General features: G+C 46.0%; 1 protein-coding gene across 1 annotated transcript; it reads left to right on the top strand.

Moving 5' to 3' along the window:
* The first annotated feature begins 44,031 nt into the window (after positions 1-44,031).
* Positions 44,032-71,880, top strand: SMARCD1 (SWI/SNF related BAF chromatin remodeling complex subunit D1). Its single transcript, XM_073669873.1, has 13 exons — positions 44,032-44,258; positions 49,330-49,520; positions 53,802-53,844; positions 53,931-54,053; positions 54,135-54,257; positions 54,632-54,748; positions 61,459-61,560; positions 61,647-61,808; positions 61,884-61,981; positions 62,062-62,197; positions 68,662-68,784; positions 68,862-68,963; positions 70,930-71,880. Exons 1-13 carry the CDS (start codon positions 44,103-44,105, stop codon positions 70,981-70,983), a joined length of 1,530 nt encoding a protein of 509 aa, XP_073525974.1. The 5' UTR covers positions 44,032-44,102; the 3' UTR covers positions 70,984-71,880.
* Positions 71,881-72,089: the final 209 nt, after the last annotated feature.

Here is a 72,089-nt window from a genome sequence, read left to right as displayed (position 1 = left end):
GGGAGTATATAAGGTGGGCACCATCTTAGGACAGGGTCTTTTTAGCCTGAGGAGCAGAGCAGAGGAGTTCAGCCAGGAGGGCTGACAGGGAGCTGTGGCTCCGGCTGGGCCCAGCTCCAGAGCTAAGCCTGCAGAGGAGAGAGGAGAAAGAAGGACCCAGAGAGAAAGACAGAGGGAACCCCAAGAACCCAGAAACAGACCAGAAAGGGTGAAGGGTTGGCGGACACGGGTACCGGAACCCGAACTGGTGGAGGCCACTTATCCTCAGCCAGGAACCGGAGGTCGTGGTCAAGATTTGCCACGACCCTCACCAAATCCACCAGAAAGGCACACCAAGTATAGGGTCAGGGAGCCCAGAGGAGGCTTGACCACCAAGAGACCCGAGGGAGCCGGCCAAAGGTGGATCCCTGGTGGGAACGGCCAGAGACAGAGAGAGAGAAGGGAGCTCAGGACCACGCTTCAGAACTGCCTGGGGGTTAGCCGAGTCCAGGACCTGGTGGACGCAGCACGGCTCGGGTGGTCACTCAAGGCCAGAGTGACTGAGAGAACACTTGTGAGTAAAACCCCTGAAACTGCATCTCCTGACTCTGACTCTTCTTACTGACCGTCACAACCCCCATCATCTTCACCTGCTGCCCTGAGGCCATACCCCTCCCGTTGGGGGTTATACCATCATCGCTGCACCCATACCACCGGCCTCAGCGGACTGTTCTGCAGCGGCGGCTGCAAAGCCGTACTCAACGGGTGGCGTAGTCGACATCCAAGTTAACATCTACTGCCATAGACTGCCACTTAGTTTGACACCCTGGGCACGGACCGGGTCACCGCCACAAGGACTACTACCCCTATCCAGATCCGGCTCCGGGTATCCCCTGAACATGGCCCAGGGGGGTGCGTCAACTTTGGCGTAGTCGGCAGGATCACGTGCCCGCAACCATCGGGTACTGCGTGCCCGAAGAAAAGTTCGCATTTACCTCAAAAAGAAGTCTCCCGCCGGTTCCGGAGGGTCCCCGCCATCGGACGCCATCTCGGATCGGTTCCCGCCATTTGCCCGTCATCTGCAGTCTTTTCCTGCCATCTGCAGTGTTTCCCGCCACTGGGAAGCGATTCCCGCCATCTAAGAAGATTTCCCGCCCTGGCAGAGCGGACGCCATTATGGGCGTGCCAGAGGGTGGTAAGAGACGACCTCCCATCGTGGGCCAGGACCAAGAATGGCGCCAAAAACGAAGACCGCCCCCACCAGCAGAGACTGCAATGATTGAGATGTCCATCAGCGTGGGGGGTCTGCCCCTGGAACTGACAATCACCAAGTTGACCGAGGACCGCCCTCAATGGGGGCGGAGAGAAAACAAAAGAGAGAAGATGGGAGCAGCTTGGAGGAGTCTGGAGGAGCCGTACCCGGAGATGGAGGGAGAGGCAGGCAGCACCGACCCTGTGGTCAGGAGCCTGATGCAAGCTACCACTCCACAAGACCTGGTGGAGATCCTGGCACAGCTCCCCCGAGACCGGGAGCGTGCACAGACCGCGCTGGAGGGCCTCGCACGGAGGATGGCCCAGGTGCAGCGAGAAACGCTGACGGAGTGGAGCAGGGAGATGGCCCAGCAGGCTGGAACCCGCCAGCGGAGCACACCACCCGCAACGAGGAGCACGCCTGCCCCTGAAGAGGATGCAGAAGGGACGGAGGCCGGAGACGACGCCGCAGAGGGAGCTGAAGAGACGGAGGCAAGTAAAGGGGACGTCACTACCCCAAGCCCAGCCACGTAAGCCTACCCCGCTCCCCGTCGCAGAGCCCGAAGTCCCACTGATCGTGCCCGTTGCCGCACCGCTACCGCTCCAGACTAGGCCCCAAGCAGGAGCCGCGACCACGCCCCCTGTGACGTCACGCGCCTCAACCCTGAGCGCGGCCAAGCAGGAGACGCCACCGGCCTGGTCGCAAGGCCAAGTGCCCCCGGGCGCCGCCGTCTTCACGGTGCCCTTTACCTTCAGGGTACCCCAAGCCTGGTCGCAAGGCCTAGTGATCCCGGGCGCCGCTGCTACCACCGCGCCCTCCACTTCCACTGTGCCGCACCTGGGTGAAGACTTGTTTGCCCAGCACACTTGCCCGGATGGGCAGCCCTTTGCGTGGCCACCGGAGCACCACCATCCCCGACTCCGGAAAGAAAGACCCCTGGATGAGCCCCTAATCCCGGTTCCGGCGCCCGTCAAGATGACCCCGCTCTCGTTAGAGGAAGCGCAGTTTGAGTGGGACCCCGCAGGAGGAGACCTCATCGGGTTCACTCAAGAGACCCGGGCGGCTGCAACTGAGCATGCGGAGTGCTGCCGCCAGCAGTTGGAAGTCTTTGAGCGAGAACGGAGAGAGAGACGGGTCCGCGAGGAGCGGCTGCAAGTAAAGAGTGCAGAACAAAAGAGCCGGACCCGAAGGAACCCCCGTGCAGCCCACAGTCCCCGTGCCACCGGGACTGTAATCAAATTCCAACTGCAGCACGGTTGGGGCTTCATCAGAGATCATCACACCCCCGGCGACGTCTTCGTGACCAGAAGAGATGTCGAGTCCCACCTACCGGAGGGACACAGAGGTCGTGATCTTTACCTGGGTGATGAGGTCACCTTCACCCGGCACCAATGTGCCAAAGGACCCTATGCCCTTCATGTACACCGACTGACAGAGAAAGAGCTGAGGTGTCAGGAGGAGCAAGAGGACCCGGACGGGTCTGAAGGGTACACGGAGGAAGGAGCTGGAGGACATCGCCACTGATGTACAGTAGGAGCACTGTAAATAGTTACCCGTGAAGGTACAATAACTGTTACCATTATAGTCCCCATTGGGACCAGTGAACTGTTCCAGTGTGTCCCATCTCCCCACAGGCTGAGGACTGTGAGCAGCCATCCCTTTTTCCCCACTGGCCGAGGACTGAGAGCGGCCATATCCCTTGTAAATAGTTGCGCTTCCTAAAGTGCCCCCTACCGGTTTTATAGGAAACTGTTTTTTTTTTTTCTACCAGAGACTGTGGCACTTACCTGGTCACAATTTGCACAAGTGGCCAGAGGTCAAAAATGTTTTTTATGAAAAGTTTTATTATGATGAAAGAGTTAATATTATTTTATGATGTGTCCGTAACATTTTAAAAGAGAAGTACCTCCCATAAAGGGATGATTGAAGGTTACTGTTTATATATTTTATATGTAGTGCACTTTAAAAAGCTTGTATGTTTTATGTTTTTGCTCTTTTACAGCCCGAGGACGTGCTGTGATTTACCAGGGGGGAATGTAGCACCCTGAGGATTCGGCTGCTACAGGGGTATTGCACCTCACTCCAGAGGTGTGGTATTCCACTCCCGGGTAAGGATGGAGTGTGGGACTGAGCTCAGTAGGCTGCATGCACTACATACATGCCATTTCCGGGGGACAGAACTACGGTACTCCCACCAAGTATATGTGCAGGTACGACAGCGTCTGTCCCTGACTGGAGTGGGAGGGGGGTGGAACATCCCAGTAGTGTAGGGGCAGATAGGGGGAGTAGTCTGGGTAAAGCTAGGAGCTCATTGGGTGCTAGTCACCTGGGCTCACACATAGAGGGAGTATATAAGGTGGGCACCATCTTAGGACAGGGTCTTTTTAGCCTGAGGAGCAGAGCAGAGGAGTTCAGCCAGGAGGGCTGACAGGGAGCTGTGGCTCCGGCTGGGCCCAGCTCCAGAGCTAAGCCTGCAGAGCAGAGAGGAGAAAGAAGGACCCAGAGAGAAAGACAGAGGGAACCCCAAGAACCCAGAAACAGACCAGAAAGGGTGAAGGGTTGGCGGACACGGGTACCGGAACCCGAACTGGTGGAGGCCACTTATCCTCAGCCAGGAACCGGAGGTCGTGGTCAAGATTTGCCACGACCCTCACCAAATCCACCAGAAAGGCACACCAAGTATAGGGTCAGGGAGCCCAGAGGAGGCTTGACCACCAAGAGACCCGAGGGAGCCGGCCAAAGGTGGATCCCTGGTGGGAACGGCCAGAGACAGAGAGAGAGAAGGGAGCTCAGGACCACGCTTCAGAACTGCCTGGGGGTTAGCCGAGTCCAGGACCTGGTGGACGCAGCACGGCTCGGGTGGTCACTCAAGGCCAGAGTGACTGAGAGAACACTTGTGAGTAAAACCCCTGAAACTGCATCTCCTGACTCTGACTCTTCTTACTGACCGTCACAACCCCCATCATCTTCACCTGCTGCCCTGAGGCCATACCCCTCCCGTTGGGGGTTATACCATCATCGCTGCACCCATACCACCGGCCTCAGCGGACTGTTCTGCAGCGGCGGCTGCAAAGCCGTACTCAACGGGTGGCGTAGTCGACATCCAAGTTAACATCTACTGCCATAGACTGCCACTTAGTTTGACACCCTGGGCACGGACCGGGTCACCGCCACAAGGACTACTACCCCTATCCAGATCCGGCTCCGGGTATCCCCTGAACATGGCCCAGGGGGGTGCGTCATATATACCTTGTACTTGGCAGTATTTGATCACTATGTGGTGGTATGTGTTCTGGTCATGGTGTGGCGGTATTTCTCTCTTCTATATGGTATTATTAGTCTAGGTATACTGTAGTGGATTATTGTCAGTCATTTGTTTTTTCGGATATTAAGAATGGGAACATTCTTTATTTGCAATACATATTAAATACTTGGATGTTTAACCTCTCCCTGTGTTGTGACTACTACACAGCAGCAGAGATGCACGTCAGCTCAAGACGCAAAAAATAAGCCATCACACAGTCCCAGATCCAAAAAAATGAGAACACTACGGTGCGCAGGACATGGCGCAAAAAGTGTGATTTTTTTTTTTTCAAACTTGTGAATTTGTTTTCACCACTTAGATACCAGTAAAGGTATACATGTTTGGTATCTACGAACTCGTACTGACCCGAGGCATCACACTGTCACGTCGGTTTTACCATATAGTGAACATGGTGACTAAAAAACCCAATAAACAAACGTGTAATTGCACTTTTTTTTGCAATTTTACTGCACTTGAAATTTTTGTTGCCATTTCCCTGTACCATATATGGTAAAATAAATGATTGCATCTGAAAGTACAACTCGCCCCGCAAAAAAACTGTCTTTCCTGCTGCTACAGACTTTTATATGACTACAATTTACATTCTGCTGCTTACACAAACATCTTTGCAGTTTACAAGACACTTCTTACACTTGCTTTCACCCAGGTTTCATGTGAAAGAGTGTTCTCAAAGCTGAAAATTGTAAAAAATCGTCTGAGGTCTTCGATTGGACAGGAGCTTTTAGAGTCACTCCTTCTGTTGAACATTGAGTATGACATTTCAAGGAACTTAGACTATGATGACATTATTAATACGTATGCAATGTCATCTTCTGTTCTGAAAAAAAAACTTTTGTAATTTTGCTGCTGAATGACTGTTAGTTTGTGTTTATTTGTTGTTTTGGGCCTTTCACTAACAATTGAATAGTACTGTATTATAGAGGAGAGGAAAACGTGCAATACAAACTTCCAAAATGCTTACAGAATTCTTTAAGTTTTCCCAGTGGGCCAAGTTTGGTGCTGCTACAATGATGCTGGCTGCTGGGATGCTAGATAGATGCAGGTTCAATTTGTGGCACTTATACTTTAAGAGAATGTACCTTGAAAGTATTTATTGTTATTGTTCTGTTATGGCACTTTATCACACACTGATGTGAATAAGATAACAGTGTTCCTTTTTTGCCAGGAGTGTTTCTTTAGTTTGTTATTTATTCATTATATTGGTCATTTATTGGTTAATAAAGTTGATTCATTTTGAAAGAGTTTGTGGACTTATGTTATGTCTATATACGTTAACTGCATGGTGCTGGTGGGCCCCAAGATTGATTTTTTCCTGGTGGGCCCCAGGTACTCCAGTTCGGCGCTGAGCCTTGCCATAGTAAGAAGATGAAGAGACTCCATGGAGGGGAATTCTTTCACTCATGGATATTTCAAGCCAATATGAGAATGCAAATTCTGAGAGTTTTAAGAAGACTGGTAATACATTAGGAAATTGTGCAATTACCAGAAATCTACACCTAATATTAGAAATAGATATTCTTATAATTACATACATTATATACACTGTACATAGTTCAATGTATGAAAAGTGATGTCACTGTTACTAATACCAGCATGATAGATTGGACTCTATTTGTGCACCTTTCTAGCACCATACTTGAAGCATTTAAAAAATTTCCAAGAACTCTAAGGGAGGCAAAGCGGCTGACCCTTTACCATCAAGTCTCGCAACCTTTGGAGTCAAGGGGTTAAGATGAAACCTTCTGGTGAGCTGTATAGCAGAACTGATTCAATACTCAGTTTGTAGAATTGGTCTCCTGGGGCAGAAAGTCAATGAGTGTTCCATTAGGATGAGGCAGATGTGATAAGAGTCCCAAGGCCTTGCAGCTCCAAGTGGAAAGCTTGTTTGTCAATTTATTAAGCTTTGCATGATGTTTATTGCCTCTGTTATTTAGGGAAGAAGGCTTGCAATTCCTGGCTGTGCAAAGCCTGAATCGAGAAGGTTTGGAAATGATTTTTTAATATAAAATGATTGATCAAGTAAAAATTGAAGAGGTTTCAATCAATATAAATACTAAGATTCAAAGGTTTCGAATGACAGAACTGCTGTGAATGCCCTTTAGTGCTGATGGGAATAGTGAGAACTAAGTATAAATCCTTGAGCAAATGTAAGGAAGGTTGAATTTTGTACTGTCAAGTACAGTGTACAACTTAGGAGACAGCCCCAAAGACTGACAATTAGAGATGAATGGATCTTATGAAATTCGAATTCTGTGACTTTGCTGAATTTTCCCCAAGCATTCAATACTGGAAAGTTTGCAATTGCTTGCAAAATACACTTAGGGGAGAGGAAAGAGAGGACCCTGCTGACCATAAGAGCTTACACTATACCGGAGAAAGAGCGCGAGGACTCTGCTGACCATAAGAGCTTACACTTTACAGGAGAGAGAGTACCCTGCTGTCCATAAGAACTTACACTATACAGAAGAGAGAGGACCCTGCTGACCATAAGAGCTTAAGCTATACAGGAGAAACAGAGCATGGACCCTGCTGACCATAAGAACTTACACTCTACAGGAGAGAGAGAGAGGACCCTGCTGTCCATAAGAGCTTACCCTATACAGGAAAGAGAGGACTCTGTTCACCATAAGAACTTACACTATACAGGAGAAACAGAGCGAGGACCCTGATGAGCATAAGAGCTTACACTTTACAGGAGAAAGAGAGGACCCTGCTTACCATAAGAACGTGCACTATACAGGAGAGAGAGGACCCTCCTGACCGTAAGAGCTTACCTATACAGGGGAAACAGAGCGAGGACCCTGCTGACCATAAGAGCTTACACTCTACAGGAGAGAGAGAGGTCCCTGCTAACCATAAGAACTTACACTCTACAAGAGAGAGAGAGAGGACCCAGCTGACCATAAGAACTTACACTCTACAGGAGAGAGAGGATCCTGCTGACCATAAGAACTTACACTCTACAGGACAGAGAGAGGGGACTCTGATGACAATAAGAGCTTACACTATACAGGAAAGAGAGGACTCTGTTGACCATAAGAACTTACACTATACAGGAGAAACAGAGGGAGGACCCTGATGAGCATAAGAGCTTACACTTTACAGGAGAAAGAGAGGACCCTGCTTACCATAAGAACGTGCACTATACAGGAGAGAGAGGACCCTCCTGACCGTAAGAGCTTACCTATACAGGGGAAACAGAGCGAGGACCCTGCTGACCATAAGAGCTTACACTATACAGGAGAGAGAGGACCCTGTTGACCATAAGAGCTTACACTTTACAGGAGAACGAGAGGACCCTGCTGACCATAAGAACTTACACTTTACAGCAGAGATAGACTTGCCAGGGTCTCTGGAGATGGAAAAATGACTCTGCCGTACAAACTGTGCTCCGCTGGGAACTGCTGATCTGTGATGGCCCAGGTACCCACCACCACTGTACCAGGTATGATAATCTGTAAGATGTCATAGCTGAAGGGCATTATAGAAAAACCTGTGTGGCATCTCAAAATGACATTAGCCCAATCTCTGATGCTTCAGTAGTGTGGAAGAGGTGACAGGCAAGTTTTTTTTTAACTAAGCTCAAAATGTTCGAATGCTAATGAACTATGAATTTCAGGAAATTTGACTTGAATTTGATCCTCCGTGGATCGATTCGCTCATCTCTATAGACAATGTATTAAAAAATCAGCTATATTCAAAGGCAAAAATATGGAGTTCTGAGTGTTCCTAATCCCCAAGCAGCACCTACAACTGATGTAATGCAGATTGAAGTCCTGTGGTTACTAAACATTTCTTCTATTGTCTAATTAGAAGCAAGAAACGTTTATCATCATAGATATCTTCATCCGAGTCCCCTGTGCTTAATCTTCTTACACCCCTCTCACTTAACTGTCACGGTGTAAGTTGCTTGATTTTTACAATACCCAAAATCCACTGAACTGATTAACTATGACATCATTGTATGAAAGGTTCTTCAGGGATTGTAGTGAAGCTTACCTTTTACATTGTCTGCAAATCTCATGTATTTGAGCATCTTCACTTAGATACAGTTAATAAAAATCAGGTCTCAAAGAGGCTTTTAAAAAATCAAAGATAGATATCGTATTGTAGAACTTGTGTCACATATCCTGGCGCTTTCTTGTTACTGGCAGTCTACTTCAGACCGTGCCCAGTAACTCTGAACCTTGTCTGCCCATTGTTTTGTTAGCGATTTGCCAATTAGACCAATTCTGGTTTCAGAGAAAATGACAAACACTGGGAAGTCATCCAAGGCTGCTTCCATATTTAAAAAAAAATCAAATCAACACTGTATAGTAAGAGATTGACATAGACATGATGTATCAGGAATAGACTGAAAAATCAATGATACATGTTTATTGGACTTAAGGCTAAAATGGCTTAGAGGTTTAATTTCAATGTTTTAGAATCAATTTTCACATCATATAGGGATACCTCTTGTACTTTGAGAGAACTAAAGAAGGCTTTCCCCTCTATAGACTTTGTGCAATGTGATCCAATTGCACATCCATTCACTGCACTTAAAATAATACGCAGAAGAATTATTGTCTGTGCTCTTCATTCTCATTAATTATCGGTTATGCAACAAAAATCTATATTTAGTCTTTACATATATAGGAGCAAACAAGGTTATATTTCAATCGACCAAGTAAAATGTTTACTGTGTTATTGTTACTGGTCCGGGTGGTGGAACCTCTGTGCTGGGAAGAAAGGAGGGACCAGAGGGGCGTAACTAAGTGCCAACTCGGACCGACCCTGGCCACACAGCGGCTTAGTCGACTCCGTGAACCAAGGAGGGACCGGGCAGGTGAACCAGGTGCCACTCTGGGACCGACCTTGTGTGAGAGCAGGCGACTCCCACGGGTCAGGTGGCTGCGGCTGACAGGTACAGCGGGTGACCACGACAGGTAGCCTGACGCATGATCCGGGTAGGCAAGTAGGCGGGCATGGCAGGTAGGCCGACAGGTGATCCGGGTAGAAAAGCAGGCGGGCACAGCAGGTGACCAGACAGGTGGTCCGGGTGGGCAAACCGACGGGCACGGTAGGTACACAGGCTGGCGGGCACGGCTGGTAGACAGGCAGGCGGGCACGGCTGACAGACAGACTGGCGAGCACTGGAAGCTGAGGGCTGGGGAAAGTGTTAGCACACAAACAACAACCTTGCACAGGCACCTCCATTTTGGAGGAGGTGCTTTAAATAGGAGTGGTCCTCCGGCCATTGGCCGGGGACTCTTTAGGACGGCGCTCCCTAAGCGCAGTGCCCAGGAAGCTGTGCGCGGTGTGCGCTGCAGCAGCAGGGCAGCTGGAGGATGCCAGACCAGGACCGCGGCGGTGAGGGGAACGGCGTCTCTGTCCGGCAGGAGGCAGAGACGCTCGCGCTACAGTTATCAGAGCGAGCAAGACCAGTGAACAATAATTAGCTAAAACTCAACAGTAAAAACTGTGGCAAAAATTGAAATTGTTTACAGGAACAGCTCCAATAAATATTTAGGTTATGAATATACATAAAGCAATTGCAGTAATTTTATAAAACTGCACATACACATGTATATTTGGAATCTAAGGCAAATTGCTGTGCTTTTAAAGGGAACCTGCCACATGAAAAACACTATTAACCTGCAGATATGGGGTTAATCTGTAGGTTAATAGCCTTCTGAACCTGCTGGCGTTGGTACGTAGACCCATGCTGCTAGGAGGAAATTAACTTTATTTCTCCCGGTAGGATTCGGGGGCGGCACCGGCGCGGCTCAGTCACAGCTCTGTGTGTAGAGAGCGACGACTGTAACCGCACCCCAGGCACTGACTGACAGCAGCTCAGCATTAGAGTAGACTCTGTGACTGAAACCTGAATGCTAGAGGAATAAAGTTTATTTATTCCCGGCAGTGGGGGTCTAAATGCAGCCGCCGGGCAGGTTCAGAATGCTACTATCTTGTAGATTAACCACATATTTGCAGGTTAATAGCATTTTTGCACAAGACAGATTCCCTTTAAAATGGGTATTTAAAGACATATTCAGATCTAAACAAGTTATCACCAATCAAGGTATATGTGATAACTTTTAGATCAGTGTGGATTCCACTGAGACCCCCACCAATAAACAAATAAAAATATATGTATATGCATCATGTGTATATCGATCTCACACCAGGTCTTCCATTGTCAAAGCCACAGGCGAAACATGCGTCAGGAACCAGCTCCTGGTGTGAGGTCGGTATACACATGATGCATATACATATATCTTTACTCCTTATCCATTGATTTATGTGATTATGCACTGGTTTTCTCTGGTATTATAGCATTACCTGTTTATCTTACTTGAATAATCAGGAATAGCACTATGCATTTTATATTTATTTCCTGTGATTCTTTGATGGAATAATACCTGGCTACTAATATCATGCACTTTGTATAGTATATCTGTATATTCAATAATGAATGGATATTTTGGATAGCATGTAATATAGTACCTCCACCACTTGATGTATATAACATTTTAATATTTTTTCTGTGCATTGTCCCCCTTGTTGTTCTTTATTATTTTTGTTTTTAATATACACATTGATTAAATAAAGATTTACAAATGATGGTTTGTTAAGTGCAACCAGATGGTTGTTGCTAAAACAACTACAAACAGCTAACAAAATCAGACCACAGTACAGATTTCTCTGATCTAATATCCAGTCGTTGTGATTTTTAGTCCAAGCAAGTCTCTTTTCCCTCCTTTAGGTGCCAAATTGGGTCTTTTTTGCAGCAATTTGACCATAATTCTCGCAGTCTTCTCTGGATACTTGATGTTGACATGCGTCTGCTATTCGATGTCTGTTTATCATTTATGAGAGATGAAATTTGAGGTGCTTTTAATTAGCATTTTCTTAGGCTGGTAACGTTAATGAACTTATCCTCTGCAGCAGAGGTCATTCTTGATAATCCTTTCCTGGGTCAGTCCTCATGAGAGACAGTTTCATAACGGCAATGCATGATTTTTATTAATGAAAAATGTAATTGAGGATACCTTCAGAGTTATAGCAATTTTCAGGACTGATTGACTTTCATGTCTTAAAGTAATGATGGACTGTTGTTTCTCTTTATTTATTTGAGAGGTTCTTGCCATATTCTGGCTTAGTACAGCTGTGGAATAGAGCTCTGCACTGTATGGAACTGCATAGCAACACTGCCAAAACACACCTGATGATTGCAAACACTTTCTGAAGACCGGTGATTCCACAAATGCCATACCTGTTTATTGGAAGCCATTTAGGGGATGACCTGATAAAGCTACTTGAGAAAATGTGTGTAAAGCTATCATGAGAGTAAAATGGGGGGTACTTTGAGGAATCTAACGTTTAACACTTATACTGGTTTGTTTCATATGTGTTCCTTCGTTGTTTTTATGCCTCCAGTCTGAAGTTACAATATGCACATTCCAATAAAAGCAATGAAAACCATTGCATAAACATGTGTCCAAACTTTTGCCAGGTAATGTACATACACTGCAGTGGAATGTAATTACTACATGAATATAATCTCTTATGTTTACAGCACCCATGCTCATGAATCAATGACGTTACAAATCTATCTCTTCTTTCTGCGTTGCCCTAGGAACTAATCCTAGTGAATTCTCAAGAAAAGTTTTACAGCTGAATAATTACAGAAATTGCAGGCAGTCCTCTAGTGAAATAAACACATAATAAAGACTGCCTTCTGTGATTTCATTCTGTTGGTAATCCGTGTTTTATGCTTTTGCAGTTAGGTATGTACAAGGAAAAAAACTAAAATCAAATGTCTCTTTGTGGTATTGTAACATTAATGCAGTAGAAGGAAATCAATGCTTCTGTTTACATGGATATGTTGCAATTAATACTGGACCACTATGCGCTATAGCAGACTGTCTACAGATGTCCTTGGTGTATAATAGAGGTTTTCTCATGAATACAAGTTATGGCATATGATTGACATGTAAAAACATTATGGCCTCGATACTAGTAATACGTGCAGCCATAAATAGCTTTTTTTTGAAAAACAAATGGTGTACAAAACAAATGTTATTGAACAGCGTTGCAATTTAATATGAAAAACTGTATGGATTACTAACATAAATACACATCTGACTATTAAAGTGCAGTATTTGCTCTGCTGTCCACATAGGATAATAGTTGCAAAGGCCACATAGAGGTACTATAAGGCTTTGTGCCCACGATGCGTTTTTTAAGCATTTCCGCAGTGGCAAAAACGGTGCTGGTTATCATTGCGGAAAAAAACGCAGCACTACCAATTATTTTGCGGAAGTGCTGCGTTTTCGCCGCCATTGACTTTCATTGGAACGCTTGGATTCTGCATCACTGCAGCTGTACATGCGGAATCCAAACGTTTCAATGTGCGGATGGTATCCGGGTGTGGAGAAGAGGAGACTCTCCTCCGGACCCGTGTACCATAGAACCTGTAAAAAAAAAAAGAATAAAATAAAAAATAAATATTATATTTACCTTCTGATGGCCCGCGGTGTGCTTGTCTTTGCTTGCCGGCAGATCGCGGTGGACTGAAGGACCTGCTCTGACGTCATAGTCATGTGACAGCAGGTCCTTCAGTGTCGTGTACCGCTAGCTGCCGGCAAGCCAGGATGGAGCGAAGCAAGACACCAGGGGCCGTCAGAAGATAAGTATAGATTTATTTTTTTATTTTTTACCATTCTTTCGGTCACACTATATAAATCCATACCGGTTGCATGGGTTTATATAGTATGACCAAGTTGACAAGCACTTTCCAAGTGATGCTAAAATCGCTTGGAAAGCACTTGTCAACCCGCATACGGAAATGCAAGTGAAGAACGCTTCACATCCACATGTCCCTAGCAGGAAAAACGCATGTACAATCCGCATGCGTTTTTTCTGCCAGGGAGATGCAGAAACACTCAGGAAAAAATCCAGAGCATTTCTGCATCGTAGGCACATAGCCTAAATGTATTAGTAGTATAACCCTGTTGATCATTTATAAATCGCAACTACACAGTATATTATAATAGGAAAAAAATACCTAGTATATTATATACTCCTCAACATTTCAACTGCAACACCAAGAAGGAAAAGTCATCAAATTATGGAATTACCAGGATTGATAAATATTTTAATAGTATGTAAACAAAGAAAAAATGGAAAACATCTCAATTGGTTCCGTTTCGAGTAGGAATGCCACACACAGTAATCTTTGCACTTAAATGCCTTGACATGTTAACCATGAGGTTATTAATTGTTGTCTGAGGAATGTTCTGCCACGCTGAATACACTAGGGCATGTAAATCATCAAGATCCGCTGCTAGCAGCTCCTTGACAATTATGCACCAATGATGTCCCAGATGTGTTCAATGGAAGACAAGTCCAGAGATGCTGCAGGCCATGGTATTACTTTTAGGCCATGCAGGCTGCTCACAGTATCATGATCAACATGCGGCCTGGCATTGTCATGCTGAGCAACAGCTCCAGGGAAACTTTTGATAAATGGCCGTATCACTGGTTCCACAACCAAATCGATGTAATGCCGGGCTGTTAATGTGCCTGGAATGAAGACTAGGGGGGTCAAGCTAACATACAAGCTATTACACATCATAATCTCAGTAATAGAACAGGTGTGATGTTCCCTTGTGAAGGCCTCTTCATGGCGTTGCCCACATGTTCTCCAAATTTCCAGTTATCATTGCATCCAAAACAAAACTGGGACTCATCTCTAAAGAGTATAGACCTCCATTCCAGGCTTCATTGCTGTTATGCTTTGCATTAAACTCAAAAATGATACTGTTGGCACCCTCAAAAATAATTAGGGAAAAATGGTGGAGGAGGATGAGGAAAAGTCCAATCTACAAAAAGCCTTTTTCTTTACAGTATCTACACAAGAAAATCCCATGAGAGTTGACATGATCGGGTATACCAGAAATTCTCAATTAAATGTCACATGCTTAAGCCAGCAGGAAGTACAGCATCCCCTCCAAAACCCTAAAGTAGATAAATCACCGGACGGATAGCATACACCCTCAAGTTCTGCATAAATAAAGTACCGTGATAGGCAGACCCTTATTTTTAATACTCAAGGATATACCACAGGATTGGAGCATAGCAAATGTGATGCCAATATTCAAAAAGAGGAAAAAATCTGAACCTGGAAATTATAGGCTAAATTCAACCTCCACAATGAGTAAAATCCTGAAGTGTATTCTAAGAGATGCTATCGTGGAGTATCTCAATAGGAAAAACTTCTTGACCCAACATCAACATGGGTTTATAAGGGATCAGTTCTGTCAAACTAATCTGATCAGCTTATATGAGGAGGTAAGTTCCAGAATGGACCAGGATGATGTTGTGGATTTTGTCTATCTGAACCTCTCAAAGGTTTTTGATGCAGTGCCATACAAAAGGTTGGTACATAAAATGAGAGTGATGGGACTTGAGGAAAATATGTGTAACTGGGTTAACAACTGGCTCAGTGATAGGAAACAGAGGGTGGTAATGTAATATAATGTAGGACATCTGGGATTGGGTCACATTAAACAGTGGGATCCCACAAGGGTCAGTATTGGACCATCTTCTTTTTAACTTATTTATTAATTAGCTTAATTTCAATATATGCAGATGATACTAAACTCTGCAAGGTGATAAACACAGGAGGGTAGTTTAAAGGGGTTGTCCTCTACTATTAATAATTGGCCAATCTATTTTTATGTAGAAAAGAAGTATCTTTGTAAATACCTTGTGTTGCTCTTAGCGCCGCTCACAGGCAGCACGTGTCCCCCCACTGACGTCACGACAAGTGAGGCGTGACATCAGTGACGCGGTCTCCGTGGTGGATGGCGGGTGTGATGCATGGGGTAACCCCGCCCAGCATCCACCGTGGAACGCAGAAGAGAGAGACCCCCGGCTGCATCCGGAACTTGGCGTGACATCAGCGGATGTCAGAGCCGGCTACAGCGGGGGGTCACGTGATGCCTGTAAGCGGTCAGCGATAGCGCCGCTCACAGACAGTAAGAGCAACGCAATGTATTGACAAAGAAACTTATTTTCATCATAAAAATAGAATGGCCAATTATTAATAGTAGTGGACAACCCCTTTAATATTACAAAGGGATTTATGTAAGTTGGAGGCTTGGGCTTAGAAATGGCAAATGAAGTTTAATGAAGATTAAAATAAGGTCATGCACTTGGGTAGAAGAAATTATATGTATAATTATGTAGTAAATGGTAAAACACTGGGTAGAACTCACTGAAAAAGAATTGGCGTATAACAAATTCAACTTTAATTACCAGTGCCATGCAACTGCTGCCAAAGCTAATAAAATAATTGGATGCATTAATGGAGGCATAGATGCTCATGAGAACATAGTTTTGCTTCTATATAAGTCCCTAGTGTAGCCACACTTAGAATACTGTGTACAATTTTAGGCTTCATTGTATAAGAAGGACATTGCTGAACTAGAACAAGTGCAGAGAAGAGCAAACAAGGTTATTAAGGGAATGGGTGGACAGCAATACCATGACAGGTCATCAAACTTGGGTTTATTCAGTTTGCAAACATGAAGGCTTAGGAACGATCTTATTACAATGTATAAATATATGAAGAGACAGTACAGAGATCTTTCTAATGGAGCATGTTCCACGTCTAATGCAGGGATCTCAAACTCCGCTGGGTAAATGGGCCGCACATAGTAAAAATTTGAATATGACGGGCTGCATTCTTTGCGGGACAAGATGATATTTTCAGTGATACTATTTTTGTTCTATATGACTTTTTGATCATTTTGTACCATTTTTGGCATGTGCTTTTTAATGGTGTTTATGACATGTTTTATGGTGCAGTTTTTAGTTTTTACATAAAACATCATTTTTAGTGGCAAAATATTTTAATTTTGAATTTCTTTTTCATTTATAAGAATTTTCCTTTTTCTTGCCCCCAATCAGCACCATACACATATTGTTTAAAAATTAGCCCAACACAGTAATTCTGGCCCCAATCCTGTAATAATGTCCTGCGCCCTGTAATAATATCCTTCATCCTTGTCCCCATCTTGTAGTAATGTCCCCATCCTACTCCCCATCTTGTAGTAATGTCCCCATCCTGGTCCCATCTTGTAGTAATGTCCCCCATACTGGTCCCCTTCTTCTAATAATGTCCCCATCCTGGTCCCATCTTGTAAAAATGTCCCCATTCTGGTCCCATCTTGTAGTAATATCCCCATCTTGTATTAATGTCCCCATCTTGATCCGCATCTTGTAGTAAGGTCTCCATCCTGGTCCCCATTTTATAGTAATGTCCCCCATTCTATTCCCCTTCTTGTAGTAATGTCCCCATCCTGTTCCCATCTTGTACTAATTTCCTCCAACCTGTTCCCATCATGTAGTCATGTCCCCATCCTGGTTCTCTTCTTGTAATTATGTCCACCAATATGACGTTTTTAACATACACTTTAAAAAAAAAAATCTTCTCACCTGACCTTGCTCCCTTGATGTATAGTGTCCTCTTTCTTCCTCCTCCCCAACCGGGATGGCGCATGGCAGTGCATCGTGCACTGCCGCAACGGACATAACTACATCAGCTGCTGGCCTCTGATTGGCCTATGGCTGGTAGAAGTATTGCGGTGCAGAGAGCTGGTCTCGACGCCGCGATACAATTGAATGTGTGTCCTCTGACACACATTCAGCTGAAATCAACCACTGGCATCGGCAGTCCCCTGACTCCCTGGACACAAGCATCTCGGGAGCTAAGGTGTACAGGTGATGCACAATGCAGCCTCGGGGGGATGCACAATGGAGCCTTCGGGAGCTGCATGGTTGAGACCCCTGGTCTAATGGAAAGAAAGTTTAATCATAATCACAGAGGGTGATTCTTTACTTTAGGAGCAGTGGGACTATGAAACTCTCTGCCACATGACGTTGTAATGATTGATTCACTACAAAAGTTCAAGGATGGCCTGGATGCCTTTCTTGAAAAATATAATATTACAGGCTATGAGTACTAAATTCTGGGATGGGACATTGGTATACGGAAACTAGTCTGATTGCCATATGTGGGGTAAGGGAGGAATTCTTCCCTGAATATGGGGCAATTAACATCTGCCTCATGGGATTTTTGCCTTCCTCTGGATCAACATGTTAGGTTATACAACCCCTGGCAAAAATTATGGAATCACTGTGCTCGGAGGATGTTCATTTAGTTGTTTAATGTTGTTGAAAAAAAGCAGATCACAGACATGGCACAAAACTAAAGTCATTTCAAATGGCAACTTTAAGGCTTTAAGAAACACTAAAAGAAATCAAGATTAAAAATGTAGTACTCAGTAAGGGTATTTTTTTTCAGACCAAGCAGAGGGAAAAAATTATGGAATCACTCAATTCTGAGGAAAAAAATATGGAATCATGAAAAACAAACACACAAAAGAACACTCCAATACATCACTAGTATTTTGTTGCACCACCTCTGGCTTTAATAACAGCTTGCAGTCTCTGAGGCATGGACTTAATGAGTGACAAACAGTACTCTTCATCAATCTGGCACCAACTTTCTCTGATTGCTGTTGCCAGATCAGCTTTGCAGGTTGGAGCCTTGTCATGGACCATTTTCTTCAACTTCCACCAAAGATTTTCAATTGGATTGAGATCCAGACTATTTGCAGGCCATGACATTGACCTTATGTGTCTTCTTTCAAGCAATGTTTTCACAGTTTTTGCTCTACGACAGGATGCATTATCATCTTGAAAAATGATGTCATCCCCAAACATCCTATCAATTGATGGGATAAGAAAACTGTCCAAAATATCAATGTAAACTTGGGCATTTATTGAAGATGTAATGACAGCCATCTCCCCAGTGCCTTTACCTGACATGCAGCCTCATGTCATCAATGACTGTGGAAATTTGCATGTTCTCTTCATGCAGTCATCTTTATAAATCTCATTGGAACGGAACCAAACAAACGTTCCAGCATCATCACCTTGCCCAATGCAGATTCGCAATTCATCACTGAATATGACTTTCATCCAGTCATCCACAGCCCACAAATGCTTTTCCTTAGCCCATTGTAACCTTGTTTTTTTTCTGTTTAGGTGTTAATGATAGCTTTTGTTTAGCTTTTCTGTATGTAAATCCCATTTCCTTTAGGCGGTTTCTTACAGTTCGGTCACAGACTTTGACTCCAGTTTCTTCCCATTCGTTCCTCATTTGTTTTGTTGTGCATTTCCTGTTTTGTGGATATATTGCTTTAAGTTTCCCGTCTTGACGCTTTGATGTCTTCCTTGGTCTACCAGTATATTTGCCTTTAACAAACTTCCCATGTTGTTTGTATTTGGTCCAGATTTTAGACACAGCTGACTGTGAACAACCAACATCTTTTGCAACATTGCGTGATGATTTACCTTCTTTTAAGAGTTTGATAATCCTCTCCTTTGTTTCAATTGACATCTCTCGTGTTGGAGCCATAATTCATGTCATTCCACTTGGTGCAACAGCTCTCCAAGGTGTGATCACTCTTTTTAAGATGCAGACTAACAAGCAGATCTAATTTGATGCAGGTGTTAGTTTTGTAAATGAAAATTTACAGGGTGATTCCATAATTTTTTCCCTCTGCTTGGTTTGAAAAAATTACCTTTACTGAGTACCACATTTTTAATCTTGATTTCTTACAGTGTTTCTTAAAGCCCTAAAGTTGCCATTTGAAATAACTTTAGTTTTGTGCCATGTCTGTGATCTGCTTTTTTTCAACAACATTAAACAACTGAATGAACATCCTCCGAGCCCGGTGATTCCATCATTTTTGCCAGGGGTTGTAGATTAAACTCAATGGACTTACGTCTACCTTCAGCTTTAAAAACAAAAAACTATGATAGCCTTTGAGAGTGGTAGCATGAGGTCAATGTGTAAGGTGCCCAAGCGAGGTAGTCGTGGGCGAGCTGTAGCCCAAGCTCGCTTTGGCACCCTACAGACAAAGTGTGTCCTCGCTCTGGTGTGCTGCTGTGTATGTGGTGTTTCCCACTTACTTATGGCCAGCCGGCCTCTTCTGGCTCCAGAAATTCCTCTTCTGGAACCAGGGCAGCAATCAATTCTGAGGACACAGGGTTCATAAAAACAACCAGAACTTTACTTGGCAACTCGCAGTATTTCCAATATTTACAGGCAGGTATAAAGGATAAGGCCCAATGGGTTGTCATCTTTCCCACAGGTACTGGATACAACTTCAGCCCTGGTTCCCGATCTAGGTGAAGCATCTCTGTTGCTTTCTTCTCTAGCTCTAGAGATTCTTCCTCACCAATGACAGTATATTTGGATCCCATTTCACTCCGTCTCTGAGAGCTTGAGTCCTGAATTCTTCTGCAGCCTCGCAGACAGAATGTGCCCCCAGGTCCCCGACGACTATCTTGAGGTTCCCAGGCCAGATAAGGGGACTCTTGTGGAGGGATTCTCTGGTGATCCACTGTCCGGGATACTAGGCCCACTACCCTAGCAGCCCCTACAGAGCCTGCTGCTTTCTGCCGTACTGCACAACTACTCACTGTGCTTACGTTCTGCACTTGACACTAGCACTCAGTTCTACAATTGTGTAGCATCCCCCCTTCTTTTTACAACAATCTGTAAACATCTGGGAAGTGAGGAGACCAATTGTGGAAGAGCAATGTTGTCCCATTCTTGTCTGATGTAGGGTTTTTGTTGCTCCATAGACCTGGGGCTTATTTGCAGAATTTTTCATTTCATAATGCGCCAATTGTTTTTTATTGGTGAAAGGTCTTGACTGCAGGCAGCCAGGTCATCACCAGAACTCTTCTCCTTCATGCTGTTGTGATGGATGTAGTATGTGGTTGAGCACTGTCTTGCTCAAAATATGCAATGCCTTCCCTGATATAGACATTGGATTAGAGCATATGTTGTTTTAAATCCTCTGCATAATGCTAAGTGTGGCACCCCAGGGGTCTGGTTTTCCACAGTAACAGCAATGTTATGTCTGAGAGCAGGTGGGAGGTCTCTTGGTCAGGGATCCTATGCATGCCACACCTCCTGCCCAGTCCTGGGAGGGGAAGAACTTCCCCTATATAAACCTAGGGTTGAGGCAGGGTGAGTGAGTAGAGAAGAAGCAGAGAAAAGAAGCAAATATAGGAAGAAACAACAGGAGCTCTGTGGGAGCAGTGTTACAAGGAGTCAGGGGCTGGCAGCTGCAGAGCTCGCCCTGACTGAGAAGTTATCACCGGACCCGGAGTCCGAGGCTGTGGGGACTAACTCCTATCCAGCAGCAGAAACCGACCGGCAGGGGATTGCAGGTCCTCTGGCCCAGAAACCCGAAGGCCCCGAGTCACCGGCCATATGGGTGAGCACCACACGGTACACTCAGGGACGTGGGCTACTTATACCTGCCTCTAGCAAGGTAGCCAGAAGAGTATCGTTAGTTTGGGAGGCCTACAACTCCGCCTGGCCAGGGGAGATCCCATCTGCTCAAGGACTGACCAGGCCCCAATCGCTAGCCAGTACTCCGGGAGGGTCTATCTTTGTCACCAGTAAAGACCCTGAACTACACAGTACCGTCTCCGAGTGGTTCCTGCTACCCCCATCATCCACGTCGGCTGCCCTGAGGCCATACCCCTCCTGTTGGGGGTTATACTATCACGCTGCACAATCCTACCACCGGCCTCAGCGGTCTGCCCTGCAGCAGCAGCTCCCTGGCTGCACTCAACGGGTGGCGTAGTCGTCCAACATCTACCGCTAAAACAGCGCCACTTAGTCTGACTCCCTGGGCACGGACCGGATCACCGCCACGAGACTACAACCCTCAACAGATCCGGCTCCGTGTAAGCTCCCGCGTGTGCAACGCAGCGCGACACAGGCCCAGGGGCGCGTCAACTTTTGGCGTAGTTGGCAGGATCTCGTGCCCGCAACCACCGGGTACTGCGTGCCTGAAAAAGACTGTGAAAACTTACCCGTGGTGAAGATTCCCGCCATCCGGCGCCATCTTCCGCTTTCTTCCCGCCATCGGTGGAGTTTTCCCGCCATCCGGTGCCATCTTCGGCCTTCTTCCCGCCATCCGTGGAGTTTTCCCGCCATTGGACGCCATCTTGAGGACGCCGCGCGGGAAGAAGAGGGGCGTGGACTCCGAAAACGTGCGAGAACTGAAGCCCCGCCTCACGTCCGGACGTTGCGTAAGGTCCTGGAAGGAGCCCAGCAGACGCCGACGTCACAGGAGCGCGACGGAAGGTCCTCAACCCTGACGATCCACTGCGGAGCCGCGGCCTACGGAAGAGGATCATCGCAAGGTAGGCCACGGTCCACTAGGGGGGAGAAGGATGTCGGATATGGAGGAGAGCTTCACCGCTCCAACCCCCGCCAGCGCCACCACTGTTGCGGTCATGCCTTTCACCATGCCCTATATCCCGGGGGCAGCCTGGCTACCCCAGTACTCAGGGGAGTCACATACCCTGCAGGACTTTAGAGAAAAACTGGATAGCCTCTTCCAGGTGTACCCCCTCACAGAAGAGCAAAAAGTAAGCATCCTGGTGGCCCAATTAACCGGGGCAGCCCAAAGGGAGGTAAAGTCCTGGCCACCTGGGGGGAGGACTGTCGCAGGGATACTAACCCGGCTGAGGGACACCTTTGATACCCGCACCTCAGCCGAGATCAAGCTTAGATTCTACGGGTGCAAACAGCGGGCACATGAGAGTATAAGGGACTATGCCCTGAACCTACAAGAGGCCCTGAGAGCCATTAAGCAGACCGACCCTGACGGCGTGGGAGACGAGGACAGGCTGTTAACTGAACAATTTATAGAGGGTTTATATTGCAATGCCCACCGAACCCAGTTGCGGGCAATGGCCTTACAGGACCCTCATCTGGGATTTGCACAGTTCAAGGACAGAGCCATCCGGGTGCTCCGAGAACCGGCACCAGGTGGCGTTGTGACCCACAGACGCCCCACTACCACCTACCACCAGGAGGCGGCGCCCTTGTCGGCAGGGCCTGTGGGAGCTGATGCGCAGGCTTTGAACAATGACTCGGCTCTAGACCTGCACCATCAGGTCCAAGAGCTAGCTAAAAGCGTTGCTGCGCTAACCCGAACTGTGCAGTCTTTACAGGTTTCCACTCCAGGGAAGATCCAGCTGGCATCCGGACCGGAGGACATCCCGTGGCGTCGACCAAGGAGGACCCCACCGGCCAGAGGAAGACCCAGCGACCGATACAACGAGGACGGACGACCCATCTGCCGCCGCTGTAATCAACCCGGACATATGGCAAGGTACTGTCCTTTAAACTGGCACAACCTAGGGTAGAGGGCCAACCCCTAGGAAAAAGATCATCAGGCCCATCAAACTGGCGCGACAAATATGTGGGAGGACGTCCAGTCTTGCCTGTGGTATTGGATGGCATTCCTATGAGTGCCCTACTGGACACCGGGTCACAGGTCACCACCATCCCGTACGTGCTCTTCAAGCAGTACTGGAATGACTCGGATATTACCCGCTACCCTGACGACGACTTGAGTATCATCGCCAGCAATGGTCAGCCCGTGCCACAGATCGGATTTAAAGAGGTGACCATTAAAATTGGTAGAGTTGAACTGGCAGCACAGGGACTGATCATTGTAGACATTGACAAACACGAGAGTCACCCAAAGATAACTCTAGGAACTAATGTAATTGAAAATTGTCTTGCAGAGGTGATTTTCCTTTTACAGCAGGTTGCCAAGAACGCCAGCTCCGGCGAGCAGCGAGTGCTCCAAAAAGAGATCCGGGCACTGATGCGACGGCAACAGGTGGAACTCTCCGGCGGTGAGATTGGTAGCGTGAGAATGTGTGACCCTTTCCCTATTGCCACGCCCCCAAAAAGTGAAATGATGATTTGGTGCCGGGCAGCTATTGGTCTGAGAGGTAGAGATTACCAGGCAATGGTAGAACCAGTTTACTCAGACAGTAGGCCCACCATCTTGACAGCACGGGGGGTGCCCGTTCGCATAATCAATATCGGGAAGAGGGAAGTGTACCTGCCCTGGTATGCCACGCTAGCCAAATTATATACCATTAACCAAAATGCTATACAATCTGTGGAACCCTTGCCTCCATCTCACCCGGAGGAAGGTAACGGCTCTAAGAAAACAATGGAGGACTGGTGTCAGCAACTACATTTGGGTACTGACTCCACTCCCTCACATCAGAAACAGGGAGTCTATCGGGTGGTTCAAGAGTACGAGAGAGTGTTTAGTAAACACCCGTTAGACTTCGGGCGAGTCAAGGGGGTAGAACACCACATCCCCACGGGAGACCATCCTCCCATAAAAGAGAGGTATCGACCCGTACCCCCTGCACACTACCAACACGCCAAGGGGATGCTTAGAGACATGAAGGAGGCTGGGGTGATCAGGGATAGCTGTAGCCCCTGGGCAGCTCCACTAGTCTTAGTCAAAAAGAAAGACAACACCATGAGGATGTGTGTAGATTACCGGAAAATCAACCGTATCACACACAAGGATGCGTACCTCTTACCAAGGATAGAGGAGTCTTTGGCTGCTTTAAGATCTGCTAACTTCTTCTCTACCTTGGATCTCACTAGTGGGTACTGGCAGGTTCCTGTAGCAGAGGCGGACCGGGAGAAGACCGCATTCACCACCCCGATGGGACTTAGCGAGTTTACCTGCATGCCGTTCGGACTCTGCAACGCACCAGGAACCTTCCAACGATTAATGGAGTGCTGTCTGGGCCATAGAAACTTCGAGACGGTCCTGTTGTACCTGGACGATGTCATCGTATATTCTAAGACTTATGAGGACCACCTGAAACACCTGGCGGAAGTGTTCGAAGCTCTGGCAAGCTACGGCCTAAAGGTGAAACCCTCCAAGTGTCACCTCCTGAAACCAAAGGTGCAGTACCTGGGACACGTGGTGAGCGCTGACGGAGTGGCTCCCGACCCTGATAAGATCACCGCAATTAAGGAATGGCCAAGTCCCTCCAGTGTAAAGGAAGTGCGGCAGTTCCTCGGGTTGGTAGGCTACTACCGCAGGTTCATCCCCGGTTTCACCAAAAAGGCAGCTCCTATGCAGGACCTCCTGATAGGCCAGTCCCGGAAGGCCAAGAACCAGAAGCCGCCCTTCAGATGGGAGAAGTTGGAAGAGGAGTCCTTCCGCCAGCTGAAGATGGCCCTCACGGGGGATGAAATCCTGGCGTACCCGGATTACAGCCAGCCCTTTATCCTCTACACCGACGCAAGTAACATCGGGCTAGGAGCCGTGCTGTCCCAGATCCAGCAGGGGAAAGAACGAGTAATCGCTTACGCCAGCCGAAAACTGCGACCCACCGAGAGAAACCCTGAGAATTACAGCTCATTTAAGCTAGAGTTCCTGGCAGTGGTGTGGGCAGTCACCGAACGCTTTAAGCACTACCTCGCTTCTTCCCGGTTCGTCGTGTACACGGATAACAACCCGTTGACACACCTGGACACAGCAAGACTCGGTGCCCTAGAGCAGAGATGGATGGCCCGTCTGTCCAACTACGAGTTCACAATCAAATACCGGGCAGGACGCTCCAATACCAACGCGGACGCCCTGTCCAGGATGCCAAACCTACCGGACGTAGGAGAAGATCCAGAGGGACTGGAAGAAGTCGAACTCCCTGCGTTCCACCGGCATGGGACTATCCAGTATTCCCACCGGGTAAGGAGTAAGCAAGCCGCTACGTTTAACCCCTTGCCTCACTACAACTGGGAGGAAACGCAAGACAGTGACCCTGCCGTCCGACTGGTGAAGGAGATGCTGACTCGGCCAGAGGCTCGCCTTGACCCAGACGCTCCGGAGGAAGCCAAGCAACTGTGGGCTGAGAAGAGTCGACTGTTCCTTTATAAGGGGAAGTTGTGCCGCAGAATGGTTAACTCCCGGACGCATGAACTAATCTGGCAAGTAGTGGTGCCACGAAGAGACGCAGCCATGGTGATGGAGGCATACCACGACGGGGCTGGACACTTCGGATGGAAGAAGCTGGAGTTCCTGCTGCGCGAGCGGTTCCACTGGGTAGGCATGAGGGGAACCATCGAGAGGTGGTGCAGAGACTGTGGCCCGTGCAACCTAAGAAGGAAGGACCGTGCCAGCCAGAAGACTCCCCTGCAGTCCATCGTCACCCGGCAGCCGTTGGAACTGGTAGCCTTGGATCATGTAAAACTGACCCCAAGCAGAAGTGGCTACGTCTACGCACTAACCATCGTGGATCACTACTCCCGGTTCTTGGTTGTCGTCCCCGTCAAGGACTTAACAGCTCGAACAGCAGCGAGAGCCTTCCAGCAGCATTTCTGCCGTCCACACGGGTACCCGGACCAAGTGTTGACAGACCAGGGACCTGCCTTTGAAGCGGAGGTCTTCCAAGAATTCTGCACTCTGTATGGCTGCCGGAAGATAAGGACGACACCCTATCATCCGCAAACTAATGGACTTTGTGAGAAAATGAACCAGGTGGTAATGGATCTTCTGAAAACGTTGCCCCTGGAAGAACGCAGTCTGTGGCCTGAGAAGCTGCCCGATCTGGTGGACCTATACAACCACATCCCGGTAGGTTCCACCAACTGTACCCCGGCTTACCTAATGAGGGCGAGACCTGGTAAGTTACCTGTTGACCTGGAAATGGGAGTCCTGACACCTGAGGACACTTCACCAGAAGCAGACTGGGACACAGAGAGGCAGCAGCAGTACCGGAGAGTACAGGAGAGCGTGGAGCGAAGTCTCTGTCAGGCTAGGGAAAGACAAGAGAAAACTTACAACCAGTATGCTCCCGCTGTTCCCCTGGTACCCGGAGAGCAGGTCTTGAAGAGAAAAAGACGGCTCCACAAGTTGGACGACCAGTGGGAGAAGGACCCGTACACCGTACTGCCCTCAAGCCACGACAACCCAAAGGTCTGTACCATCAGTAAAGACGGAGGGGAAACCACAACCATTGTATCCCGGGATCACCTGAAGAAGTGTCCCGAACAGCTACGGAACCCTGAAGAGGAACAAGAAGACCCTCGACCCGTAGAGGAAAGGGAAGACATGGTTAATACTGTGCTCGGAGACTTCCCTCGGTCTTGGACTCAAGTCAATGGTGCAGTTGTGGTACCCGTACTCACCTTCCTCCAACCAGCATCCCAAGCACCTACGGAGCAACAGGTAGAGCTGGAAGAACAGCCGGTCCAGGAGGCAGAAGACCCCACACCAGCAGACCAGGAGGATCAACCCTCTGCTTGCAGTGAGCCTGCCATATCCCTAGTGAGCCAAAGGGCCCGTAGACCGCTGCCTAGTTTACCCTTAACAGCTCCTACACCCTGTAGTTCAGGGCCAGACAGTCAGCTCCGTAGGTCCACTAGGGCCACTAGAGGCCAGTTACCCGCACGGTGGAGGATTTGAAATGTATAAATTGTTTTATTTGTGGTTACCTGTTTTTCTTGTTGCTTGTGTATAATTATGCGTTTCTAGTTGTTTATAGGAGTCTTTGGTGGATTTACCGGGAATCCTGTGTACATAGTTGGAGCGTAACCCAGGACGGACTAAAGACTGTTAAGGACTCGGGGCAGGACAGACCCCTACCTGGTTACGTCTCCCTGTTTTGGTGAAATGGACACCTTGCTTTCTTCAAAGACTGCACCCTGTTACGGACATGCCGTGACCACCTTTATGTGTTTCTTTATTGTTATTGTTATATCTTGTTATGTTTTTCTAAAATATGTTTAGTCCCGGAGTACTAAATTTCACTAGGGGGGAATGTGGCACCCCAGGGGTCTGGTTTTCCACAGTAACAGCAATGTTATGTCTGAGAGCAGGTGGGAGGTCTCTTGGTCAGGGATCCTATGCATGCCACACCTCTTGCCCAGTCCTGGGAGGGGAAGAACTTCCCCTATATAAACCTAGGGCTGAGGCAGGGTGAGTGAGTAGAGAAGAAGCAGAGAAAAGAAGCAAATATAGGAAGAAACAACAGGAGCTCTGTGGGAGCAGTGTTACAAGGAGTCAGGGGCTGGCAGCTGCAGAGCTCGCCCTGACTGAGAAGTTATCACCGGACCCGGAGTCCGAGGCTGTGGGGACTAACTCCTATCCAGCAGCAGAAACCGACCGGCAGGGGATTGCAGGTCCTCTGGCCCAGAAACCCGAAGGCCCCGAGTCACCGGCCATACGGGTGAGCACCACACGGTACACTCAGGGACGTGGGCTACTTATACCCGCCTCTAGCAAGGTAGCCAGAAGAGTATCGTTAGTTTGGGAGGCCTACAACTCCGCCTGGCCAGGGGAGATCCCATCTGCTCAAGGACTGACCAGGCCCCAATCGCTAGCCAGTACTCCGGGAGGGTCTATCTTTGTCACCAGTAAAGACCCTGAACTACACAGTACCGTCTCCGAGTGGTTCCTGCTACCCCCATCATCCACGTCGGCTGCCCTGAGGCCATACCCCTCCCGTTGGGGGTTATACTATCACGCTGCACAATCCTACCACCGGCCTCAGCGGTCTGCCCTGCAGCAGCAGCTCCCTGGCTGCACTCAACGGGTGGCGTAGTCGTCCAACATCTACCGCTAAAACAGCGCCACTTAGTCTGACTCCCTGGGCACGGACCGGATCACCGCCACGAGACTACAACCCTCAACAGATCCGGCTCCGGGTAAGCTCCCGCGTGTGCAACGCAGCGCGACACAGGCCCAGGGGCGCGTCACTAAGCATTGCCTTCAAGATGTGTAAGCTGACCATGCCATAGGCAATAATGCAACTCCATAACATCAGAGATGCAGGCTTTTGAACTATGCACCAATAACAAGCTGGATGGTCCCTCTCCTCTTGAGCCTGAGGGACACAATGTCAGTGGTTTAAATAAAGAATTTCAAGCTTTAAATTCTTCCGACCAAAGAACAGTTTTTAATTTTGCTTTAGTCCATTTTAAATTAGCTTTGGCCCAGAGAAGACAGAAGCGTTGTCATGAAAGAGTTGAATAATTCTGAGACTAATTTAGTGATTTTGTGTTGAATTTGGAAAAAGCACTTATATTTATTTTAGTTGTGTAGAGCTATTTATATTCTCATTTGATTGGTTTATTGGAAACCACAGAAAGTTTGAAAATGTTGCTAACAAAATATTTGCAACGGTTGTTGAATAATTTTCACTACAACTCACTTCATATATATATATGTACTGTGTGTGTGTAAATATACATATGTATATTACCTATATACCAGGTTTCGGCTCTCTATCACCATTGTTATTGACATGTTCGCAAAAAAACAGAGTACAAAGAGTTCTTGAGATATTCGCCATAAAATGCAATACAAATTCAAAAATATTAATATACGGCCAAATGAGAAGACCAATCATCGCCTTCATGTTGCATACATGTAAATCAGGCACTTACAAATGTTTAACACTGGGTTACAGATCTTTAGAACCTACTGTTCTTGAGATACTTACAAAAAAAAAAAAGTGTGTTCAATACTTTTTCCCTGTAATTTCACAATATTACACAGAAATTAAGTTATGGACATCTGTGGTTTGATTTTTTGCCTGTATGGAATGGATGGGTTGTTACCGACACCTGGTGAGAATTCCATGTTAATATCACCTTTACAAATATATTTACTTAGAAAACTGGTGGCTTGTATTTACTGTATATATTGTAAGGTGGTTGCCGGACAGGTCGTGGATGGGGGGTATGTGTCCCCGAAGTGGAAGTGCCAAGCTTCGGTGATGTAGGACCCGGAGAAGCAGGCTCCAGCACACATAGTGCTGAGAGGAAATTAATGGGCCCGGATTACAGGGCCGGGTTTTACGAGCAGCTGAAAGAGCTCGGGGGGAACAGCTGCTCACTTACCTCTAGTACAGGTCTTGGAAGGCTAATTTAAGACAGCTGCGCCTGTCTCAGTCTGTCTGTGTGTGTTGGGCAAGGTGAGCAGACCTTGCAGGTGCTTCTTAGACTCTGCAGGAGGCAGAGAAAAGCACCTTGTTTAAACGACTGAAGCCGCGCAGCATGGACTTGTTATTTTGAGCTTTGTTCTGTTATTCCTCTTTGTGCCAGGAAAAGGCTGTTACTTTTGTTTCTTAACTGGTGTATGGACACTAAATAAACCACCAGTTTGTTTGAACCCGTGGACTGCATCACTGTGTGAACCCGTGCCTATCTCCAACATGGCTCAGTGAGTACAAATCCCTACAATATGTATATACAGTGGGAAAATAAGTATTTGATAGACTGCCAATTTTGCAAGTTTTCCCACCTACAAAGAATGGAGAGGTCTGTAATTTTTATCATAGGTACACTTCAACTGTGAGAGACCAGAATCTAAAAATAAAAACAATACAATCACATTGTATGATTTTTAAATAAATAAATTGCAGAGATTGTTCAATTTCACACCTTCGTGGGCCACAGGTATTGTTCAATCTCACACCTAGGTGAGCCAATGTTTACATTAGTGATGTGTACAATTTAATTAAACGGTACTAATCCAAACTGCCATCTCAGGTGACAGAGACAAGATGGTACAATCACAAAAATAAATGAGTTTCACATACTGCTGTACTAGCTTTTTTTTCACTAAAACTGCAGCAAAACCTGATAGCTATGTTCATATTAGGCGTTTTTTCAGTGTTTTTTTTCACCACCCATTACTTTCAATGGGTGAAAAACGCTGAAAAAACGCTAAAAGAAGTGACATGATCTATTGCGCAAAAAAACATGGAAAGCACAAAAAACAATGTGTGTGTGCATGAGATCTCTGAAATGTCATAGACTTTGGTGGTACTGTAAAACGCATAAATAGCAGCAAGTAGAGCATACAATGGAGTATATTAAAACATAACTTTTATTATGTCACTATATAAAATAAGGGGGCTTACAAATAAAATAGCAAAACACATAAAGTTAAAAAAACTCAGGAAAAGCAATCCATGTAAATCTCACAGGTATATCCTCTGTTCACCATACAGTTCAACATACAGAGGAGAGATAGGACAACCATACAGGTAATGCCTAAATGTATGATATATGAAATATATGAAGAAAAGGGAACAATCTCACCATTTGTTGTCCTATTCAGATATGGATGATTCCGGGCTAGTTCCAGATGTAAATACTGGTGCTGGTGAAGAAAGTGATGGGGGAGGGGGGAATTACAACACCCTCACATTACCCCATTAACGACACCAAGCAATTGGAACCTCCCGCCGCATTTCATCTACTGGTTCATCAGGGGAGATAAGGTGGGCCAACATCCAGTGGCTGGGGGGTCAAACCTTCGCCAAACAATGGCGTGGGGGAAAAAATATCTTTGTTTTAGGGCGCCCTTGGTGCTATAAATAGCCACAGGTTACTGCCAGGACATGTGGCACAACTTCCTGTGTGCCCGTATCATGGAGCGCACGTATGGAACGCACGCGTCATTTCCTGGAGTCAGGGCGAATTCTATGAAACGCACGGGTAGTGCGCATGCGTACCAGACCGGGTCTCATGAATCCATAGAGCACTCGGTTATGTCAGGTGCGCAGCGTCACAGGGCGCGACATGCAGGTGTATATACAGTACAGACCAAAAGTTTAGACACACCTTCTCATTTAAACATTTTTCTGTATTTTCATGAATTTGAAAATTGTACATTCACACTAAAGGCATCAAAACTATGAATTAACACATGTGGAATTATATACTAAACAAAAGAGTGTGAAACGACTGAAAATATGTCTTATAGTCTAGGTTCTTCAAAGTAGCCACCTTTTGCTTTGATGACTGCTTTGCACACTCTTGGCATTCTCTTGATGAGCTTCAAGAGGTAGTCACCGGAAATGGTCTTCCAACAATCTTGAAGGAGTTCCCAGAGATGCTTAGCACTTGTTGGCCCTTTTGCCTTCACTCTGCGGTCCAGCTCACCCCAAACCATCTTGATTGGGTTCAGGTCTGCTGACAGTGGAGGCCAGGTCATCTGGTGTAGCACCCCATCACTCTCCTTCTTGGTCAAATAGCCCTTACACAGACTGGAGGTGTGTTTGGGGTCATTGTCCTGTTGAAAAATAAATGATGGTCCAACTAAACGCAAACCGGATGGCATAGCATGCTGCTGCAAGATGCTGTGGTAGCCATGATGGTTCAGTATGCCTTCAATTTTGAATAAATCCCCAACAGTGTCACCAGCAAAGCACCCCCACACCATCACACCTCCTCCTCCACTCTTCACGGTGGGAACCAGGCATGTAGAGTCCAGCGCCCCCCGCTTCGGACTCCCTCCCGCACAGCCAGCACCGCCGCCCTGACCTGCAATGATGGAGGAGGAAGTGTCATGTGTCATGTGACACTTCCTCTCCCATCATTCCCCCTCTGCGTCTGACACAGCGGAGCGATGACGTCACTTTATTGCGCCACTGGGTCAAGCAGTGGAACTGATAAGAGAGACGCAGTGCAGAGACTGAAGAAGCGGGGGAACGAGAAGCGGTGTGTATTTATTTTTTTTAAATCAGTGAGTATGTGGTGCCCATATTACTGGAGGACTGAGGCTGCATTTTGCCCTATGGGGGCCGCACTATGCCCTATGGGGGCCGCATTATGCCCTATATGGGGGCCGCACTTTGCCCTATGGGGGGTGCAGTATGCCCTATGGGGGTCGCACTATGCCCTATGGAGGCCTCACTACACTGTATGGAGAACCATGAGGGCCACATTATATTGCGTGGAGGACCATAGGGGGACATTACATTGCGTGGAGCACCATGGAGGTGCATTATATTGCGTGACGGACCATGGGGGGTGCATTATATTGTGTGGAGGACCATGGGGGGCATTATATTGCATGGAAGACCATGGGGGGTGCATTATAATATATGGAAGGCTATGTGGGGCCATTATAATATTTAGAGGGTTATGTGGGGCCATTATACTGTGTGTAAGCAATTATACAGTGTGAAGGTTTGTGTGGGGTCCATCTTACTGTTTGGAGGGCTAGTGCGGGCTATTATACTGTATGTAGGCCCATTATACTGCATGGAGGGCTGTGTGGGGATCACAGTTAGGGGATCATACTGTGTTGGGGTCACCATACTTGCATTGGGAGTTGAAGTGGGGTAGGGGCATTATACTGTGCATGTGGAAGATAATGTGGAGATTCACCATGGAGTATCATACTATGTTTGGGGGGCACTTTTGTTTGTAGGGCAGCACGATGGCTCAGTGATTAGCACTGCAGCCTTGTAGCACTGGGGTGCTGGGTTAAAATCCCACCAAGGACAACATCTGCAAGGAGTCTGTATGTTCTCCCCGTGTTTGCGTGGGTTTCCTCCAGGTTCTCAGGTTTCCTCCCACATTCCAAAGACATACTGATAGGGAATTTACATTTTGAGCCCCAATGGGGACAAAAATGATGGTGTATGCAAAGCGCTGTGGACAGTGGCGTACCGCCAATGGCGGCAGACCACGTGACTGCTATGGGGTCCGTGAGCCGGGGGGGGCCCCATAGCAGTCCAGGGGTGGACATACCGCCGCTGGTGCAGCGGCGCCGGGTCCCCACCATGCAGCTGCACCAAGGGGCCCACAAGGTGCAGCTGCTCCCTGCACCTGGCGGTCAGTGAGCGATCCCTGGAGCTCTGCCGCTGTCAGGAGGAGAATAGCAGCGGAGCTGGAGGGTTCGTCCTCTGCTTCCTCTCTGACCCAGGCAAGCGCAGCTTGATGACGTCATCATGCAGCGCGCGCCTGAGTCAGGAAGAAAACTGCCTGCAACGAGGAGGATGTTGCAGGGGAGCGAGCTGAGGTAAGTTGTTTTTTTTTTTTTTATTAACTAAAATGCTGGGGAGTGGGGGGTGGGGGGAGAACAATGGTGGGATGGTGGGGCTGGGAAGAGCAATAATGGGGATGATGGGGCTGGGGAGAGGAGTGATGGGGCTGGGAAGAGCAATAATGGGGCTGATGGGGCTGGGGAGAGGAATGATGGGGCTGGGGAGAGAAATAATGGGGTTGTTGGGCTGGGGAGAGCAATATTGGGGCTGATGGGGCTGGGGAGAGGAATGATGGGGCTGGGAAGAGCAATATTGGGGCTGATGGGGCTGGGGAGAGGAATGCTGGGGCTGGGGAGAGGAATAATGGGATGGTGGGGCTGGGGAGAGCAATGATGGGGCTGGGGAGAGCAATGATGGGGATGTGGGGAAGGGGAGAGCAATGACATGTTGCTGGGAGAGAGCAATGACGGGGTGCTGGGAGAGAGCAATAATAGGGTGGTGGGAGAGAGCAATGATGGAGGTGCTGGGACAGAGCAATGATGGGGTTGCTGGGAGAGAGCAATGATGGGGTTGCTGGGAGAGAGCAATAATGGGGGTGCTGGGAGAGAGCAATGATGGGGGTGCTGGGAGAGAGCAATGATGGGGGTGCTGGGACAGAGCAATGATGGGGGGATGGGAGAGAGCAATGATGGAGGTGCTGGGAGAGAGCAATGATGGGGTTGCTGGGACAGTGCAATGATGTGGTTGCAGGGACAGAGCAATGATGGGTGGCTGGGAGAGAGCAATGATGGGGGGCTGGGAGAGAGCAATGATGGAGGTGCTGGGACAGAGCAATGATGGGGTGCTGAGAGAGAGAAATGATGAGGGTGCTGGGAGAGAGCAATGATGGGGGTGCTGGGAGAGAGCAATGATGGGGGTGCTAGGAGAGAGCAATGATGGGGGTGCTGAGAGAGAGCAATGATGGAGGTGGTGGGAAAGAGCAATGATGGGGGTGCTGGGAGAGAACAATTATGGGGGTTTCACTTTGCTTGTACTGTGAAGCCTTGTATGTTTTCCGTGTGCACATAGCCTTACAGTTAATTGGGGAGAGTCACAGAGACTGAATAATTTATATTATTGGCTGGTGGAGATTATAGTTAATGGGGGGCACAGTGCTGCTTATCACTTTATATTTTGATTACTAAGTGGCTAATAGTATATTAATGGGGGGGGTACATATCTGTATTCGAGGACGCAGAGCGGGGGAGACACATGTATGCATACAATATGTGACCTTGTTATTTTCTAGGCTGGAGATCATCGTGACAAGACGAGTCGTGGCTGGGAGATGTCGACATGAAGGTCCGACCAGATGGAGAATAAGCAGCAGAAACCGACTCTGATCATATGACACGTCAGCGGTAAGTGCCTGGATGTAAATATTATTCTGTATCTGCAATGTATGACTTGGAGTGATAATGTTATCTGTAAAATCCCTTAGGCCACATTCTCACATTTGTGTGAAATGTCTGTGTGCTGCCAGATCTTTTTATCGGAGGGTCTACAGACTCGTAGAATTTTATAGATCCATTCACACATCCATGAAAATCACGGATCTGAGAATGAGATCTAAGAGAGTCAGAGAATGTCCTGTTCTGATCCGATTTTGAGGATTAGAATAGGACATGCTCAATGCGTCAGTAAAACAGGGCAGCACACCGACACTGCACACAGATGCAGGAATGTAGCCTTATTATGTATAGCACAGTCCCTTAGTATATAGTGTACTCACTTATTATGTATAGCGCCATCCTTAGTTATATAGTTTCCTCTTTTATTATGTATAACACCCTCCCTTATTATGTACCATCCTCTCTAGCTCTAGGGGCTCACAGTTGGGGGATCATACTGTGTTGGGGTCAGCATACTTTGCCCTGGGAGTTGAGGTGGGGTATAGTAGGGTCATTATACTGCGTATGTGGAGGAATTCACCATGGGGGTATCATACTGTGTTTGGGGGGCCCTTTTATTGGCATCACACTTTATGGGGCAATGAAAGAGAGATCTAGGACTTCAGCAGGAGGAAAATTAGTATGTAAAGGATGGAAAGTTGTGAGATCTGATCTTTGGTGACCCCGACTATTATTTACATTTTCTTTTGGGGGGGGGGCCCAATTAGAACCTCTGCTATGGGGCCCCATGATTCCTATGTACACCCCTGGCTGTGGAATTAATTTCGCTATATAAAAATAAAGATTATTATTATTATCATACTTTAGGGGGCAATGAAGAGGAATCTAAGACTTCAGCAGGAGGAAAATTACTATGTAAAGGCTGGAAAGTTGTGTGATCTGCTCTTCTGTGACCCCGACAATTATTTAAGTTTTGTTTTTCTTTTTTGGGGGGGTGGAGAAGGGGCATGTGGGCCCAATTAGAACTTCTGCTATGGGGCCCCATGATTTGTATGTACGCCCCTGGTTAGAAGTCTAATATGTTGAGAGAGTTCATGAATATGCTACTGGTGGTATAATGGGGTGAAGAGGTTAATGTGTCATCCTTAATGGTCCAGGACAGAAAAAGGGTTGTCAGCATCCCTAATAAACTAGGGCAGTAGGGAGTAAATTATAGTATTCCTGGTGGTCTGGTGCAGGACAGGGTTTAACGTAAGCATCCCTTTTCTAGTCTGGTGAAGTTGTTAACATCTGTATCCCTATTGGTCTCGGTCAGTAAGTTATTAAAGGGATCGTCTGAAGGTAAAGTCATTTTGCTCCTAAGTTCCTATCTATTTGATGATATAATCTAAGCTATTTTCTAATATACACTGCGTGCAGAATTATTAGGCAAATGAGTATTTTGATCACATGATACTTTTTATACATGTTGTCCTACTCCAAGCTGCATAGGCTTGAGAGCCAACTACCAATTAAGTAAATCTGGTGATGTGCATCTCTGTAATGAGGAGGGGTGCTGACTAATGACATCAACACCCTATATAAGGTGTGCTTAATTATTAGGCAACTTCCTTTCCTTTGGCAAAATGGGTCAGAAGAGATATTTGACGGGCTCTGAAAAGTCCAAAATTGTGAGATGTCTTGCAGAGGGATGCAGCAGTCTTGAAATTTCCAAACTTTTGACGCGTGATCACCGAACAATCAAGCGTTTCATGGCAAATAGCCAACAGGGTCGCAAGAAGCGTGTTGGCCAAAAAAGGCGCAAAATAACTGCCCATGAATTGAGGAAAATCAAGCGCGAAGCTGCCAAGATGCCATTCGCCACCAGTTTTGCCATATTTCAGAGCTGCAACGTTACTGGAGTATCAAAAAGCACAAGGTGTGCGATACTCAGGGACATGGCCAAGGTAAGGAAGGCTGAAAAACGGCCACCTTTGAACAAGAAACATAAGACAAAATGTCAAGAATGGGCCAAGAAATATCTTAAGACTGATTTTTCAAAGGTTTTATGGACTGATGAAATGAGAGTGACTCTTGATGGGCCAGATGGATGGGCCAGAGGCTGGATCAGTAAAGGGCAGAGAGCTCCACTCAGACTCAGACGCCAGCAAGGTGGAGGTGGGGTACTGGTATGGGCTGGTATCATCAAAGATGAACTTGTGGTACCTATTCGGGTTGAGGATGGAGTGAAGCTCAACTCCCAGACCTACTACCAGTTTCTGGAAGACAACTTCTTCAAGCAGTGGTACAGGAAGAAGTCGGTATTGTTCAAGAAAAACATGATTTTCATGCAGGACAATGATTCATCACATGCATCCAACTACTCCACAGCGTGGCTGGCCAGTAAAGGTCTAAAAGAAGAAAAAATAATGACATGGCCCCCTTGTTCACCTGATCTGAATCCCATAGAGAACCTGTGGTCGATCATAAAATGTGAGATCTACAGGGAGGGAAAACAGTACACCTTTCGGAACAGTATCTGGGAGGCTGTGGTGGCTGCTGTACGCAATGTTGATCGAAAACAGATCAAGCAACTGACAGAATCTATGGATGGAAGGCTGTTGAGTGTCATCATAAAGAATGATCACTAATTTTTTTTGTTTTTGCATGTCAGAAATGTTTATTTCTAAATTTTGTGCACTGATATTGGTTTACCTGGTGAAAATAAACAAGTGAGATGTGATTATATTTGGTTTTTATTAAGTTGCCTAATAATTCGGCACAGTAATAGTTACCTGCACAAACAGATATCCTCCTGAGATAGCCAAATCTAAAAAAAACCCACTCCAACTTCCAAAAATATTAAGCTTGGATATTTATGAGTCTTTTGGGTTGATTGAGAACATAGTTGTTGATCAATAATAAAAATAATCCTCTAAAATACAACTTGCCTAATAATTCTGCACATGGTGTACATAGCTAGTGTATTTTTTTCCCTACTTTCTATGTGATGACGATTCATTTGAGTATCCCACTGCATGCTGGGATACTAAAACGAAGCATCATCAGAGAGGGGGCAGAGGCTGCGATCACCGTCACAGCCCTTGCCCCCTTCCTGAAACAAAGCGTCATCAGTGATGCTCGTTTCAGAGGCGGTGCTGTCCCTGCTGTGTCCCCCGTACACTGTCTCCCCTGTGCGATGTGCGCAGCGTGCTGTCTCCCCTGTGCGATGTGCGCAGCGTGCTGTCTCCCCTGTGCGATGTGCGCAACGTGCTGTTTCCCCTGTGCGATGTGCGCAACGTGCTGTTTCCCCTGTGCGATGTGCGCAGCGTGCTGTCTCCCCTGTGCGATGTGTGCAATGTGCTGTCTCCCCTGTGCGATGTGCGCAGCGTTCTGTCTCCCCTGTGCGATGTGTGCAGCGTGCTGTCTCCCCTGTGTGATGTGCGCAGCGTGCTGTCTCCCCTGTGCGATGTGCGCAACGTGCTGTTTCCCCTGTGCGATGTGCGCAACGTGCTGTTTCCCCTGTGCGATGTGCGCAGCATGCTGTCTCCCCTGTGCGATGTGCGCAATGTGCTGTCTCCCCTGTGCGATGTGCACAACGTGCTGTTTCCCCTGTGCGATGTGTGCAGCGTGCTGTCTCCCCTGTGCGATGTGCGCAACGTGCTGTTTCCCCTGTGCGATGTGCGCAGCGTGCTGTCTCCCCTGTGCGATGTGCGCAGCGTTCTGTCTCCCCTGTGCGATGTGCGCAGCGTGCTGTCTCCCCTGTGCGATGTGCGCAATGTGCTGTCTCCCCTGTGCGATGTGCGCAGCGTTCTGTCTCCCCTGTGCGATGTGCGCAGCGTGCTGTCTCCCCTGTGCGATGTGCGCAGCATGCTGTTTCACTAACAAATTCATGTTTTCTTAATTTCGCCTCTCTGTTGTGGAGGTAATAGCAATCAAAGTATTTACCCCATAATGAGTGAACTTTTTTCAGATTTTTTTTTTATTAAACACCAAAAACATTTTCCAATTTTCACGTACATGGAAAAAACATTTAAACAGATTTAGTGCATCCAGAAGCAGCTCATACAAGTCCTCAGAAATCCATTGTGTATAGCAATGTATTTTTATAGTGCCTGTCTACTGAGCAGAAGAAAATGATTAGTTTGGTCATATAAATAAAAGTAGTGAATTTATGAGCAATTACAATTTTATTTTTTCTGTGAGTCCCTGGTCTTGAACCCACAACCTCAAAACATTACTGACACAGACACTTATCCTGCTTAGCCATCAACTCTATTGAGATTAGTGCTGAATTCTGTCCACTTCACCTGTACTGCAGGCTCGGCCTAGGCTGATAGAAATACCCTGCTGTGTATAATGAATGTATTTGTATACATAAACTGTACACAGCAGAATAAGAGGCTTTTTTTCATTGTATAAAATTGCTAAAAAATAATAAAGAAAAACACTTGATAATGAAATAAATATTGAAATTTTTAATGAGCTTTGTAAAAAATAATGAACATCACAAATCAGCAAATAACATGGACATATTTGATGTCCCTGTAATCGTAACGACGCGCAGAACACAGTGATCAGATTAATTATTGGGATCGGTAAATGGTGTAAAAAAAATGTCGTAATTTATATTTTTTCTATATTAAACCCATAAAAAATGTAATAAAACTGTAATGCTGAGGCCGTGTTCACACATAGCGTTAATGCCACGTTCTTTCTGCTTCTTTTTTTCTGCAGGTGTCCACACCACACGGCGCAATAACAATCTTCTCTGTGTGTTTGCAGCGTTTCTTTAATGCGTTTTCCCGCTTATTTGAAGCGATTTTGGGGAAGATGTGAAGCAGAGATTTTAATGCTTTTTAATAATACAGAAAGGCTTTGATTCTGCTCTTAAAAATGCAGTGGCGTTTTTTTTCTTCATTCGTTTTTTTCAGAATTAGCCGAGGAGAAAATGCACCAAGACCGCAGAGTACTGATGAGCGAGCGTGTATTGTTAACCCTTTCGGCGAGCACGCGATCGGGTGTTTGCAGAGTATTTTCGGCGTGCTCAGCACCTACGTTTGAGCCGCCGCGGCTGCATGTGTGTGGTGGCACTAACATAAAGGCCGAGCGTGCTTGCTGAAAGGGTTAACAATAGTGTTGAGCATTCCGATACTGAAATATCGGGTATCGACCGATATTCGCGGTATCGGAGTTCCGATACTTTTAGAATATCGAATACCGGAATCGGAAGTTCCCATAATGCCTGCGCTCTGCAGTGTCTCTGAAGGATGACAAGCTGGATGGCAGCGCTCAGCTTATTGTACTTGTCATTTAGTGTTAAAGGATTTATTAAAAAAAATAATAGTGTTTTCATGCACCGTCTCTTTAAAAAAGCCGGCCGGCAATTCAGCATCGGTACCCGACAATTTAGAATAGAAAGAATAGAGCATCACACATAGATTAGATACATAGAAACATGTCAGTCACATATATAAGAAGTACAGTGACAGTGTTGGTTACTGTACTTGTCATTTAGTGTTAAAATAAAGGATTAAAAAAAAAAATTGGCGTGGGGTTCCCCGTAATTTTAGTCTCTAGCGGAGGTTAAGCAGACGGCTGGGGCAGATGTTTGAAGCCTGGGAAGAGGGTAATACCCACGGAGCTTCCCAGGCTACTAATATCAGCCCCCAGCTGAATACCTAGCCTTTACTAGCTATTAAAATGGGGGACCCACCCCAAAAAATGACGTGGGGTCCCCCCTATTTTAATAGCTAGCAAAGGCTAGGCAGACAGCTGGGGGCTGATATTAATAGCCCAGGAAGGGTGCCATGAATATTGGCCCCCTCCCAGGCTAGAAACACCAGCCGTCAGCCGCCCCAGAAATGGCGCATCCATAGCTTCAGCTCTGCTACATTGACATGACAGGCTGGATCGCAACAGAACGCTGCCATCCAGCTTGCCATGCCGCTGACACTGAGAAGTGCAGGCATGCTTGCGCTCCTCAGTGTCTGGCTGTGACGGCATCCAGATGAGCCGAGTTCATGTCCAATGAACTCAGTTCACCTCATGCACGTCACTGACAGCGTGGGAAAATTCTCCTGCTCAAGCGCTGAGCGCAGGAGAATTTTCCCACGCTGTCAGTGACGTGCATGAGGTGAACTGAGTTCATTGGACATGAGCTCACCTCATGCACGTCACTGACAGCGTGGGAAAATTCTCCTGCGCTTAGTGCTTCAGCAGGAGAATTCTCTCACGCTCACTGCAAGCGCAGGAGAATTTTCCCACGCTGTCAGTGACGTGCATGAGGTGAGCTGAGTTCATTGGACATGAACTCGGCTCATCTGGATGCCGTCACAGCCAGACACTGAGGAGCGCAAGCATGCCTGCGCTTCTCAGTCTCTGCGGCATGGCAAGCTGGATGGCAGCTTTCGGCTGCGATCCAGCCTGTCATGTGAATGTAGCAGAGCTGGAGCCGTCGTGGGAACCATGGAAAGGTAAGGATGATGTTGCTTTATTATTTTACTTTTATTGCAGAAGACATTGGCTTCAGCTGGAATGGGCGTGACGGTAAGTATGGTTTAATTTAGAACAATAAAGAATTGTGTCTATTTCAATTAAATGACTTTATTCTGGGTGTTTGTGTTTTTTTTTTAACTTTGACTATGGGGTTAGTAATGGGGGTGTCTTATAGACGCCTTTCCATTACTAACCTGGGCTTGATGTCAGCTGGCATTATAAGCTGACATCAACCCCAACTCTATTACCCCACTGCCACCGCTACAGGGCAGTGGGAAGAGCGAGGCTAAGTGCCAGAATTGGCGCATCCTATGGATGCGCCATTTCTGGGGCGGCTGACGGCTGGTGTTTCTAGCCTGGGAGGGGGCCAATATTCATGGCACCCTTCCTGGGCTATTAATATCAGCCCCCAGCTGTCTGCCTAGCCTTTGCTAGCTATTAAAATAGGGGGGACCCCACGTCATTTTTTGGGGGGGGATCCTCCATTTTAATAGCTAGTAAAGGCTAGGTATTCAGCTGAGGGCTGATATTAGTAGCCTGGGAAGCTCCGTGGGTATTACCCCCTTCCCAGGCTTCAAACATCTGCCCCAGCCGTCTGCTTAACCTCCGCTAGAGACTAAAATTACGGGGAACCCCACGCCAATTTTTTTTTTTAATAAATCCTTTATTTTAACACTAAATGACAAGTACAGTAATCAACACTATCACTGTACTTCATATATATGTGACTGACATGTTTCTATGTATCTAATCTATGTATGATTCTCTATTCTTTCTATTCTAAATTGTCGGGTACAGATGCTGAATTGCCGGCTGGCTTTTTTAAAGAGACGGTGCATGAAAACACTGTTATTTTTTTTTAATAAATCCTTTACACTAAATGACAAGTACAGTAATCAACACTGTCACTGTACTTCTTATATATGTGACTGACATGTTTCTATCTATCAAATCTATGTGTGATGCTCTATTCTTTTTGTTCTAAATTGTCGGTTATCGGTGTATGCCGCTGCTGAATTGCCGGCTTTTCATGTAATACATTCTACATTAGTCTTAGTTGTTTTCCTTCATGTAGAATTAACCTACAAGGAAAGAAAGGGTTTATTTTCATTCCGATATTTGTGTCCCATTGACTTGCATTGGTTTCCGGTATCGGAATCGGCAATATCCAATATTTTTTGGGTATCGGTCCGATCCAATCCGATCCGATATTTCCCGATATCGGAAGGTATCGCTCAACACTAGTTAACAATACACGCTCGCTCATCAGACGCTTCTATGTGGAGCCTAAAAAAACGCATATACTTCATTAAGTGCAAAATCAAAGCTTTTCTGTACTATAAAAAGCACCTTAAAAACGCGGCTTCACATCTGCACCAAAACACATCAAATAAGGGGAAGAAATTAGTTCTTGTGGAGCTTGGTGCGGACATCTGCAGGACACACAGATGACGTCGCGCTGCCATGGAAGATAAGATTCATGGCCTCTCATCCACCCACCAGGTAGCACTGATCTGGACGCTGGACCAGAGACCCGGGAATCCACCCGCTCATCTCTAGTCCCAACTGTCCCGGATACAGCGGACAGTCCTGGATTTGGGTCTACACCCTGCAGTCTCAGGTGTCTGCTGAATTTTCCTCACTACCAGCGCCCCTCTGACAACTCTTCCTGCAGGGGGAAAAGATAATGGTAAATGGGCAAGGATTGGGGTGTGGCCAAAATTTGCCGCAGCACGCTACGCTTCTGTATTTATCACCCACTCCTGGTTTTGGTTTCCAATACTTAGGTAAAATACTGACCAAATACTGAACATGTGAATGTGGCCCAATGGTCTTTTCAGCTGGGCCAAAGGGAGTGTTCGGGCTCCCTGGGCTCCAGGGTCCGGGTGCAGCCCCTGCACCTATTGCAGTTCCACCCCTGGCTATAGGCTACAGTCAGACAGGCTTATGTTCGGTTTTTAGGACAATAATATCATTACGCTTTTTCAGAAGAGATGTCAGCCAGCTCCTGCACCAGTCCACACGAGGCGCTGTCATTGTGGGCAGAGTGGCCTGAATATTACACCTGCCAAAGGGCAAATATATATTCTTGTACCATTAGCCATTACAAGGTATCAAGTTCAACCACTGAGGACTCTCAAATCTAAATATTTTTTATACACCTGCCAAATAAATCCAGTCTGTTCATTTGTAACTATTGCAAATAAATGCTGAACAGACGTATTATTATTATCTCATTTTACAACCAAAACTTAAGAGTTCTCAATAAAAAAAGAAGAAGAAAAAACAACAGCCAAGCACTGCGCGCCATTAGGAAACTGCAGGCGCTGCGCGACAACGGACGCACTTATTATTTTTGGCGGGAAGGACAGTTACGTCACCAATTCATAACGGCTCTACCAGCAGAGGGCGCCATGCGGCCTTTCCCTGCACTGAACTGCGCGTGCGCTCTGTTTTAACCAGCGGGTCGACCAGGAGCGCAGCAGCGGATGTCGGAATCCACGCAGTCATTCATTCAGTAAATCAGAACTAAGACATTAACCTATGACCGACCGGAAATAGTTTTTAAAAAAAAAAATCATTCCGTCGTCCATTTCTGTTTCTGGCAAGTCCTAACGCTCAAGTGCTACCTCACTAAAAGTTATAAAAGTAACTCAATGAACTATTAGAACTGCCACCGATTTTCTGCAAACCCTCGACTATGGCTGAAAAGACTATAATTTAATTGCCATGGGGGGGGGGGGGGGGGGATTTTGATTTGCCATTCTTAAAAATGGCCGCCAGAGAGCAGACGCATCGACTCTGAATGTAATTTCCAGCGTTCCATATGTTTCCCTCATCCAAAATGGCGCGGCCTCACTTCGGAGCGATTAATCACGCCGGCAGCAGCTCTTCCTAGCGCCGTTTCGCCCCCTCCCCCTGTGTGACTCGGGACTTCCGGTTCCGGCCCCATTGTTGTACAGTGATGGCGGCGCGGGCTGGTTTCCAATCGGTGGCTCCACTGGGATCCGGGCCGGCTGGTGCCGCTATGGGCCCCGGGACGCCAGGTCCTGCTGTGAGGATGGGCCCGGCCCCGGGACAGGGCATGTACCGCTCCCCTATGCCAGGAGCAGCCTACCCGGTAAGAGAGAGGCAGGGCTGTGCCTGCTGTGTGGTGATGGAGGAGAGCAGCCGGCACCAGTGAGGTCACCCCATAGATCTGTACAGCCTCCATGGTCCTGCACCCCCTGCCATTACCTGCCTGTGCACTCATGTCTGTTTTTACTACTTTACAGCGATGGTTCCACGTAAACAACAGCATAAGGGGTTAATAAGTAGCGGCCGAGTGCAGCTTTCACTTATACGGATGAGTGGAAACGCGTAACATGCAGAGCAAAGGGTGACGGCCATGACACTCAAAACCTCGACACAATGCGCATATTGGAAAAAGGAAATTTTCCTGCAGAGCGATGCGCAGCGCCTGTCCTGAGGACCTGTCTGTTCTAGAGAGAATAGAATAGTCCTATTAAAGGGGTTGTCCACTACTTGTACAACTCCGAGTCCCCTAAGTAAAGTTCTAAAAGCTTATACTCACTTTCCACATCCAGTGATCTCCTGGCGCTATCATGATATCGTCAGCAGTCGCTAACCGGCTGCCGGCTTTACTATGTCATCAGAGTGGCTGTCTGCTCGGACCGAATATCGATGAGCTGCAGCGCTCGTGTGACTTGATGTCACTGGTCATCTGCTGCAAATACAAAACGCTATGTATTGCAAAAAACTAACATTGCACATCACACAGAAAACACCATCCCCACTGTAAAACGTGGTGGCAGCATCATGCTGTGGGGAGGCTTTTCTTCAGCAGGGACTGATGGGAAGATGGATAGAGCTAAACACAGGGCAATCCTGGAGGAAAACCTGTTACAGACTACAAAAGACTTGGGACTGGGGTTTAGGTTCACCTTCCAGCAAGACAACAACACATCCTGCCAGAGCTACAATGGAGGGTTTATATCAAAGCATATTCATGTGAGTGAACAGCCCAGTCACAGTCCAGACCTAAATCCCATTGAGAATTGCTGTTCAGACGCCACCATCCAATCTCACTGAGCTAGAGCGAGTGTGCAAAGAATAACGGGCAAAAATAACAGCCTCTAGATGTGCAAAGCTGGGAGAGACAGACCCCAAAAGACATGCAGCAGTAATTGCAGCCAATGGTGGTCCTAAAAGTACTGACTCAGGGAGGCTGAATACAAATGCACGTCACCATTTTTATATTTAAAATGTTTAGATAACCATGTAAAATTTCCTTTACACTTCACAAATACTTGCTACTTTGTGTTTGTATATCACACAAAATCCCAATAAAATACATTTAAATTTGTGGGGGTCGCATGAAAAAAAATGTGGAAAAGTTCATGGGGTATGAATACTTTTTCAAGGCACTGCATACCTCTGTTTTTGGGAGCAGAGAGGATTTTTAATAAGCAAATGGCAAAGTAGCTTGTTTTAAACAGTTTTAAGATGAGATTAACCCTTTAAGGCTGTGTTCCCACAATGCGGATTTAATTCTTTCCGCGGCGCCATTTCCGCCACGAAAACGCATGTTAAGATGTCTACCATGTTTCCCAATGATGATCTGCATGTGCTGTGCACATCCTGCGGAAATTTCCGCTGCAGATTATCATTGCAGAAAAATCCGCAGCACAACCAATTTCTTGTGCGTAATCGCCGCCATTGACTTGCATTGAACCGCATAACATCCGCATACATGTATGCATGCGGATGTTATGCGGTTGAATGCGCGTACCCGGTCTGGAGATGAGATACCATTAGTGAAAAAAAGAATTAAAACGTAAAAAATAAAAACACTATTCTTGCCTATCATGTGGCCGCCGGTCTCCTCTCCGGTGGCCTCCTCTGTCCTCGGCGTCCTGCGGTGTTCTGAAAGGACCTGCGGTGACGTCGTTTAGTCATGTGACGGTCACGTGACCACTGACGTCGGCGGTTGCATGACCTGTCAGCTGACTAAATGACGTCAACGCATGTCCGTTCAGGATGCCGAGGACAGAGGAGGCCACCGGAGAGGTAAGTATAATGTTTGTTTGTTTTTTACTATTGATGCTGCATTTAAAGCAGCACGAGTTGGTCACACACTATAAATCAATGCCAGTTGCATGGATTTATATTGTGTGACCAACTTGTCAAGCACTTTTCCAAGTGATGCTCAAAATCGCTTGAAAAAACGCACGCGGAAATGCATGTAAAAACGCTTCTCCATGGCAGAAAAAATGCATGTACAATCCGCATGCGTTTTTTCTGCCAAAGGAGATGCAGAAACGCTCAGGAAAATTTCTGCTTCATTTCTGCATCGTGGGCATATAGCCTAACTCTTCTTTATGCTGTTTCTCTGTTATTCATCCTGGAAACATGAGTAAGTTGACAACTTGGAGGTGCATAGTCAGCGCTGCCACTATTCGACTTTAGGGACATAAACCAGTTTATTCATAACCATTTAGGAGGAACAACACAAAGCAGAGTTATGACAATTGATAAATTCCTGATCGTGGAGGTCTTACTAATGACAAGAACATAGGTCCCCATACTGTTCCTGTTCACTGCGGTCAGGATTGAATGGAGCTCTGCGTTCTCACATGAGCTCTGCTTCTCCATTCAGTGTCTAAGGGAATGACCAAGAAAGAGAAGTACAAATCTATCACCATCATTCTCATGGACAGAGGCTTATTGGTCTCACTGTGCACTACTACTCCATTCACACAGGACTTTAGGAGCCCCTCCCTCTAATAAAGGGATGTCAAACACACAGAGTGCTAAAATGAAATACTTGGACAAAGTCACGGGCCAACCAGTATACAGTATTATGGGCCCCGCATGGTCCTCCATGCAGTATTATGGGCCCCGCATGGTCCTCCATGCAGTATTATGGGCCCCGCATGGTCCTCCATGCAGTATTATGGGCCCCGCATGGTCCTCCATGCAGTATTATGGGCCCCGCATGGTCCTCCATGCAGTATTATGGGCCCCGCATGGTCCTCCATGCAGTATTATGGGCCCCGCATGGTCCTCCATGCAGTATTATGGGCCCCGCATGGTCCTCCATGCAGTATTATGGGCCCCGCATGGTCCTCCATGCAGTATTATGGGCCCCGCATGGTCCTCCATGCAGTATTATGGGCCCCGCATGGTCCTCCATGCAGTATTATGGGCCCCGCATGGTCCTCCATGCAGTATTATGGGCCCCGCATGGTGCTCAACATTCTTGCACTTTTTCATTACTTTCAATCGGTAAAAAATGCTGTAAAACCATTTAAAGCATTGACATGCTGCAGATTTACAAAAATGCTGCTGTTCTCATTCATGGGGGGGGGGGGAGTGCGTGCGTGAGATTTCTGAAATTTCATTGCCGGTACTATAAAACTGTGTTGTTGATTTTTTTGCCTGGAAAAAAAACACCAAAAAAAGCAACATGTGAACATATCCTTAAGGTCGAGATAGCAAATCTATCTCTGCCAGAATGAAAAACTAAATTAGAACTATAGATTCCTTTTAATGCTCCTACACAAAATGATGTAGAAACGGGAGTAGATGTTCCTGGGAGTGGAAATATTGTGGAGATGTCAGTGACGGAGTCCAAACTGCCAGACAGGTGATGTCAGCACTGTCTGAAGGGCCCTTACACATTAGATGGTTGGCTGATAGCGGACCTGTCTGAAGGGCACATACACATTAGATGGTTGGCTGATAGCGGCACTGTCTGAAGGGCCCATACACATTAGATGGTTGGCTGATAGCACTGTCTGAAGGGCCCATACACATTAGATGGTTGGCTGATAGCGGCCCTGTCTGAAGGGCCCATACACATTAGATGGTTGGCTGATAGCAGCACTGTCTGAAGGGCCCATACACATTAGATGGTTGGCTGATAGCGGCCCTGTCTGAAGGGCCCATACACATTAGATGGTTGGCTGATAGGAGAGGAGTGCAAGGTCAAACAGGAGACCGTTGCAACCTCCTATAGTAATATATAATAAGAAAACTGCCCAGCACATCCTGAATTGTGAACAGGTCCTCTCATTTAACCAGCAGGTGATGTATATTCTATTCTACCAGCCCATTTAAATTGTAGGTGTTTTAGCCCAGAAGTGACATGTTCTGTCCAGAGTTATAGGCTTGTAGCCCAAGAGAGGCATGTAGGTAGAGTAGTACCCATCAGATGGGAGGTCACCTTGCAGCGGTTGATGGGCACACATGAATTGGCTAATTTATGCGCTAAGAACCTCCATTTTTTTGTAAGTAAAGCTTACTGAGTAATAACAGTTTAGATAAAATGTTTTTATTGTCTTTATGTATCTTGTCCATAATGGAGTGCTACTGCTCTTTCTTTTTATATAAATTATTATATAGCTTTTTGGGAATAGGTTCAGTATAGCTTGTATTTTATTGATATTCCTGCTAATTTTGGACTTCGGAGTCCAGTGGGCGGTCCTAATCAGTGAGTGACAATTAGTTCTGCTTGTACATGAAAGGCTGTCAATCACTGCTTAGGACCGCCCACTGGACTCTTAAGCCATAAGCAAGCAGGAGTTTCCATGAATAAAGCACAGCTTATACTGAATCCTTTCCCCCAGATCTATAGATCTGTCTGCACAGCTTCAGAACATTTTGCTGGTATATCAGACTATATCCAACATGACGGGATTCCTTTATTAGATTTCTTTAGAGTACGCTGTTCATTGATACAGGACACAGGTTACTGTTTTTTCCCTGTCTATCCCTTTAAAAAAAAATAGGTTGAATTTCGATCTTTGTACATGAATAAGTGCAGTAATCATTTCCTCCTTTCTATAATTTTCGTTAATCCTACATCATTGTCCATAGTCTTGATTGAAAGCATTCCTGCTGTTCGCTGTACACGGCTCCTGTAGAGACCTATGCGCCTCCATGATTACGATTTACCTACCTGTCTGTAATCTGATCCGTCTGGTATATTGCCCACCCGCCACACCATGGACGTCATGCCCTCTATTGCCCACCGTATAATAACCTCCACTATCATAAACTGTAATCAGGAAATGGTGTAAAGATTTAGAATGACTTCTGGAAATGACTTAAACTTGCATGGCACGGATGTGGATGGTTGGTCGCTTTATGTACAGTCCATGCTAACGCTCTTTCCTTGTGTTATACAGCGGCCCGGGATGCTTCCAGGCAGTCGGATGACACCTCAGGGACCGGCCATGGGTCCTCCAGGTTACGGAGGAAGTCCGGCTGCCCGCCCAGGGATGGCTCAGTCAGGCATGGACCAGTCCCGTAAGCGGCCCGCACCGCAGCAGATTCAGCAAGTACAGCAACAACAAGCAGCTCAAAATAGGAATCACAGGTAATACACATAATGATGGTGGGTCTTCATAAGCCAGGGACTACTGCGAGTGATGCAAATTCTTATGTAGCCCATTGACTATAGTAACATAATATAGTCAATTGAAAGTGCTTGTCTACACGAAAAGTTCCCCAGGTTAAAAAAATAAAAAGTAATTGATGGTCATCTATCACTACCCACCTGGATGCCATGCTGGCCTCTTAGTGGTTTTGCTGACAAATGAAAAGGCTGACGTCAGCGCGCAGTCAGACTACCCACTTCTCCTGAAGACCCTTTCAGCCTTTTGAGACTTGGGTGGAGGACATCATTCTCTGAAAATAGGGTCCCACAGCTGCACCCCAACAGTTTGAGAACTGAGGATGATTTCATTCTCCAAAGTGGTTCTTGTGGTGGGATGCAGGTCTGGACAGTTGTCGTCATCCCATGATCTTTGCAGACTAGCTGCATACTTCATGAACTATGGGCTGTCAATAGGGGTCATTTCACGATAGGCAGGAACTTAGTTAGCAAACGTCTGGACAACTGTCATCATCCTATTAGATAGACAATAATGAATATGTATGTATGCTTTCATAAAGATTGAATGAATGCTTAGATGAAATGGCAGCTATAAGATAGCAAGCAATGGATGTCTGACATCCCATGATCTATGTTGACTAGCTGCATACTTCATGTATGAGCTGTCAACAAGTGTCATTTCACGATAGGCAGGAACAGGGCCGCCATCAAGGCATTACTGCCCTTACTAGTGTATGGCGCCCGGTGAGCACAAGCAAAGAGGGGGGGTCCAGACACGTTGGCAGCCCAGGCCCATCCCCTCTTTGCTTCTGCTCACCGGACCCCAGGGGCAATAGTTTAGGGCCGCCGCACACCAGGTGCATAACAACACTGTAGTTAGATGATAATTTTGCACTTTACGTAATTGACCAAAGGACTTAACTAAATGACTCATAAAAAAAAAAATAGATTTAGTTACCATAAATGTGCTTTAAGCCCAGGACTGTGTTTGCGTCAAGATCGAGCATCAAACATGTCCTCATTCTGTTCAGAAAACTTGCGCTGATAAAACACTTTCTCCACCGCTGTATCTGCTTGCTGGAACCTGTCTCTGTCTGTTCAGACTTCCTTCTGCACTCCACTCTCTCATATAGGACCTATACCGGTCCTGTTCTATAAGGGTCGTGGACCCAGAACTAGAGTGTCTGTGTCATGGACTCACACCCTGACTAACTGCCTGAAACCCGAATGTACTTTTCTATAAACTGTTCTAACCCCTCCCAACTGAGGAGCTGATCCCTAAATGAAATGTCTAGTGTCTAAGTAATGTAATGTAAACTATATCCCTACCTATGGTATGGTTCCCCTAGTGGACAGACCTCACGCATTCCCAGGGACGGCCTTAGGCAGAGCCAAGTCGGAGAACTGCCATACAATAACGTCCGTAGGGATAAAACAAACTTTATCACACTAAAATTACATAGCATAACATATTAAACCCACTTGTTGCCACGGCGTCTTCATCAGCCCGCCACCCTCCTTCACAAGAACAATATAAGGGCCCTAGGGATAAATCACACAACTTATAACGTACACAGCACACACATTTAACTTATTATTTTAACTCTGTCAACCCACTTGTTGCCATGGCATTGCCATCAGGCGCATGATAGGGAAGTCATGCCGACTACGTTAGCGCTGACGTCAGCTGCTGTCCTGTGATTGGCTGGCCACTGTTAACTATTGCCATGCACGGCAATAGATTTCAAGCGTACGCACGTCCGAGGACCCATGGTCAGTAACTGAAATGGTACTTACCTCGCTGGGGCCAGGTGAGCTGGAGAATGGGGGTCCGACTGGGCCCATCTGCCTACCGGGCCCCATACACCAGTAAGGGCAGTAATGCCCTGATGGCGGCCCTGTCTGTAATTAGAAATGATGAGAATTATGCAAGTGCCCATCACTGATTCCCTAATATAAAAACGTGTGTGTGTGTGTGGGGGGGTATACACACACACATAAGTAAATATATTTCTAAACGAGCTATTGACATAAAATTCTCACCAGATGTCGGTAACAACCAATCCACACAGGCAAAGAAATCACCATAGATGTCCATAAATTAAGTTATGTGTAATAATGAGAAATGACAGGGAAAAAGTATGCAACACAGGAAAAAAGAGAGGTGCAAAAAGTCAGTCATGACACCAGCTGAAATCTATCAGTAATTAGAAATCAATCGTGCCACTTAGTGAAAAATATCAGCTAGTTCAGCTGATGGCTTATAAAAAGGTGTCTCATTACCAAGTTACCACACAAGAATCATAATGGGTAAAACCAGTGAGCTGTCTCAAGACGTTCACAACCTTATTGTTGCTAAACATACTGATGGCATTGGTTACAGAAGAATTTCTAAACTACTGAAGGTTCCAGTGAGCACTGTTGGGGCCATAATCCGCAACTCGAAGGAACATCATTCTACCATAAACCGGCCATGACCAGGTGCTCCCCGAAATATTTCAGACATAGAAGTGAAGAATTACCAGAAGAGTTTTCCAAAGGATCACCTGTGGAGAGCTACAGAAAGACTTGGAATCAGCAGCAACAATTGTTTCAAAGAAAACAATAAGTAATGCACTCATCTTCCATGACCTGTATACACTCTCACCACGCAAGACTCCATTGCTGAACAAAAAGAATGTCTAATCACCTTAATTTATGGACATCTATTGTTTTTCTTTGCCTGTGTGGATTGGATGGGTTGTTACCGATATCTGGTGAGAATTTCATGTCAATTACACCTTTAGAAATAGATTTAAACATATTTTTGTTGTTTATCCCTCACTGCTCCAGCATCATTTATTATTCTTATATAGCGCCTACATATTACTCAGCCCTATACAGACTTACAGGATGTCCAACAAGACAAATTGAATACACACCTTTTTTTAAAAATCTCTAAAACCGTTCCAAAGTAAACATGGAAAACAGAGGGGAATAAGGAAGGGAATAGTCAGCTCACTGCTTATGTACCGCACGGAGCCGTCCCAGTCTCAGACGTCAATAAGCAATGAAAAGATAGGAAAATCCTCCAGCGATAGCCAAAAAAGTTATATAAAATTATGAAATTTTATTTAAACATCTTAAAAACTGTAGTAGCAGGTCACCTAGAAATTTCCAACAGAAAGTAGGTATTAACCAACGCGTTTCAGCTTAGCTCCTTAATCGTGGTACCATGATGCCATGATTAAGCCGCTAAGCTGAAACGCGTTGGTTAATACCTACTTTCTGTTGGAAATTTCTAGGTGACCTGCTACTACAGTTTTTAAGATGTTTAAATAAAACTTCATAATTTTATATAACTTTTGGCTATTGCTGGAGGATTTTCCCTTTTTTTTTTTTTTCAAACTAAAGTAAAGGCCCTGCTCAAAGCCAGTGATGAAGGCAATCTGTGTGTAGTCAATACTGAACAAATATCTCAACATTTTATATGTGAAAAACACATCCAAATAATGCACCAAAGAAAGTGCCCTGCAATAATAAGCCTAGTGGGTGTAGACCCCCTTATACACATGGGTGGCTGTCGGCTGAACGATGCTTTGTCTGATCATTCAGCCCGACGGCCATCGGAGACGACTGCCGTACACAGGAACGCTCGTTTGGCTGAGCGCTCCTGTGATCTGTGAGACAGCCACCACCATACTTCTGTGCCGGCAGGTTAACTCAAGGAGAACAAAGTGATAATCAGTTGTCGGGGGTCCCCATACATATTAAAGTGTCAGCCAATATTAGTCTTGTGTATGGGGGCTTTAGTCAAGGGGCCCTCCACCAAGACATTCTTCTATCAATATCTAAACAATGCCGTCAGCGCTCCACAATAGTGTGAAAAGGGCAGTTTTTCGATCAGTCGTGACATTTCAGCTCCAACCAGGGACTTTTATCAGACTTGAGAATCACCTTGGTTGTAGCAGAAATGCTAGAAGATAAAGGATAAAACACCCCTTCCTATCTTGGGGGGCTGCCGGTTTTCAGTTTGTAGAATGAGCTGTTTAGCTGTAAGTACCGTGCAGGTTCTAAAGCCATTATCCATTGGTTTGCAGCGTAGTTATATGTGCGTCCCGTAATAGGATTCGGCAGCCATGTGTGTCCACGAGACGTTTTATCTGCTTGTACCTCAAAGGTTGTCAATGTAGCAGCGCTTATGATGAGCTGTGGCTGGCGGTACAACCTGCTTTAGGGGAAGTCATTATCTTCACTGATCTCATTTCTTTTTCAATTTTGAAGTGCTAAGAAGAAGAAGATGGCGGACAAGATTCTACCTCAGAGGGTGAGTGCCGACCTGAATGATGAAGCACTAGTACACAGCGAGGCTTGTAGACTTATTACTGACGTTCCCCGCCATCCTTTTCCCAGATTCGGGAGCTGGTACCTGAATCTCAGGCTTACATGGATTTATTGGCTTTTGAGAGGAAATTGGATCAGACAATTATGAGGAAACGTCTTGATATTCAGGAAGCCTTGAAGAGGCCGATCAAGGTAATTCTAAGTTTTAATAGGTGTAGAAATGGGTTAGACTTGAAGTTTTTTGTTATAGTTAATATATTTTCCTCTTCGTAGCAAAAACGAAAACTTCGCATCTTTATTTCTAACACCTTCAACCCAGCAAAATCTGATGCTGAGGATGGCGAGGGGACTGTGGCGTCATGGGAGCTGCGTGTAGAGGGCCGGCTACTCGAAGATGTAAGTGGAGCGCGTTTATGTGGTCTCCTACGTTTTATACTCTATATGGCAAATATTGCCAAAAATACCTAAAAGCTGGGGTCCCATCACTAAAGGCCAGTATCTCTTGAGTTTTGAGATGGGGTGACGATGGAGCTGAGCAATGTCCTAGTAATATCATAAATCATATGGAAAATCTTGGTATTTACTACTTATTGGTGTAAAGAGAAGACGCTTAGCTAAAATGTCACCGTGGATGTGACCATGCAGCGTTTCTTCCTATGAAGGTCAATGACCTGACTCCCTTACAGTGAGCGTTGCATTTCATTGATCCATATGGCAGTGCAGACGTTGGGTCCCACGTGTTGAAGCACAACATCATTTTTGTATTGCAGGCAGCTTTGTCCAAATATGACGCGACCAAACAGAAGAGGAAGTTCTCATCCTTTTTCAAGTCTTTGGTTATTGAACTTGACAAGGATCTATACGGACCTGATAATCACCTAGTGGAGGTAAGTTCACAATTCATGCTCCTGGAGTATATACACTGCTCAAAAAAATAAAGGGAACACTCAAATAACACATCCTAGATCTGAATAAATGAAATATTCTCATTGAATACTTTGTTCTGTACAAAGCTGAATGTGCTGACAACAAAATCACACAAAAATCATCAATGGAAATCAAATTTATTAACCAATGGAGCCTGGATTTGGAGTCGCCCCCAAAATTAAAGTGGAAAAACACACTACAGGCTGATCCAACTTTGATGTAATGTCCTTAAAAGAAGTCAAAATGAGGCTGTGTTGTGTGTGGCCTCCACGTGCCTGTATGACCTCCCTACAACGCCTGGGCATGCTCCTGATGAGGTTGCGGATGGTCTCCTGCAGGATCTCCTCCAGGATGGCACATCAATGCGAGCTGTGGCAAGAAGGTTTGCTGTGTCTGTCAGTTTAGTGTCCAGAGGCTGGAGGCGCTACCAGGAGACAGGCCAGTACACCAGGAGACGTGGAGGGGGCCGTAGACGGGCAACAACCCAGCAGCAGGACCGCTACGTCCGCCTCTGTGCAAGGAGGAACAGGAGGAGCACTGCCAGAGCCCTGCAAAATGACCTCCAGAAGGCCACAAATGTGCATGTGTCTGCTCAAATGGTTAGAAACCGACTCCATGAGGGTGGTATGAGGGCCCGACGTCCACAGATGGGGGTTGTGCTCACATCCCAACACCATGCAGGATGCTTGGCATTGGCCACAGAACACCAGGATTGGCAAAGTTGCCACTGGCACCCTGTGCTCTTCACAGATGAAAGCAGGTCCACACTGAGCACATGTGACAGAGTCTGGAGATGCCGTGGAGAGCGATTTGCCTGCAAAATCCTTCAGCATGACCGGTTTGGCAGTGGGTCAGTAATGGTGTGGGGTGGCATTTCTTTGGAGGGCCGCACAGCCCTCCATGTGCTCGCCAGAGGTAGCCTGACTGCCATTAGGTACCGAGATGAGATCTTCAGACCCCTTGTGAGACCATATACTGGTGCGATTGGCCCTGGGTTCCTCCTAATTCAGGACAATGCCAGACCTCATGTGGCTGGAGTGTGTCAGCAGTTCCTGCAAGATGAAGGCATTGAAGCTATGGACTGGCCCACCTGTTCCCCAGACCTGAATCCGATTGAGCACATCTGGGGCATCATGTCTCGCTCCATCCACCAACATCACGTTGCACCACAGACTGTCCAGGAGTTGGCAGATGCTTTGGTCTAGGTCTGGGAGGAGATCCCACAGGAGACCATCTGCAACCTCATCAGGTGCATGCCCAGGCGTTGTAGGGGGGTCATACAGGCACGTGGAGGCCACACACAATACTGAGCCTCATTTTGACTTGTTTTAAGGACATTACATCAAAGTTGGATCAGCCTGTAGTGTGTTTTTCCACTTTAATTTTGGGGGTGACTCCAAATCCAGGCCTCCATTGGTTAATAAATTTGATTTTTGTGTGATTTTGTTGTCAGCACATTCAACTTTGTACAGAACAAAGTATTCAATGAGAAAATTTCATTCATTCAGATCTAGGATGTGTTATTTGAGTGTTCCCTTTATTTTTTGAGCAGTGTAGTATCACTGGTTGAAGTCCCCTAAAGAGACAGAAAAAAAAATACATTTTTAAAAAAATATATTAAAAAGAAATAAAAATTGAATCGCCCCCTTTTCCCACAGTGGAAATAAATGCAATAAATGTTTGGTATTGCTGCATCTATAAAAGTGACCCCACCAATAAGTCATTAAGAAAAAAGAGACAAAATTGCAGTTTTTTGGTCTATGCAACTCCACCAAAAAATTAAACAAGTGATGAAAGCATCCTATCTACCCCAAATTACTATGATTAGAAACGTCAGGTTGCTACACAGAAAACAAATCCTCACAGAGCTGTAGTAATGAATTTTTTTTTATTTATTTTTTTTACTAATTCCTGAATTTTTTTTCATTGCTTAAATAAAAAAAATTAAAATATATAAGTTTGGTATTGCCGTAACTACACTGACCTGAAGAATCACATCGCCAGGTTATTTTTACAGCACAATGAATGCCGAATAAACAAAATTCAGAAAATAATTGCGGTTTTTTGCTCAATTTCTCTGCACTGGCAATTTTTTTTTCCCATTTTCCAGTATGTTGAATGGCGTAGTTCAAAACTATAACTCATCCCACAAAAAACAAGTCCTGATAAATCTGACGTCAGAAAAATGGGAAAAAATTCTTTTGAAAGAACACAAGGCTTGGGAAAGGAGTAAATGGATAATCCAACTCCGCTCCTTTCTGCATTAGGAGGGGAGCGAGGACCGTGATGTCATGTCTAAAATATATCTGCCGTCTCTTGTGTGCAAGTGGCAGGCATTGTGCCCCGTTCCTATCAGAATGGGAGAGGTGCACGATATCTGCAGGAATATCTAGGCGGGATGTCACCGCCCCGCTTGCCTCCCATTCCGGAAGTGATTGGGCCTAAAATTTACCGAAAACATTTACTTACACTAATGCAGATGTGATTGGTGACCATCTATGTACCGCACTTTACAGAATAAGCAACTAGAAATAAATGCGAAGACGCGTGGCATGAATTTTTACACAGTGTAAACCTTTATGCCACCACTAGGGGGCAGTGCTTCTTTATCCCAACCTTTTAATATTCTACCTTCAGTACAGAAACTTTATTTAAAGGCAACCTGTCAGCTGCTTTATGATGCCCGAGCACAACAGCATGAATCAGGTAAGGCTACGTTATTGTAGCCGTGTATGTTTTATTCTGATAATCTGCGGAGCTTTAGAGAAATCATACTTTGTAAAGCCGGCCGGGGACTGTCTTGGACTAGTGAAAGGCAGTGTCTCCCACTGCTGTTGGGGAGCGAGGCGGTGAAAAGCCAACAGCTGATGAGTTGCTTCCTTTTAAAATTCAGTATAAAAGTGAGTGAGCAATCACTAGATTTCTACAACCAGAAACCCACACTATGACCTGACTTTCTGCCGCTACACATCTGATTTTAGACATTTGAACCTTGCTTGGTCTTTGTGGCCTTATTAAAGCGAATTTTGGGCTGGTTCTGGGCTACTCCTGCTCTGCTCCCAGGCAGTGTGGGTGAAGGGCAGTACAGCAGGGGTGACTAGTACTAGGAGAGGAGGAGAGCTAATAGAAGGGTTTGTAATATGGCACAGCTAAACTCAGATGTGCTACCCCTCCTTACACATACACCTTATCCGAAAGGTATTAGTTATCTGTGGTTTCTAATCATGCAAGAGATTAGATCCGGATATCAGGGCTCTCTGTCATTATATACACTGACTTTAAGTATTGGGGGTCTCATTCAGACTTCTGTGTTGCATGTTCCTTTTGTGTCCGTTTTTTTCAGATACAACACATGCCCATTGTAATCTATGGTGCTGTTCATATGCCCATGTTTTTCACAGACCGTGTGTCCATGCAAAACTCAGACATGTTTGATTTTTTTTCCCGATATCACTATGCAAAGAGCCAATACAAGTCTATGGGTCTGTGAGAAACACGTACAGCACACGGATGACCTCATCTACTCAATGTATGTAACATTGCAAAATATAGGAGAAGCTTTGTAATTTCTTTATCCATCTGGGAGAAAAACTGATGGTAAAATCTGATACGCTGATCCAAAGCCCCGATAACACAGTACCATTTTTTCATGTACATGTTTAAACACTGACATGTGAATGAGGCCTAACAATGCTGATGTGGCCATCAATCATTCTGCTTACAGCCGCTACTCATTATGTACTAAGCGGTGATTGAAAGCCAGAGACTACCGGGAGGATCAAAGTTGATTTCCTCCTTTAGCCGAGCTTTCTTAGCAGAAGTCGGGCAGCTTTAGAACGCTATTAACATGCAGGCTAGTTTTTGGGGCCATGACTAATTCCCTTTAACATGAAATTTTAATCCTCATTCACTTATTTATTAACCCCTTTACAACGTCGGGATTTTCCGTTTTTACATTTTCGTTTTTTGCTCCCCTTGTTCCAAGAGCCATAGCGTTTTTATTTTTTGGGCAATATGGCCGTGTGAGGGCTTATTTTTTGCAGGACGAGTTGTACTGTTAAACGCCATTACTAGTTTTACCATATCGTATACTGGAAAACGGGAAAAAAATTCCAAGTGCAGTGAAATTGCAAAATAAATGCAATTCCACAGTTGTTTTGTGTTTGTTTTTTTCCTTTTTCTTTCCACGTTCACTGGATGCTAAAACTGACCTGCCATTATTATTCTCCAGGTCATTACGAGGTCGTAGACACCAAACATGTATAGATGTATAGGTTCTTTTTTAAGTGGTGATAAAAAAAAAAATCCAAAGTTTGCTTTTAAAAAAAAAAAGGCACCATTTTCCGAGACCCATAGCGTCTCCATTTTTCGACATCTGGGGCCGGTGAGGGCTTATTTTTTTGCGAGCCGGCTGACGTTTTTATTGATGCCATTTTGGGGTAGATACGATGTTTTGATCGCCCGTTATTTCATTTTATTGCAATGCTGCGGCGACCAAAAAAGCGTAATTCTGGCATTTGGAATTTTTTTTATCGTTACAGCCTTTACCAATCGGATTAATTCTTTTTTTATATTGATCGGGAGATTCTGAACGCGGCGATAACAAATATGTGTACGTGGGGTTTATTTTTTCTTTTATTTTGAATGGGGCAAAAGGGGGGTGATTTAAACTTTTATATTTTTTTTTAATATATTTAAAAACACTTTTTTTTTACTCTTTTTGCTTGCTTCTATAGTCTCCATAGGAGACTAGAAGCAGCAACTGTCCGATCGCCTCTGCTACATAGAGGTGATCAGCAGATCACCTCTATGTAGCAGAAATGCTCCTGTGGTATGAGCGCCGACCATTAGGTGGCACTCATAGCGATCAGCACATGACAACCACTGGGGTCTGCTGCAAACCCAGGGTTGTCATGCCCACCCATCAGTGACCTGCGATCACGAGACGGGGTCACCGATGGGCGGGGTAAGTGACGCGCTTCTGGCGTGGCGCTGTTAAATGCCGCTGTCAGAGATTGGCAGCTGCATTTAACTGGTTAACAGCCGCAGGTGGATCGCGATTCCATGTGTCGGATGTAAGAATCAGCTGACATGTGCCTGGTTCAGTGTGGACTCCGCGCCGGAAGCCCGTGCTGAACCGGGGGTAATGGCCTGGGGCGTACTAATACGCCCCAGGCCAGTAATGGGTTAAGGGTTTCACCATATTCTGGTGCGTTTTGCCGACATCATCACTGTCCCCATTGGAGCTCACAATCTAGATTCCCTATCAGTATGTCTTTCAAGTGTGGGAAGAAACCCACGCAAACACGGGGAGAACATACAAACTCCTTACAGATGTTGTCCTTAGTGGGATTTGAACCCCGGACCCCAGCGCTGCAAGGCTACAGTGCTAGTCACTGAGCCAACATTCAGACGTCTGTAATGTTTCTCATATGCACAAAATCGGACGACTTTTCATCAGTGCTTGATCAGGGTCTGGTCTGATTCTTTATAGACTCTCTTTTTTTGCAGACCAATTGGTCCCCCCAGAAAAACGCATGCATGTGAACACCCCCTTAATCTACAGTGGACACCTGTTTGATCTGTGAGACATCGGGAGGTCATAGCTGCAGGGTTTCTTGCTGTAGTTCTGACATTTTGGAGCACCACTATGTAATTGTGGTCTGATGGACACTACCTACGAAGACCGTTGCAGAAAGTTAGTGTGACTGATTTGTCCGAACTGAAGCTAAGTATCCTTGGCTCTCCTTTTTAGAGTGCAGCTTATATACAGTGTTATATATACAGTGTTAGTGGAGCCGCGAGAAGCTTCACCACAACCACTGAATGACATACAAGCCGTGTTGCTGCTTTTTTCTGTACTTAGCAGTGATTTTCCTTGCTTTATTCACATTAATGGTATTGTGGATGCCATAAGGGAATCTCTAAAACACACTGCTCCTATGAATAGCGGTGGGCCTGATGGTTCTCATGCTGCTCACGTCCTGGGCCCGCATAGCTGTTCTGCTCTTGGCTTACTACCAAACCTCAGAGGTGAAGTGATGTAATATTAACGGCTTTGTGAGGAGTCGTTCAGGGTCAGGATGCAGGATCTGAGGACAAGACAAAACAACCCGCTCCTCTGTGTTATCTCATTAGAAATCTGCTCGAAGTATTTCATGTCGTCAGAAAATGTTCCTCTTGATGGGACGTGACACTAGGAGGGTGTTTAATGGGGGGGCTAAGCAGCGGAAGGTGAGGGGTATTGTCCACTAAAGTGTAAAGAGTAGGTGCTCCGTTTGTTGATCTTCCCTGGTGCAGGGCAATGATCTGCTATTCATTGAAGGCCTTTGGTTTACAGAGATGTCATGAAGACCTCCCTGTCCATATGGACATCCGAGGGGGGCCTTCTGATTACACAAGAACGTAGAGCCACTCTACTGTTAAGCCATCCGAGTATTCTATGGAGGGTCACAATTTCTATGTAATAATTTCCCCCCACCGATGCAGGTAAACACCTGGCTGGCAGCTGCTTCCTCCTGCTGTATTGGCTGTTTTCCCGGAGCAGGACTCGGGGCGATCAGCTGATCATCACAGTGCCTGAATTTTGACCGGGATCTTTCCTCTCGCTTTATAATACTGCTATATATCTGACATTTCTTTCTAAACGTCCTCCTTCTGTTGCTTGCAGTGGCACAGGACGCCTACCACACAGGAGACGGATGGGTTTCAGGTGAAGCGTCCTGGAGATGTCAATGTACGCTGCACTGTGTTGCTGATGCTAGATTATCAGGTACGTGGGAAGAAATCCTGATCCCTACATCCTGCAGTAACCCTTCAGTACTATCCCCACCTCTATCACTTATTGTATTTCCACAGCCTCCTCAGTTTAAGCTTGATCCTCGCCTGGCTCGTCTTCTCGGTATCCACACCCAGACTCGTCCGGTCATCATCCAAGCCCTATGGCAGTATATCAAAACTCATAAGCTTCAGGACCCTCATGAACGAGAGTTTATAATCTGTGACAAGTACCTCCAGCAGGTGGGAACATAATCTCTATAAAGCGACTTTGTCTTCTTGTGCTGTTCTCACCATTACATCATTTTACCACCACAGATCTTTGAGTCTCAGAGGATGAAGTTTTCCGAGCTGCCTCAGAGACTCCATGCTCTCCTCATGCCCCCGGAGCCCATCATAATCAATCATGTCATTAGGTAAAAAAGATCTTGCCTTCTTTTTGTTACGACATTGTTCTATCCCCGGCATTGTCACCTGTGTTGTATCGTGTTCCTAGTGTGGATCCCAATGATCAGAAGAAGACCGCGTGTTACGATATCGATGTTGAAGTGGATGATACTTTGAAAACACAGATGAATTCCTTCCTTCTCTCCACCTCCAGCCAGCAAGAAATTGCAGCTCTAGATAACAAGGTAAGGAATAGAAGCTGGTTTGGTTTTGCTGTTGCCCAAATTGGGGTGCTAATGGTGGCATCTCCTGGCATGATGGTCTGACAGATTCTCCTTAAGGAACTGGCTAAGGTTGTCCCTTTTTAAAGCAGTCCTTTCCTCAGGTATATATCACTGAAACCGCACAAATGAATGCATTGAAAAACTCAATCACTTAGGGGAAATATTGTATTTTCGAGCAAAAACTGGTATATGATGTCCTATTTAAATCGAGGGAGGCAGGGACAGCTGCGTTTGGAAGAAATCTGTGCACTTATAGTGGCACACTTGAAAGCCATTGGTTAAGGGGAGTCTGTCACCCCCAAAATGTATTTTAAATTTGCTTTATAGTGTTGTACGGTCCTTAGCTCCTATAATACCTATACTAGCATGTTATTGGTACAGTGCCTGAGAAAATAACTTTCACTTCATGTGCAAATAAGGAGGCTTAGGTGCGCCCTTGGTGCGGCCACATGCAGTGTGCGGGCACATTCTCCTCCCCGTCTCCTTTCTTCTGACTCACTGCACTTCCCGGTGTGTTAGTGCAGCAAGCTTCATCAGAATAAAGGAGACGGAGGAGAATGCGCGCGCCAGCACACACGTGGCAGCACTCACAGGGCAGCATTCACAGGGCTTGCTTTGGCATTTAGAAGCAGGGAAAGGTCCCCAATATGCACATTAGGGTGCACCAAGCGTGGCCACGCCAAGGGTGCACCAAACCCTCCTCATATGCATATGAATTAAGTTATTTTCTCTGGCACTGTACTAGTAACAAGTACATGGTAGTATGGGTATTATAGGGGCTAAGTTCCATACAACACTGTATAACATGTTTAAAATGCATTTTAGGGGTGACGGACTGTTTAATGCATCTTAAAACACATTTGACTTGTATAAGCCACCAATACTATGGTTATTGACAGTGTCTTTAAAGAGGTTGTCCACTACTTATACACTGATGCCCTATCCTTAGGATTGGGCATCAATGTCTGATCGGCCGGGATCCGACACCTGGCACCAGGGCTGTGGAGTCGGTAAGCCAAACCTCCGACTCCCCTCATACACGGCTCATGTTTAAGTGATAAATTTACTGTAGCACAGATTCATCTCAGCTAAAAGTCTAGACCCTTAGATCAGGAATAGGACAGACATTTATAGGACATTTCATAACTTTCCCAAATTCTTATGAAAAAAATATTCCCCACAAACTGCATTGAACTACTGTACCCAATTTATTATATATTTTAGGAGTCTGTCCATTTTATACCGACTCGGACTCCGACTCCACAGCCCTGCCTGGCACACCCCCGCCAATCAGCTATGTGTTGGCGGCGGCCGGAAGTGCTTACTAGCGCAGCTTGCCGTCTAGGAATTGACAAATTTGATGTACTGAGAAGGAATATTAACAGCGTGAACATGTAAATCCTCTAAAAATATATCTTTATTTCTTACTCTTAAAACACACAAATACCCGTGTATTAAAAACCAATGTAACAACCATCAGTGTTCATTAATGACATAACTCCCTAAGGAGGATAAATGGTATGGACTTATATTGCTCTGATACAGCTCGATTCTGATCCTGCCTAGAGCGGAGGTTGGCACCCTAATGACGTGTTTGGTGCTCCTGCTCAACGGCGCCTGTCCCTATTGTGCCCTATAGGTGAACTAAGCACAAAGGATGAGGTGACTGCCTATTCTAGTACAGAGATATTCCTAGCATAAAGTAATAATGATTGAAGATGCATACGAATAAATTAATAAACTTATCTCGTATTTAAACTTTTGCCTCGACACGTTTCTCCAGTCATTATGGATTATCAGGAGGCCGATGGCTGAATTTTATGCCCCGAATGGATGAAGTTGCATAATGTGAGTTGCTGCAGGATGGCTGAAGCTGCTGCAGAATAACTTCATCCACCCTGCTATCCTGCAGCAACTATGAAAGAATAGAAGAGTGCCTGTCTGCTTATTAGTGATGCCGCTATAGCTTAAAAGTAATTCTATCTCATTACCTTGCCCAGATCTTTGTAGTATACTATGCTGCCAGTGCTTTCTGTGGGCGATTACCGTATGAAGAACTTGTCTCCATGTTGCCTTTTGCCTTCTCCAGACATTGCCCGGTTACAGCCCTTGTAAGCATTATACTAGCGGACGCCTTGTACTGCTTTGCTGCTCACGGATTCTGCACAATCTGCTGCCCAGCATGTCAGACATGGTTCTGCCAGAGAGCGGGAGGGTGGAGAGCTAGGACGCCGCAGAAGTCTTGTCTCCATCATATATGGAGAGTGCAGGAGATATTCTAGGAAGACGTGGCCACACATGGGTTGTCCCATAGAAAGCACATATATCGCCTATCCACAGGATAGATGAGACATGTGATTGTTGTAGGTCTGCCTGCTGAGATCCCGAGTCTCGGGTAGGGTGAGTTGGGACAGCCTACGGAGAGGTCAGTACTAGAAAAACCTTACAGGCAGTGTGTTGGTAAATGGTGCATCTTGCTGTTTGTAAGCAATTTGCATGTGGTTTTGGTTTTTAATGATCGAAGAACCCCTTTAAGCTTTCATTTATAGCTTAATGTTTCTCATTGACGTTTGCATCAAATGCAGCAATCTGCAAAGAGCGGCTATTTCTTCCTATGGAACACACTGTATGCGCTATGTAAAAGATCATTAAGGATTAGATGCTGGAACATGATCATTTATTTTTCATGCTTTATAATATTTTGAGGCATTTAACGTGTCCCCCCTCCCCCACCCACCTTCCGGGGGGGTTATTAATGTGTGCCACAACGAATATTTAGTTCCGTTTCCTATCTGTTTCTGATGAGGGCGTTATGTATTCTGGAGGAATTGCGTTTCGCACGGCGTCAGTTCATGCTCTCTCGCGATTCCCAGATGTGCTTTTTAATCTATCGTGTGCCTCGGTTTTGCTGTCCGTTGCTTTGGTTGCATTATACTATTCCTCGTAGACAGTGAAGCCGCAAATCATTAGTGTAGCTCAGTTTGGAAGAACATGTGGACAGCAGAGGTTTGCTTAAATGACAATTCCCATAAACGCTGGAGCTGCGGGGGCAATTCCAGACCACGAGGGTAATAAACATTCGTTACGACTATTCTGCCCATCAGTCAGCTACGTAAGACTCTGTGGCTGTCCAGGTATGTTGGGGCAGCTGATTCCTAGAAGTCTGCATTGTGGATTATAGTATGCTGACACGTTCACAAGCTCACATACCTAGATGTTAAGCTAAAATTGGGATGATTAACTGAGTATTGGTAGAAATGGCCTCTGTTTAGAGCAGTGGTCCCCAACCTTTTTTGCACCAGGGACCGGCTTGAAGCAAGATCATTTTTCCATGGCCCAGCAAGGAGGGGGTGGGGTGGGCGGGGCTTTGGTCATATGGGGGCGGGGTAATGGAAGGATTTGGAGTTTAGTGCATACTTATCATATAGTGTAGACCAGGTCCCCGCCAGGAGCTATGCCAGGAGCCCCACATAATGTGCTGTGCCAGGAGCAGCATCACTGAGGCCCCATCACGCCCTGCAGCAGGACAGGGCAGCTGTCCTGACAGCTGCTGTTCAGCTGCATTTACTTCATCCCAGGGGCGGACACAGACTGTAGTGGGCCCCTGTGCAAGAAATTTTGGGGGGCCCCCCCCCCCCGCCCTTCATAAGGCAACAAAGTTATGTAAACATAACCAACCCCCCCATGTGCGCATCTCATATCTCCCCTCCCCCCATGTGCATCTCTCATCTCTCCCCTCCCCCCATGTGCATCTCTCATCTCTCCCCTCCCCCATGTGCATCTCTCCCCTCTCCCCCATGTGCATCTCTCATCTCTCCCCTCCCCCCCATGTGGATCTCTCATCTCTCCCCTCCCCCCCCATGTGCATCTCTCCCCTCCCCCCATGTGCATCTCTCATCTCTCCCCTCCCCCCCATGTGCATCTCTCATCTCTCCCCTCCCCCCCATGTGCATCTCTCATCTCTCCCCTCCCCCCCATGTGCATCTCTCATCTCTCCCCTCCCCCCCATGTGCATCTCTCCCCTCCCCCCATGTGCATCTCTCCCCCCCCCCCCCATGTGCATCTCTCATCTCTCCCCTCCCCCCCCATGTGCATCTCTCATCTCTCCCCTCCCCCCCATGTGCATCTCTCCCCTCCCCCCCCATGTGCATCTCTCATCTCTCCCCTCCCCCCCCCATGTGCATCTCTCATCTCTCCCCTCCCCCCCATGTGGATCTCCCATTCCCCCCACTCCTAGTTAATTGTATTTAAAAAAAAATAAAACTTGTTATACTTACCCCCATGCGATCCCTGCAGAATCCTGGCGCTCGTCCAAATCGCTGACACCAGGTTCTCCTGCCTTCCGGTCATGTGACGGCGCCGTCACATGACCGGAAGTCAGAGGAATTATGAGATGTCTTGGACCCGGCGCTTTGCATGGGGCCGGGGGCCCCATGAGGAGAGAGACGCACAAGAGGGGGGCTCCGAGGGGGCTCCTACCGGCCGGGCCCCATACTGGAGTCAGGGCAGTCATGCCCTGATGGCGGCCCTGCTGGAGGGGCCCCCTCTCCCTCGGGGCCCCCGTTCAATGAACCGGCTGCACGGGCGGTAGTTCCGCCCCTGCTTCATCCTGCTTCAGGACCTGTGGTGACATCAGTTATGTACCTTGATGTCCTCACAGGTCCTCTACAGGTCTACCCTGCGGGAGTCTAGAACAGCGGGCAGCATCCACCCCACACAGTGTGCTCTGAGCCACCGCAGACCAGAGCACACTGTCAGTGTTTAGTGATTGTCTGTGGCGGTGCCGCGGACCGGCTGAAAAACCCCAACGGCCCAGTCCTGGTCCGCGGACCGGCGGTTGGGGACCTCTGGTTTAGAGAACACAAGTCCATACATTTGTGGGGAGGCTACACCTAGCTGTACGTACTGGTATCTAGTTAATGGGTACCACTGGTTTCCAGAGGACCATCCGGCAATCTAGAGCAGTGTTCCCAAACTACGGTCCTCAAAGACCCCCAACAGACCATATCTTCAGGATTTCCTTAGTATTACTCAGATGGTGGAATTATCCCCTGTCGAATACTGAGGAAATCCTGGAATCATGACCTGTTGGTGGCTTTTGGGGAACACTGCTATAGGGGGGAGCTGGATACTGGTCGGCAATCAGGTATACAGTGTCTATGACCAGCTATTTACATGTGATCACACAAAGCAGAGAGGTCCTCTACAAGGGGAAAAGGCTAAACCTTCATCCATTTAAGCTTTTTATTGCATCAGTAGTTTCATAAAGGAAGCCCGCGGCAGTCCATTACTGAGCAGTGCAAGATGATGGAAACATCAGGTCATGGCTCTGATTGCGCAGTTGCAGATGTAAGATTTGTGCATTCACCCGTAGCGCCTACTTTCTGGTTACTTGCAGGAGTCATGGCATTGATATGTAGTAATATTATTAGAGGGTCTCCAGGAGTTCGGGACCCTTCATTGCTATATAGGTGCAAAAATTGGAGAACCACAAAGGAGTCATATTTGAAAAAGATGTCCATCTTTATTGATATGCTAATAAAAACAGTCATGAAAAACAGTAAAAAAAAATACATACACAAGACCATAACAAAAATACACCAAAAAAGTGAAAAGGACAAAAAAACAATAAAACTGGTAACAGGTGCCAAAAATTTATATACTTATTAGCATGAGTATGCACATGCTGGGAAAGTAATGACCTGCACCCAAAAGGGCTCTCCAATATCTGCTTCCCAGGTGCAGACTCAAAAGTATATTAGCAAAGATCCATTTCAAAAGGCCAAGTGACTGCTGAATTCTTACCCTTATAAGTGGTGGAGTTCCCCCAGGAGATGAAACACTGCCCGCTGGGTAGGATTTTTGCTAATCTACTTTTGAGTCTGCACCTGGGAAGCATAGATATTGGAGAGCCCTTTTGGGTGCAGGTCATTACTTTCCCAGCATGTGCACACTCATCCTAATAAGTATATAAACTTTTGCCCAGTGGTGACCCGTTGCCAGTTTTGTTTTTGTCGTCTTCACTTTTTCGGTGAATTTTTGTTATGGTCTTGTGTATGTACTTTTTTGCTATTTTTCATGACTGTTTTTATTACCATATCAATAAAGATTGACATCTTTTATACGTTTTAAATATAACTCCCTTGTTGTTCTCCAATTTTTGCATTTGTTGGTAGGAGTAGTGCGGATGCACACTGATTCACATAATTTTCATTTATCCCCTATGCATGGCGCCTGTTGATGGTGAGGGGGATTCTATTGGAAAATGAACTTTGCTTTTAAGTATCTAATGATTGCTATATACATGTCTACATACAGATTGGTTCGTGCTGCTAGTTTTATGGTTTGGCTGCTTGTCATTTTGGTTGAAAGTAGTTACCATTTTTTTGGAAAAAAATGTAATATGTAATCTGCTATTTATCTAGATCCATGAAACTATTGAAACAATCAATCAGTTGAAGATCCAGCGGGAATTTATGTTAAGTTTTGCCCGTGATCCTCAAGGATTCATCAATGATTGGCTGCAGTCTCAGTGCCGGGACCTGAAGGTTAGTGGTGAGAGGTCACATGTGATGTGCTCTGCCTTATCCTGAGCTTCTCCTTCTCACAATGTTCTCCACCACAGGCTATGACCGATGTCGTTGGCAATCCTGAAGAAGAACGCAGGGCAGAGTTTTATTTCCAGCCCTGGGCTCAAGAGGCTGTTTGTCGATATTTTTACTCGAAGGTATGGATCATCAAAGTTACATGATATTTTTTAGGTCCGTACATTATTTAACAGGAATTTTAAACTAGAAATGAAACCTAATTCTTTTTTATACTCTATATATGATGATGGTGGCAACGATATGCCTGGAAACAACTCTTTGACTTCTATGGGCAATTGTTCCAGCCTTGATCTGTGTAGGGGAAGAGTAGAAGTTCACTCAATCAGTGTTAAGCCGGTCATAAACATTAGATGGCTGCCAGCAGAACGAAGCTTTGACCCATCATTCGGCCGTCTCTCCCATACCCTCTCCAGTGCTCTCTGAGAAAGCCGCTGATAGACTTCTCTGCTAGCGCCTTATCTATGGGAAAACAAAGTAATCAAGAGTCCAAAATCGAACATACCCAACCAAAATCTTTCCTATCAGCTGACCTGCTCCCCCATTAGACTAGAGCAGTTATCTCATAATAATCCATTGGTCGTTCCCCATCATTGGTCATTGTAAACAGTGTAGCGATCGGCCGTTTGCAGTTTTTAATAAAAGACAATTGTCAGCAGCATATTTCTCAGTGCACACACGGGATGTACTGCGGGTAATCTTATCATTGTCCAGCCCTCATACAGTTTGCAGTGAGGATTCACCCCCAATACAGTTTGCCCCAGCAGGTAGTGACACATGTATTGGCCCCATTGATTGGGGTTAATCCAGTTGCAGATTTGTATCAGTGCAAATTATAAAGCCACAGCAGAAGTCCACGGGGCAGCATTGAATTTCACTGCAGGTACAACGTGTCCACACAGCTGTGATTTTGGCTGTTTAAAAAAAAAATCACAACAAGGTTGCAGACAAGTTGCATTGTGGTCTGTGATGGTAAAATCACAAATTTCCCTTCACATGTTAAAAGAATTTCAACAGGTTTGGATTTTTACTATCAAAACATTAATAGAGCACAAATTGTAACCAGGTTGGGAACATATCCAATTTAAGTGTTCCAAGTTAATTTTAATAAGAATACAAGGGTGGAGCACTCCTATAGATTAGCAAAAACTTGTGAAAACCACCATGCATGGAGTAACCACAAACCACCAAAAGAATTCAAATATATAATACTTATTGAGACAAATTTAAAAATACCTATCATACAAAATATTGAGGTCTAAAAGGAGGAACATTGAAAGTGGAGAGACATCATTTTCCAATACAGAGTATATGAGAAGCATAGTTGCATAAGGAACATCATGCAGTTATATGAAAAAGCCAAATACCATGAGTCTAGAGAGATCCATAATACACGTAATAAATACTTTCAGAGACCCATAGTTGCATAAAAAAAGTTTCGATGGTGTAAAAAGCAAGTGCTATAAAAATTATAAAGATCATATAATGCATACAATGAATGTTGATAGAAACCCATGTATGTATATGTTCCATGAAAAGATCCTGATTAATGCCAGTAATTGAGCTTACCCATAGTGTCAGGAGATGGGTGTATTCTCCAGGCTGCCCCGACGCACGTTTCACATAGCTGCTTTATCAAGGGGAGAACTTTGCAATTTACTTATTAAAAATCTTCCGTTATCAAAGATGGAGATTTTTAATTTTTGTGGTCACTGGCCACCTGTGAAGTCTTTCAGCAGTGGCTGGTCTCTAAGGAAAGGAGCACAGCGCTTGCTAGCTCTTTGCTATACAACTTGCAAGCGCTGCTCTGAAGCTGGCAGGATCTGGCTAGCCGCAATGCTCCTGCTCTCCTCCACTGAGGCAAAGCTACCACTGCTAGCCGCACAGTTCAGGCCAGCGATACGGCCACGCTTGTAATCTGAATTGTCAATTATCAGGAGCGTATCAGCTCCCCTAACAAGCAGGTAGCAACGAGGCAGGGGGGGGGGGGGGGAAGTGTGCCGTCTTGAAGATCTAAAGTGAAACAACCCCTTTAAACGATAGATCTATTACCTTTTAATCATATATGTAATGCTTCTATTTGTATAGGTGCAGCAAAGACGCCAGGAGCTGGAACAAGCCTTGGGGATTAGAAACACATAAAACAAGCTACCTATGGATGACATGAACAGAGTGTACCTCGTAGCCAACTTCCCAGCACCTTCTTGAGGCTTTAGGAAGCTGCTCTGGATTGTTCTGGATTTGAGGCCTCTTATCAAACGACTGACAAGTGGATTAAGGACACACTAATAGTTATTTATACTGTCCTCAAATGTTACAAATATCAGAAAAGACCAGAAAATATTTTTGAGGGCTAAACTTGAGTTATATTCTGAAGGATCAAGTACATTTATTTTTAGACTTCCCATATGTGTCTTTTTTTTATTGTTTTGTGTAATAACGTTCATTATGTTTAAAATAGTATTTTCTCTGCACCCCTCAGACAGAAGAGACCTCATCAACGGCATCTTCTGTAGCGATTAACTAATTGTGTGCACCGTATGTATTTGTACTGCACACACCTTAGTGCCGGATGCATCGGAGTTAAAGGGCCGTCTCTACTGTGTGTCCGCAGCAAATATGTTAGATAGGAGCACACTGCAGACGTCTTCTCAGCCCTGTAGTCTGGGATGTCAAACGGTTCTACAAAAAAAAGTAAATTATGCCCTTTTTTCTTTTTGCTTTAGCTGAAAAGGTTACAAGTCTTTGGAAAGTGGTCAGTAGATTTCAATAATGAAGGACTCTTATGCAGAGGAGTATACAGTAACACATTCGACAGCATTTGCAGTCTGAGGAACCGGCTCTTAATATGCTGCTTAGCTTTCCAGGGTGTATCCCTAGAAGCTCACCAACCTCCCTCACTGAATGTGCCCCGAGCACCTCTATTCTCATAAAATGTAGCCTTTTTATTTTTGAGCGGATTATGGTTTTAATGGACCAAAATATTGTTTTGTATCTTGTAGTCATTGCCAAGTTTTAATAAAAGCAAGTTCTAATTAACAGTCGAATCTGACATCTTTGTAAGCACTGAATTTATTGCTTACATTGTACTGTACTATATAAGTTTTCTTAATACAATCCAAGTTATTATTTTTTTTATTCTATATTACTTTGGATTTTTGGTGCATTACTGAATATTAGAACCTAGTGTTTCCTTAAGCCAATTTCGCACAATAGTGTTTTGGGGTCCGAGACAGTAATGCATGGAC

The sequence above is a fragment of the Phyllobates terribilis genome, unplaced genomic scaffold (assembly GCF_046119375.1).
Source record: "Phyllobates terribilis strain yellow unplaced genomic scaffold, ASM4611937v1 Scaffold_2__4_contigs__length_985480577, whole genome shotgun sequence".
NCBI lineage: Eukaryota > Metazoa > Chordata > Amphibia > Anura > Dendrobatidae > Phyllobates > Phyllobates terribilis.
The sequence above is the reverse complement of the archived record's forward strand: the minus strand, read 5'-3'. Positions and strand labels throughout refer to the sequence as shown.

What these genes read in the sequence shown, in the direction of transcription:
- SMARCD1 (XM_073669873.1), top strand. Translation starts at nt 44,103, where the DNA reads ATGGCGGCGCGGGCTGGTTTCCAATCGGTGGCTCCACTGGGATCCGGG. An exon ending in CTGATAATCACCTAGTGGAG is followed by an intron (nt 54,749 to 61,458) that starts GTAAGTTCACAA and finishes TGTTGCTTGCAG; the next exon opens with TGGCACAGGACGCCTACCAC. An exon ending in GTGACAAGTACCTCCAGCAG is followed by an intron (nt 61,809 to 61,883) that starts GTGGGAACATAA and finishes TTACCACCACAG; the next exon opens with ATCTTTGAGTCTCAGAGGAT.